Source organism: Aegilops tauschii, chromosome 7 (assembly GCF_002575655.3).
Source record: "Aegilops tauschii subsp. strangulata cultivar AL8/78 chromosome 7, Aet v6.0, whole genome shotgun sequence".
Taxonomy (NCBI): domain Eukaryota; kingdom Viridiplantae; phylum Streptophyta; class Magnoliopsida; order Poales; family Poaceae; genus Aegilops; species Aegilops tauschii.
The window spans coordinates 242,748,954-242,821,042 of NC_053041.3; the positions used below are offsets into that span (position 1 = coordinate 242,748,954).

General features: G+C 44.9%; 1 pseudogene; it reads left to right on the forward strand.

The window, feature by feature from the left end:
* The first annotated feature begins 26,736 nt into the window (after positions 1-26,736).
* LOC109744750 (uncharacterized) lies at positions 26,737-39,544 on the forward strand (annotated as a pseudogene).
* Positions 39,545-72,089: the final 32,545 nt, after the last annotated feature.

The window sequence follows — 72,089 nt, forward strand, 5'->3', positions numbered from 1 at the left end:
TGTAAAGGAGACAAGATGAGATGAGCAACTCCCTGATTCTTTCGTATGATGAGGAGTTGTCCTCCTGTAGATGGTGTGATGGCCGGGACTCCAATGTCAATTTGTAGTGATGATTGTTTGATCTCGGGAGATCATCCCAAGAAAGCTTGGATTTCTTGCCGAAATTAGTCTATTACCGGCGATTGAAGAAAAAACCATCTGCATCATGGCTCGACACATGCCATGCCCCACGGTGGGCGCCAACTGTCGTGGTAACGATTCCGACAATAAGAGAGGGGTAGGATAAAGGAGCATGATCTATCGAGATGCATATGGGTGACACGGTGGTTTTAGCGAGTTCGGGCCTCTCACGATGGAGATAACAACCCTACGTCTCGTGCTCCGGAGAGACTTTGTTTTATCTTAGTATGTATCCAGAGATTACAATGAGGGGAGAACGGATCCCCGTAGTCCTGAGACTAATGGTCAAAAAGAGAGAGATGGAATAAAAGAATCCGCCCTCTAGTCTAGTGGTGGGGGGTGGCTTATATAGAGTGCACCACCTCACCCCTTATGTTACACGGTGGAGCATCAATGCCATAATGCCTGCCCACTACAAAACCGTCATGCTGACTATTGGTCTTCGCATATCTGAGTGAGTTACACGGCCGAGTGGAATGAGCTCATCGAGTGGAGTGTCATGCTCCGAGTGGTTGTTGCCGTCCGAGTGACTTTCAAGTTGCGGTACATCTCGACGGCAATCTGGCCCAGGGGCCCAGTACAAAGTGTACGGTGTCCATGGGTAGGGTCTTTAGGTCAGGCCTGTTACCCTACCCCTAATACATGTCCTCGTCAAGGGGGCACCGCTAGAAGACACAACATTGATTCCTAGCCATGTGCGGCGGCCCCCTCTATAGTTTACGCCTCCGGTCATATTGTCGTAGTGCTTAGGCGAAGCCCTGCGCGGATCACTTCACCCTCATTGTCACCATGCCATCGTGCTGACGAAACTCTCCCTCAACACTTTGCTGGATCAAGAGTTCGAGGGACGTCATCGAGCTGAACGTGTGCAGAACTCGGAGGTGCCGTACGTTCGTTGCTTGATCGGTCGGAACAAGAAGAAGTTTGACTACATCAACCAAGTTGTCAAACGCTTCCGCTTTCGATCTACGAGGGTACGTTGACACACTCTCCCCTCTCGTTGCTATGAATCTCCTAGATAGATCTTGCATGAGCGTAGGAATTTTTTTGAAATTGCATGCTACGTTTCCCAATAAAAAAGATGGCGTGTCCTGAAGATATCAAAGGTATAAGAAGTTTCCTTGGTCATGCTGGTTTCTATAGGAGGTTTATTAAAGACTTCTCTAAAATTTCTAGGCCGCTCACTAATCTCTTGCAAAAAGATGTTCCTTTTGTTTTTTATGATGATTGTGTGGAAGCATTTGATATACTTAAGAAAGCCTTAATCTCTGCACCTATAGTTCAGCCACCTGATTGGAATTTACCCTTTGAAATTATGTGTGATGCTAGTGATTTTGCTGTTGGTGCTGTTCTAGGACAAAGAGTTGATAAGAAATTGAATGTTATTCAGTATGCTAGTAAAACTCTAGACAGTGCCCAAAGAAATTATGCTACTGCTGAAAAAGAATTTTTAGCAGTTGTTTTTGCTTGTGATAAGTTTAGACCTTATATTGTTGATTCCAAAGTCGAAGGAAATATGCCCTAGAGGCAATAATAAAGTATTATTTATTTCCTTATATCATGATAAATGTTTATTATTCATGCTAGAATTGTATTAACCGGAAACATGATACATGTGTGAATACATAGACAAACAGCGTGTCACTAGTATGCCTCTACTTGACTAGCTCGTTAATCAAAGATGGTTATGTTTCCTAGCCATGGACATGAGTTGTCATTTGATTAACGGGATCACCTCATTAGGAGAATGACGTGATTGACTTGACCCATTCCGTTAGCTTAGCACCCGATCGTTTAGTATGTTGCTATTGCTTTCTTCATGACTTATACATGTTCCTATGACTATGAGATTATGCAACTCCCGTTTACCGGAGGAACACTTTGTGTGCTACCAAACGTCACAACGTAAATGGGTGATTATAAAGGTGCTCTACAGGTGTCTCCAAAGGTACTTGTTGGGTTGGCGTATTTCGAGATTAGGATTTGTCACTCCGATTGTCGGAGAGGTATCTTTGGGCCCACTCGGTAATGCACATCACTATAAGCCTTGCAAGCATTGTGACTAATGAGTTAGTTGCGGAATGATGTATTACGGAACAAGTAAAGAGACTTTCCGGTAACGAGATTGAACTAGGTATCGAGATACCGACGATCGAATCTCAGGCAAGTAACATACCGATGACAAAGGGAACAACGTATGTTGTTATGCGGTCTGACCGATAAAGATCTTCGTAGAATATGTAGGAACCAATATGAGCATCCAGGTTCCGCTATTGGTTATTGACCGAAGAGGTGTCTCAGTCATGTCTACATAGTTCTCGAACCCGTAGGGTCCGCACGCTTAAAGTTACAATGACAGTTATATTATGAGTTTATATGTTTTGATGTACCGAAGGTTGTTCGGAGTCCCGGATGTGATCACGGACAAGACGAGGAGTCTCGAAATGGTCGAGACATAAAGATTGATATATTTGACGACTATATTCTGACACCGGAAGTGTTCCAGAGAAGTTTCGGATAAAACCGGAGTGCCGGAGGGGTTACCGGAACCCCCCGAGGAAGTATTGGGCCTTAGTGGGCCTTGAGGGGAGAGAGAGGGCAGCAGCCAGGATGTGGCGCGCCCCCTCCCATGAGGAGTCCGAATTAGACTAGGGGAGGGGGGCGCGGCCCCTCTTTCCCTCTCCCTCTCCCTCTCTTTCCTTCCCCCCTCTCTTCCTAGTTGGACTAGGAAAGGGGAGTCCTACTCCTACTAGGAGGAGGACTCCCCCCTCTCCTTGGCGCGCCCAAGGGCAGCCGGCCTCCCCCTTGCTCCTTTATATACGAGGGCAGGGGGCACCTCTACACACAATTGATATACGATATTTTAGCCGTGTGCGGTGCCCCCCTCCACCATATTACACCTCGATAATATCGTTGCGGAGCTTAGGCGAAGCCCTGCGTCGGTAGAACATCATCATCGTCACCACGCCGTCGTGCTGACGAAACTCTCCCTCAACACTCGGCTGGATCGGAGTTCGAGGGACGTCATCGAGCTGAACGTGTGCTGAACTCGGAGGTGTCGTGCGTTCGGTACTTGATCGGTCGGATCGTGAAGACGTACGACTACATCAACCGCGTTGTGATAACGCTTCCGCTTTTGGTCTACGAGGGTACGTGGACAACACTCTCCCCTCTCGTTGCTATGCATCGCCATGATCTTGCGTGTGCGTAGGAATTTTTTTGAAATTACTACGTTCCCCAACAGTGGCATCCGAGCCTGGTTTTATGCGTTGATGCTATGCACGAGTAGAACACAAGTGAGTTGTGGGCGATATAAGTCATACTGCTTACCAGCATGTCATACTTTGGTTCAGCGGTATTGTGAGATGAAGCGGCCCGGACCGACATTTCGCGTACGCTTACGCGAGACTGGTTTCACCGTTGGGAGCACTCGTTGCTTAAAGGTGACTGGCGGGTGTCTGTCTCTCTCACTTTAGTTGAACCGAGTGTGGCTACGCCCGGTCCTTGCGAAGGTTAAAATAGCACCAACTTGACAAACTATCGTTGTGGTTTTGATGCGTAGGTAAGAACGGTTCTTGCTAAGCCCGTAGCAGCCACGTAAAACTTGCAACAACAAAGTAGAGGACGTCTAACTTGTTTTTGCAGGGCATGTTGTGATGTGATATGGTCAAGACATGATGCTATATTTTATTGTATGAGATGATCATGTTTTGTAACCAAGTTATCGGCAACTGGCAGGAGCCATATGGTTGTCGCTTTATTGTATGCAATGCAATCGCCATGTAATTGTTTTACTTTATCACTAAGCGGTAGCGATAGTCGTAAAAGCAATAAGTTGGCGAGACGACAACGATACTACGATGGAGATCAAGGTGTCGCGCCGGTGACGATGGTGATCATGACGGTGCTTCGGAGATGGAGATCACAAGCACAAGATGATGATGGCCATATCATATCACTTATATTGATTGCATGTGATGTTAATCTTTTATGCATCTTATCTTGCTTTGATTGACGGTAGCATTATAAGATGATCTCTCACTAAAATTTCAAGATAAAAGTGTTCTCCCTGAGTATGCACCGTTGCAAAAGTTCTTCGTGCTGAGACACCACGTGATGATCGGGTGTGATAGGCTCTACGTTCAAATACAACGGGTGCAAAACAGTTGCACACGCGGAATACTCAGGTTAAACTTGACGAGCCTAGCATATGCACATATGGCCTCGGGACACGGAGACCGAAAGGTCGAGCGTGAATCATATAGTAGATATGATCAACATAGTGATGTTCACCATTGAAACTACTCCATCTCACGTGATGATCGGACATGGTTTAGTTGATTTGGATCACGTAATCACTTAGATGATGAGAGGGATGTCTATCTAAGTGGGAGTTCTTAAGTAATATGATTAATTGAACTTGAATTTATCATGAACTTTGTACCTGATAGTATCTTGCTTGTCTATGTTAATTGTAGATTAATGGCCTGTGTTGTTGTTCCGTTGAATTTTAATGCGTTCCTTGAGAAAGCAAAGTTGAAAGATGATGGCAGCAATTACACGGACTGGGTCCGTAACTTGAGGATTATCCTCATTGCTGCACAAAAGAATTACGTCCTGGAAGCACCGCTAGGTGCCAGGCCTCCTGCAAGAGCAACACCAGAAGTTATGAACGTCTGGCAGAGCAAAGCTGATGACTACTCAATAGTTCAGTGTGCCATGCTTTACGGCTTAGAACCGGGTCTTCAACGACGTTTTGAACGTCATGGAGCATATGAGATGTTCCAGGAGTTGAAGTTAATATTTCAAGCAAATGCCCGGATTGAGAGATATGAAGTCTCCAATAAGTTCTATAGCTGCAAGATGGAAGAGAATAGTTCTGTCAGTGGGCATATACTCAAAATGTCTGGGTATAATAATCACTTGATTCAACTGGGAGTTAATCTTCCGGATGATAGCGTCATTGACAGAATTCTTCAATCACTGCCACCAAGCTACAAGAGCTTCGTGATGAACTATAACATGCAAGGGATGAATAAGACAATTCCTGAGCTCTTCGCAATGCTAAAGGCAGCGGAGGTAGAAATCAAAAAGGAGCATCAAGTGTTGATGGTCAGTAAAACCACTAGTTTCAAGAAAAAGGGCAAAGGGAAGAAGAAGGGGAACTTCAAGAAGAACAACAAGCAAGTTGCTGTTCAGGAGAAGAAATCCAAGTCTGGACCTAAGCCTGAAACTGAGAGTGCTTCTACTGTAAGCAGACTGGTCACTGGAAGCGGAACTGCCCCAAGTATTTGGCGGATAAGAAGGATGGCAAGGTTAACAAAGGTATATGTGATATACATGTTATTGATGTGTACCTTACTAATGCTCGCAGTAGCACCTGGGTATTTGATACTGGTTCTGTTGCTAATATTTGCAACTCAAAACAGGGGCTACGGATTGAGCGAAGATTGGCTAAGGACGAGGTGACGATGCGCGTGGGAAATGGTTCCAAAGTCGATGTGATCGCCGTCGGCACGCTACCTCTACATCTACCTTCGAGATTAGTATTAGACCTAAATAATTGTTATTTGGTGACAGCGTTGAGCATGAACATTATATCTGGATCTTGTTTGATGCGAGACGGTTATTCATTTAAATCAGAGAATAATGGTTGTTCTATTTATATGAATAATATCTTTTATGGTCATGCACCCTTGAAGAGTGGTCTATTTTTAATGAATCTCGATAGTAGTGACACACATATTCATAATGTTGAAGCCAAAAGATGCAGAGTTGATAATGACAGTGCAACTTATTTGTGGCACTGCCGTTTAGGTCATATCGGTGTAAAGCGCATGAAGAAACTCCATACTGATGGACTTTTGGAATCACTTGATTATGAATCACTTGGTACTTGCGAACCGTGCCTCATGGGCAAGATGACTAAAACACCGTTCTCCGGAACTATGGAGAGAGCAATAGATTTATTGGAAATCATACATACAGATGTATGTGGTCCGATGAATATTGAGGCTCGTAGCGGATATCGTTATTTTCTCACCTTCACAGATGATATGAGCAGATATGGGTATATCTACTTGATGAAACATAAGTCTGAAACATTTGAAAAGTTCAAAGAATTTCAGAGTGAAGTTGAAAATCATCGTAACAAGAAAATAAAGTTTCTACGATCAGATCGTGGAGGAGAATTATTGAGTTATGAGTTTGGCCTACATTTGAAACAATGTGGAATAGTTTCGCAACTCACGCCACTCGGAACACCACAGCGTAATGGTGTGTCCGAACGTCGTAATCGTACTTTATTAGATATGGTGCGATCTATGATGTCTCTTACTGATTTACCGCTATCGTTTTGGGGTTATGCTTTAGAGACGGCTGCATTCACTCTAAATAGGACACCATCGAAATCCGTTGAGACGACGCCTTATGAACTATGGTTTGGCAAGAAACCAAAGTTGTCGTATCTTAAAGTTTGGGGTTGCGATGCTTATGTGAAGAAGCTTCAACCTGATAAGCTCGAACCAAAATCGGAGAAATGTGTCTTCATAGGATACCCAAAGGAGACTGTTGGGTACACCTTCTATCACATATCCGAAGGCAAGAAATTCGTTGCTAAGAATGGATCCTTTCTAGAGAAGGAGTTTCTCTCAAAAGAAGTGAGTGGGAGGAAAGTAGAACTTGACGAGGTAACTGTACCTGCTCCCTTATTGGAAAGTAGATCATCACAGAAATCAGTTTCTGCGACACCTACACCAATTAGTGAGGAAGTTAATGATAATGATCATGAAACTTCAGATCAAGTTATTACTGAACCTCGTAGGTCAACTAGATCAAGATCTGCACCAGAGTGGTACGGTAATCCTGTTCTGGAGGTTATGTTACTAGACCATGACGAACCTACGAACTATGAAGAAGCGATGGTGAACCCAGATTCCGCAAAATGGCTTGAAGCCATGAAATCCGAGATGGGATCCATGTATGAGAACAAAGTATGGACTTTGGTTGACTTGCCCGATGGTCGGCAAGCCATTGAAAATAAATGGATCTTCAAGAAGAAGACTGACACTGATGGTAATGTTACTGTCTATAAAGCTCGACTTGTTGCGAAAGGTTTTCGACAAGTTCAAGGGATTGACTACGATGAGACCTTCTCACCCGTAGCGATGCTTAAGTCTGTCCGAATCATGTTAGCAATTACCGCATTTTATGATTATGAAATTTGGCAAATGGATGTCAAAACTGCATTCCTGAATGGATTTCTGGAAGAAGAGTTGTATATGATGTAACCGGAAGGTTTTGTCGATCCAAAGGGAGCTAACAAAGTGTGCAAGCTCCAGTGATCCATTTATGGACTGGTGCAAGCCTCTCGGAGTTGGAATAAACGCTTTGATAGTGTGATCAAAGCATTTGGTTTTATACAGACTTTTGGAGAAGCCTGTATTTACAAGAAAGTGAGTGGGAGCTCAGTAGCATTTCTGATATTATATGTGGATGACATATTGCTGATTGGAAATGATATAGAATTTCTGGATAGCATAAAGGGATACTTGAATAAGAGTTTTTCAATGAAAGACCTCGGTGAAGCTGCATATATATTAGGCATTAAGATCTATAGAGATAGATCAAGATGCTTAATTGGAATTTCACAAAGCACATACCTTGACAAAGTTTTGAAGAAGTTCAAAATGGATCAAGCAAAGAAAGGGTTCTTGCCTGTACTACAAGGTGTGAGATTGAGTAAGACTCAATGCCTGACCACTGCAGAAGATAGAGAGAAGATGAAAGATGGTCCCTATGCTTCAGCCATAGGCTCTATCATGTATGCAATGCTGTGTACCAGACCTGATGTGTGCCTTGCTATAAGTTTAGCAGGGAGGTACCAAAGTAATCTAGGAGTGGATCACTGGACAGCGGTCAAGAACATCCTAAAATACCTGAAAAGGACTAAGGATATGTTTCTCGTTTATGGAGGTGACAAAGAGCTCATCATAAGTGGTTACGTTGATGCAAGCTTTGACACTGATCCGGACGATTCTAAATCGCAAACCGGATACGTATTTACATTGAACGGTGGAGATGTCAGTTGGTGCAGTTCTAAGCAAAGTGTCGTGGCGGGATCTACGTGTGAAGCGGAGTACACAGCTGCTTCGGAAGCAGCAAATAAAGGAGTCTAGATGAAGGAGTTCATATCCGATCTAGGTGTCATACCTAGTGCATCGGGACCAATGAAAATATTTTGTGACAATACTGGTGCAATTGCCTTAGCAAAGGAATCTAGATTTCACAAGAGAACCAAGCACATCAAAAGACGCTTCAATTCCATCTGGGATTTAGTCCAGGTGGGAGACATAGAAATTTGCAAGATACATACGGATCTGAATGTTGCAGACCCGTTGACTAAGCCTCTTCCACGAGCAAAACATGATCAGCACCAAGACTCCATGGGTGTAAGAATCATTACTGTGTAATCTAGATTATTGACTCTAGTGCAAGTCGGAGACTGAAGGAAATATGCCCTAGAGGCAATAATAAAGTATTATTTATTTCCTTATATCATGATAAATGTTTATTATTCATGCTAGAATTGTATTAACCGGAAACATAATACATGTGTGAATACATAGACAAACAGTGTGTCACTAGTATGCCTCTACTTTACTAGCTCGTTAATCAAAGATGGTTATGTTTCCTAGCCATGGACATGAGTTGTCATTTGATTAACGGGATCACCTCATTAGGAGAATGACGTGATTGACTTGACCCATTCTGTTAGCTTAGCACCCGATCGTTTAGTATGTTGCTATTGCTTTCTTCATGACTTATACATGTTCCTATGACTATGAGATTATGCAACTCCCGTTTACCGGAGGAACACTTTGTGTGCTACCAAACGTCACAACGTAAATGGGTGATTATAAAGGTGCTCTACAGGTGTCTCCAAAGGTACTTGTTGGGTTGGCGTATTTCGAGATTAGGATTTGTCACTCCGATTGTCGGAGAGGTATCCCTGGGCCCACTCGGTAATGCACATCACTATAAGCCTTGCAAGCATTGTGACTAATGAGTTAGTTGCGGAATGATGTATTATGGAACGAGTAAAGAGACTTGCCGGTAACGAGATTGAACTAGGTATCGAGATACCGACGATCGAATCTCGGGCAAGTAACATACCGATGACAAAGGGAACAACGTATGTTGTTATGCGGTCTGACTGATAAAGATCTTCGTAGAATATGTAGGAACCAATATGAGCATCCAGGTTCCGCTATTGGTTATTGACCGAAGAGGTGTCTCGGTCATGTCTACATGGTTCTCGAACCCGTAGGGTCCGCACGCTTAAAGTTACGATGACAGTTATATTATGAGTTTATATGTTTTGATGTACCGAAGGTTGTTCGAAGTCCCGGATGTGATCACAGACAAGACGAGGAGTCTCGAAATAGTCGAGACATAAAGATTGATATATTGGACGACTATATTCGGACACCGAAAGTGTTCCAGAGAAGTTTCGGATAAAACCGGAGTGCCGGAGGGGTTACCGGAACCCCCCGGGGAAGTATTGGGCCTTAGTGGGCCTTGAGGGGAGAGAGAGGGCAGCAGCCACGAGGTGGCGCCCCCCCTCCCATGAGGAGTCCGAATTGGACTAGGGGAGGGGGGCGCGGCCCCTCTTTCCCTCTCCCTCTGTTTCCTTCCCCCCTCTCTTCCTAGTTGGACTAGGAAAGGGGAGTCCTACTCCTACTAGGAGGAGGACTCCCCCCCTCTCCTTGGCGCGCCCAAGGGCAGCCGGCCTCCCCCTTGCTCCTTTATATACGGGGGCAGGGGGCACCTCTACACACAATTGATATACGATATTTTAGCTGTGTGCGGTGCCCCCCTCCACCATATTACACCTCGATAATATCGTTGCGGAGCTTAGGCGAAGCCCTGCGTCGGTAGAACATCATCATCGTCACCACGCCGTCGTGCTAACGAAACTCTCCCTCAACACTCGGCTGGATCGGAGTTCGAGGGACATCATCGAGCTGAACGTGTGCTGAACTCGGAGGTGCCGTGCGTTCGGTACTTGATCGGTCGGATCGTGAAGACGTACGACTACATCAACCGCGTTGTGATAACGCTTCCGCTTTCGGTCTACGAGGGTACGTGGACAACACTCTCCCCTCTCGTTGCTATGCATCGCCATGATCTTGCGTGTGCGTAGGAAATTTTTTGAAATTACTACGTTCCCCAACAAAAGTAACCATTCACACTGATCATGCTGCTATTACATATCTTATGGAAAAGAAAGATGCTAAGCCTAGACTTATTAGATGGGTTCTCCTGCTGCAAGAATTTGATTTGCATATTATTGATAGAAAGGGAGCTGAGAACCCCGTTGCAGACAACTTGTCTAGGTTAGAAAATGTTCTTGATGACCCACTACCTATAGATGATAGCTTTCCTGATGAGCAATTGAATGTCATAAATGCTTCTCGTAATACTCCATGGTATGCTGATTATGCTAATTATATTGTTGCTAAATTTATACCACCTAGTTTCACATACCAGGAAAAGAAAAAGTTTTTCTATGATTTAAGACATTACTTTTGGGATGATCCACACCTTTATAAAGAAGGAGTAGATGGTGTTATTAGACGTTGTGTACCTGAGCATGAACAGGAACAGATCCTACGCAAGTGCCACTCCGAGTCATACGGAGGGCACCACGCTGGAGATAGAACTGCACATAAGGTATAGCATTCCGAGTTCTATTGGCCCACTCTCTTTAAGGATGCCCGTAAATTTGTCTTATCTTGTGATGAGTGCCAGAGAATTGGCAATATTAGTAGACGCCAGGAAATGCCTATGAACTATTCACTTGTTATTGAACCATTTGATGTTTGGGGCTTTGGTTATATGGGACCTTTTTCCTTCCTCTAATGGGTATACACATATATTAGTTGCTGTTGATTACGTTACTAAGTGGGTAGAAGCTATTCCAACTAGTAGTGATGACCATAACACTTCTATTAAGATGCTTAAAGAAGTTATTTTTCTGATGTTTGGAGTCCCTAGATATTTAATGACTGATGGTGGTTCACATTTTATTCATGGTGCTTTCCGTAAAATGCTTGCTAAGTATGATGTTAACCATAGAATTGCATCTCCATATCATCCTCAGTCCAGTGGTCAGGTAGAATTGAGTAATAGGGAGATTAAATTAATTTTGCAAAAGACTGTTAATAGATCTAGGAAGAATTGGTCTAAGAAACTTGATGATGCATTGTGGGCTTATAGAACTGCTTATAAGAATCCTATGGGTATGTCTCCATATAAAATGGTTTATGGAAAAACATGTTTACCTCTTGAACTAGAACATAAGGCATATTGGGCTATTAAAGAGCTCAACTATGATTTCAAACTTGCTGGTGAGAAGAGGTTATTTGGCATTAGCTCACTTGATGAATGGGCAACCCAAGCCTATGAAAATGCCAAGTTGTTTAAAGAAAAAATTAAAAGATGGCAGGATAAAAGGATACAAAAGCGTGAGTTTAATGTAGGTGATCATGTTTTGCTATACAACTCCCGTTTAAGATTTTTTGCAGGAAAGCTTCTCTCTAAATGGGAAGGCCCCTACGTCATCGAGGAGGTCTATCATTCCAGTGCCATAAAGATCAACAATGCCGAAGGCACAAACCTGAAGGTGGTAAAATGTCAAAGAATCAAACATTATATCTCAGGTACTCCCATAAATGTTGAGACCAGTATAATTGATACTGTAACACTGGAGGAGTACATAAGGGACACTTTCCAGAATGTTTCAGACTCCAAAAAGGAATAGGTATGTGGTACGGTAAGTAAACCGACTCCAAAATGTTTCCAATGATAATTTTTCTCCGTTTTGGAATATTTAAAAAAATTAGGAAAATTAAAAGTAGTCTGAAAGAGACACGAGGCGTCCACAAGGGTGGAGGGCGCGCCCCCCGACCTTGTGGCCACCTCGTGTGCCCTCCGGACTCCGTTTTCTTGCACGATACTTTTTATGGTTGGTAAAAATTCATTATATAATCTCCTGAAAGTTTTGACCACCGTACCACGACAATATCTCCTATTTTTGTTTCGAGCTGTTTTTTCTGACAGATCTAGATCACCATGACGTCTCCAAGCGCCCCCAAGGACAAGTTTTTCGAGAAGGTCATCAACCCCTACCTTACGAAGGTGCTGTGACACCCTCAAGCCATTGAGATGCGTGAGGGGGTGCTGCACATCCGCGATGTTGAGGGGCCGAAGAAGACCAGAAGCATGGAGACAAGACTCGAAGCAATGGAGCAACAAGTTTTCAAGTGTCAAGGGATGGTGGAACGTGGAATCAACACCAACCATATGATGATCACGAAGTTCACCAACAAGCACAAGCTGGACCCCAAGAGCATTGAGGAGGCCATCTTCAGGCTTCATGAGAAAATCGAGCATTTCCAAGCCCAGATCTATGACCTGCAAAACCAAAACCATGAGTATGAATATAGATTCAAGAGGGTGAGTTTGGCTGCATATTCGAGGATCCCGGAGACCCGCTCATCTTTATATGATGGTGAGCCTATGCCTTGGAAGATGGACGACAAACCTACTTCATCAACAACTCCATCATCCCTACCTCTGAAGAAAGAGACATAAATACATGGGTATGGGCACTCCCCTTGGCAACTGCCAAGCTTGGGGGAGGTGTCCCGGTATCGTATCACCATCACACCTTTATCTTTATCGTTTTCCTAGTTCAATCCTTTTGGTTATATCTTGATCTAGTAGAATAAAGTTTTTAGTATGATCTAGCTTTGAGTTTTGTTCCGATCTCTATCTATCTAATCGATTCCGTGAGATATATAATAAAGAGTAGTTTTGAGTTGAGGGCTTTGCTTTCTTGCTATGATCTTGAGGGAATCAAATAATAGAAAGAACAGAATCTCCGGTAGTATCCTGCAAGTCCAAGAAAACTCCGGATTTCTCCAACTGTCGTGGGTGATTCCCAACTTGTCACTGTGTCAACCTTGGCAGGGTCTACTGCTATTCCTTCTCCAGAAATAACATGTCCAAGGAATCCAACTTCCTTCAACCAAAACTCACATTTGCTGAACTTGGCATATAACTGATGTTCTCTGAGCTTCTCAAGTACCAATCGCAAATGCTCCTCATGCTCCTCTTCATCCTTGGAAAAGATTAAAATATCATCAATGAACACCACGACGAACTTATCCAAAAACTCCATAAACACTTTGTTCATCAGGTTCATGAAATAGGCAGGTGCGTTAGTCAGACCAAATGACATAACGGTATACTCATACAATCCATATCTGGTGGTAAATGCCGTCTTGGGTATATCCTGCTCTCGAATCTTTAACTGATGGTATCTTGATCGTAGATCGATCTTGGAAAATACTTTAGCTCCTTGCAGGCGGTCAAACAAATCGTTGATCATCGGCAGTGGGTACTTGTTTTTGATGGTCACTTCATTCAATCCTCGGTAATCAACAACCATCCTTAGTGATCCATCTTTCTTCTCCACTAGAAGTACTGGTGATCCCCAAGGTGACGAACTTGGGCGAATATAGCCTTTATCCAGTAACTCCTTGATCTGCTTCTTAATTTCCTCCAAATCCTTTGCGGGCATCCTGTACGGTCTCTTAGATATTGGCCCTGTGCCTGGCAAAAGTTCAATCAAAAACTCAATGTCTCTATCCGGTGGCATGCCTGGCAACTCTTCTGGAAATACATCCGGATAGTCCTTCACCACCGGTACTTCCTCCTGTACAACTCCTGATAATGAATTCACTTGAGTCCTCTTCGGCATATGCCGGGATACATACTTGATCCTTTTTCCTTCCGGGGTGGTAAGCAAAATCGTCTTGCTGGCACAATCGATGTTTCCTCCATACAACGATAGCCAATCCATTCCCAAAATCACATCCAAACCTTGCGATTCCAAAACAATGAGGTCTGAGGGGAAAACATGCCTACCAATGGCCAATGGTATCTGAAAACATCCTTGGGTGGCCATATACTCTGCTCCTGGCGAGGTTACTAACATAGGGTTTCTGAGAACTTTGGTGGACATCTTAAACTTATTCACGAATCCCCTTGATATGTATGAATGCGATGCACCAGTATTGAAAAGGACGGTTGCCGTAAATGACTTAACCAAAAACTTACCTATTACTGCATCAGGCTGAGCTTCAACCTCCTCCACGCTCACGTGGTTCACGTGTCCTTTGTTGAACGGGTTCGGCTTCTTCCCAGAGCTTCCATTGCCATTTCCATTTTGGGCTTCAGGACATTCATTAGCATAATGTCCATTCTTCCGGCACTTAAAACAAGTGACTTGGCTCAGGTCCCTCTTGGCTGGGGTAGATGGGTTGGTGCGGTTCTGTCCGTTGCTTCCTCCATTCCCATTACCATTCTTGGAACCATTATGGTTGTGCGAACTAACTCCTCCATGAGTATGCTGAAACTGTCCTCCCTGCTTTGGGGTAAATCGAGGCTTCTGCTGAGCTCCTGAGTTATACTTCCCCTGTCCATACTTCCTCTTACGGTTTTGAATCTGCTGTTGCTTCCCTTCAATCATGAGAGCTCTATCTACCAGCTCCTGGTAGTTGTTGAAAGTTGCTACCATCAACTGCATGCTCAGTTCATCATTCAGTCCTTCCAAAAACTTCTCCTGCTTGGCAGCATCTGTAGCAACGTCATCTGGTGCATAACGTGCTAACTTACTGAATTCCTCCACATACTGGCCTACGGTGCGTCCTCCTTGGCGTAGGTTACGAAACTCATGCTTCTTCATAGCCATAGCTCCTGCTGAAACATGAGTTGTACGGAAAGCTTGCTGAAACTGGCCCCATGTGACAGTGTCAATAGGGTGCGTGGCTGTATAATTCTCCCACCATGATGCTGCGGGTCCATCGAGCTGATGTGCGGCAAAACGCACTCTTTCCGCATCTGCGCATCCTGCAGTGGTCAACTCCCTTCCAACTTTGCGGAGCCAATCATCTGCTACAATCGGCTCGGTGCTACTGGAAAACACCGGCGGGTTTAGCCTTAAGAAACGGGCTAAGTGATCAACAGGTGGTGGTGGCGGTGGGTTGTTGTTGTTGTTGTTGCCTTGGTTCTGAACTAACACTTGCATCAGGGCATTCTGTTGCTGAATCAACTGGGTGATCTCTGGCGGAAAAACAAATCCGGTGTCGCGTCTCGGAGGCATCTGATAGGTTTAGAAAAGATGAGAGTTAAGAATAGAATGAGGTCTAGAGAGAAAACACTACCCATATGCTCATGAGACAAATTCAATCAATATCACTCAATCAATCCAAACAAGGCAAAACAATCGATCTAACTAGCGTTACAAAGTGCTTGAACTAAACTATTGAATGGGGGAAAACTACTACTGATATGGTGGTCTACTAAAAATTCTGATCCGTTGAAGACTCCATGATGTCTGCTCCAGCTTCATCAATCCATTCGTCTTCACTTGGTTCCGAGTCGGTGTCGTCGATGATGATGTAGTTATCCGGACAAGTGCATTCGTCGACTTCTGCTTTTGGCCCTGGATTTCCCACGAATGTTCCAATCTTATTCTCCAGGTCGTCAATCTTCCCTACTAGTGCGTTGATTTCCTCCAAGTAATCTTCGCGTGTAGCCTTGAGTTCTTCTTGGAGTTCCTTGATCTTCGTGAATGCCTTCTTCAGTTCTTCCTTGTCCGTGCACATCTGATTCTCCTGGCATCGAATATGTTGGTTCTGCTCCTGGATGAAAGCTGCAATTGATCCATCCTTCTTGGTCTTGATCATCTCCCATTGCGCGTCTCGACGTCCACAAATTTGGTAAATTGTATCCTTAAGCTCCTGGTGGTAGACTTCTCCGATGCGTCCCATGGCGATGTGTGCGGCCATGCTCTTCCCTAAACTCCAAGTTGGTGCTTCGAAAACCAATCTTATGGGTTCAGTAACTGGCACAAACGTCCTTCCTGGAATGATAACTTGAATCTTCCAGCTCTCCTCTTTAGGTAATGTGGCGTTGTAGGTTCCGGTGATGCTTGGTATTCCTATGTTCAAGTACTTGGTGACTTCCTTCAAGTGTCGACCAAACGGCGTGTCTTCATCTGGTTGCATGAACTTGCTCCTTGCATTCGCCATTCCTAAAAGAGTAGAAAGTGGAGAGGGGTCAGAAATGAGAAGAGAGAAGCTTTCTAGGGCTTAAGCTTAGTGGTCGTGTCCTACAGTCAGCGTGTGCTCTGATACCAACTTTGTAGCGACCAGACCTCAAATGGTCTGTGCTGCTGTGCACCAGTGTCATCCCTGGATCAGTAATGCTGACACGCACAGTACAAATGGAGGATTTATAACAGAGTAGCAATCACACACTTATTACATCGAATATCTCCAAAGAGATTAAGTATGATAAACATGGCTTAAGGCCATCTAATAACGATAACAGCGGAAGACTTGGAAGATAAGTGAGTCCATCAACTCCAGCGGCATCACTGAGTATAAGACCACGACCTAAGGCACCTTACTCGTCGTCTGAAAAGTCTGCAACATGAAACGTTGCAGCCCGAAAACAGGTCAGCACATAGAATATGCTGGCAATGTAACACATAGAGAATAATGAACAATAACAATGCTGTACTACATGCATATATGGCTGGTGGAAAGCTCTATGGTTACAGTTTTGCGAAAAAGCCAATTTTATCCTACTTCAAAGGAATAAATTTTATTTAACTATCATGGTGGTTGTGAAACATTGAGATGGTTGACAGCATCTCAATCCCAATTAAAATGTCATCAATAACCCAACAAAATTAATTAGTAGTAACATAGTGATGAGATTCACATGATAATCCAAGTACTAGATACTCAAGTTGTCCATAACCGGGGACACGGCTAACCATGATTAGTTTGTACACTCTGCAGAGGTTTGTGCACTTTTCCCCACAAGACTTGATCTCCTCCGTTGGATTACTCGCACTACATGGTGTTTGAGTAACGGATGACCAAGACACAGTCTTTCAGAAGTGTTTGCACCTTACATATGGGTAGACAGTTACACCTACTTTCCCCTACATCTGCTAGTCTACCACTGTAAGAGTTCACACAACTTAGTCAACTATGCTAGAGCCCATAATAGCTTGCGGCTGCACACGGAAGTTTCTAGCATGAATAATCTCATGATCCCTTTGAACCTGGGTGGCGGTCCAAAAGAAAAACAGGCAATCCTGGAATACCCAGGTACCTCAATCCACCCAGATGTGAGTTTAAGTTGCCACCTTAAGTAAACCATTAATTTAACAATCTCACATCTGTCATGAATTTCACTCAAACCCAATCCACGTCTACGAGCATAGCATGGCAATAATAAAAGCAACGTAGAAGTAACTCCCAAGGGTTCGAATAGAAAACAGGTAATAGGTACTACCTCAACTACTTCCCAATACCCACAATTTAATTAGATCCTAATCATGCAAGTGTTTGAGGAAAACAGATCTAATGCAATAAAAACTGGGTATGAACGGGATATGATCAAAGTGTTACTTGCCTTGCTGATGATCCGCAAAACCTAGCGATTCGAAGTAACAAGCGGCACACTCCGGGTACTCTATCGCAAACAAACAAGCATACAATCAGTACTCATCTAATGCACAGGTAAAACTCGAATGAAAGATCCAACCAGAAAGTTCAACTTAAGAACTCCGGTTTGCAAAAAAAATCAACTCGAAAGAAGCAACGAAAGTCAAACGGCGAAAGAAAGAAACTTGGTTTGCTAATCTGGATCTAGGTCAAATTTTACTGTAGTAAAAACTTGTTTGAGTAGATTAAACGGAAAGAGAATTTCGAGACGAAACTCTAGGCGCTTGAATCACCTGATTCCGATAAACGAGCGAGAAGTTAAACAGAATCGAAGATTCGATCAGAAATCAAATCTGAGATAATCGCAGAAAAATCCGACGAAAAAGAAAAACGGACGAACGGTTAAAGAACGGACGTTCGTTAACAGAGAAAAACCGACGAACGCGTTCGTTAAAACGAACGGTTCAGTGAACGCTCGTAAAATAATAAAACCGAAAAAAAACGATCTAGGGTTTTTTTTAAACGAAGGTTTTTTTTTAAACGAAAACCGGCAAGTCAACGGGCAGCGGGCATACCTCGTCGGGGCTACTCCGGCGAGGCTCCGACGGGGCTCCGGCTCGGGCGGCGAGGGGGCGCGGGGTGCGGGCTCGGGGGGGGCGCGAGGGGGCGGCGAGGGGCGGCGGCTCCGGCGACGAACGGCGGCGGCGGGCGCGACTCCGGCGGCGGCGGCGGTGAGTGCGGGCGGCGGCGGCGATGTGAGGAAAGAGAGGGGGGAGGGGTATATAAAGAGGGGGGTCCGGCGGCTTGGGGGAGGGGGCAACCCGAGGCGCCGGCGGTCCCGTGTCCATGGCGGACTCCGGCGGCGGCGATCCCGTGCGGGAAGAGGAGAGGCGCGAGGCGGGCCGTCGGCTGGGCCTTTGGCCCAGTCGGCGCGCGGGCGGTTTTTTTTTTAAATAAGTTCCGCGGAAAATAATACGTAGAAAAATAAATAAAAATCAGAAAAATATGAAATAAATTTTCCCCGTCTAGTTAGAAAATCTAGAATAGGGTGAACATTTTTATAATCCAAAATAAATATTTTGAAAATATGCAATATTTTTAATGCAATAAAAACTGCAAATAAAATCCAAATAAATTCCAAATAATGATTTTAACATTTTTCCTCCAGTATTTTAATTGTTTTGGAGAAGTCATATTTTCTCCTCTCGTTTATTTAAAATGAAATATTTTCCGGAGAGAAAAATAATTAAAACCAAATCCTCGTCTTATTATTTGATAAAATCAAATATGAAAATTTAAGAAAATCCCCAACTCTCTCCGAGGGTCCTTGAGTTGCTTAGGATTTATCGAGGATTTGTCAAAATGCAATAAAACATGATATGCAATGATGATCTATGTATAACATTCCAAATTGAAAATTTGGGATGTTACACTGCAAAATAAAGGTCTTTATCACAAGTGCCAATATAAAGTGACATTCTTTTGCATTAAGATTTTGTGCATCCAACCATAGAAGCGCATGACAACCTCTGCTTCCCTCTGCGAAGGGCCTATCTTTTACTTTTATCTCCTACCCTTATGCAAAAGTCATGGTGATCATCACCTTTCCTTTTTACACTTTTTCCTTTGGCAAGCTCTATGTGTTGGAGAGATCCGGATATATATATCCACTTGGATGTAGGTTTTCATAAAGTATTATTGTTGGCATTAGCCTTGAGGTAAAAGGTTGGGAGACAAAACTATAAGCCCCTATCTTTATCTATGTCCGATTGAAATTTTGTACCCATAAGTATCACGTGAGTGTTGGCAATTGTGAAACATTAAATGATAGTTTAGTATGAGGACTTGCTGAAAAGCTCTTATAATGACTCTTTCCGATGTTATGATAAATTGCAATTGCTTCAATGACTGAGATCATAGTTTGTTAGTTTTCAATGAAGTTTCTGATTCATACTTTACTTTGTGAACGAATTGTTACTTTAGCATAAGAAATTATATGGCATTATATGTTGCTATTCTAAAGATGACCATGATGCCCTCATGTCCGTACTTTATTTTATCGATACCTCTATCTCTAAACATGTGGACATATTTATCGATATTGGCTATCACTTGAGGACAAGCGAGGTCTAAGCCTGGGGGAGTTGATATGTCCATTTGCATCATGCTTTTATATCAATATTTATTGCATTATGGGCTGTCATTACACATTATATCACAATACTAATGCCTTTCTCTCTTATTTTATAAGGTTTACATGAAGAAGGAGAATGCCGGCAGCTGGAATTTTGGGCTGGAAAAGGAGCAAATATTAGAGAACTATTCTGCACAACTCCAAAAGTCCTGAAACTTCACGGAGCATGTTTTTGGAATATATAAAAAATATTGGGCGAAGAAAGTACCAGAGGGGGGGCACCAGCCAGCCACAAGGGTGGGAGGCGCGCCCTACCCCCTGGGCGCGCCCCCCGACCTTGTGGCCCCCCTGGCAGGCCTCCGATGCCCATCTTTGGCTATATGGTGTGTTTTGACCTGGAAAAAATCAAAAGGAAGCTTTTGGGACGAAGCGGCGCCGTCTCGAGGCGGAACCTGGGCAGAACCAATCTAGGTCTCCGGCGGAGCTGTTCTGCCAGGGAAACATCCCTCCGGGAGGGGGAAATCATCGCCATCGTCATCACCATCGATCCTCTCATCGAGAGGGGGTCGATCTCCATCAACATCTTCACTAGCACCATCTCCTCTCAAACCCTAGTTCATCTCTTGTATTCGATCTTGGTCCCAAAACCTCAGATTGGTACCTGTGGGTTGCTAGTAGTGTTGATTACTCCTTGTAGTTGGTGCTAGTTGGTTTACTTGGTGGAAGATCATTTGTTCGGATCCTTAATGATAATTAATACTCCTCTGATTATGAACATGAATATGCTTTGTGAGTAGTTACGTTTGTTCCTGAGGACATGGGAGAGGTCTTGTTATAAGTAATCATGTGAATTTGGTATTCGTTCGATATTTTGATGAGATGTATGTTGTCTTTCCTCTAGTGGTGTTACGTGAACGCCAACTACATGACACTTCACCATTATTTGGGCCTAGGGGAAGGCATTGGGAAGTAATAAGTAGATGATGGGTTGCTAGAGTGACAGAAGCTTAAACCCTAGTTTATGCGTTGCTTCGTAAGGGGCTGATTTGGATCCATATGTTTCATGCTATAGTTAGGTTTACCTTAATTCTTCTTTCGTAGTTGCGGATGCTTGCGAGAGGGGTTAATCATAAGTGGGAGGCTTGTCCAAGTAAGGGCAGCACCCAAGCATCGCTCCACCCACATATCAAATTATCAAAGCAACGAATGTGAATCATATGAGCACGATGAAAACTAGCTTGACAACAATTCCCATGTGTCCTCGGGAGTGCTTTGCTTTATATAAGAGTTCGTCCAGGCTTTTCCTTTGCTACAAAAAGGATTGGGCCACCTTGCCGCACCTTATTTACTTTCATTACTTGTTACCCGTTACGAATTAGCTTATCACAAAACTATCTGTTACCGACAATTTCAGTGCTTGGAGAGAATACCTTGCTGAAAACAACTTGTCATTTCCTTCTGCTCCTCGTTGGGTTCGACACTCTTACTTATCGAAAGGACTACGATAGGTCCCCTATACTTGTGGGTCATCAACATTGCAGCCCCATACCAGCCGAGGTGTCGAAGCAGATCAGCGTGGTGAACATCAGCTTGAAGAAGCAATGGTGCGGCGATGTCGACACAAGTCGGATCGTGTGACGCGGTCGATGCCGGTGTGCCCGCTCCGTGTAATCCGTGGGGCGATGATATTGGTGATGATTTAGCCTTCACGATGCCGAACTCTTGGCCGGCTCGCCGAGATGATGATCCGATGAGATTGACCTCGGCTCAACAAGGCGACGACATGTCTAGCGCAGGTCGGCAGCCATGGAGCCACATGGTCGGGCTGGTTTGATACCCGCGTGATGGTGAAGATTGCCTTGGAAAAGGCTCAAAATTCGTGGGCACATGTTTGAGAGCAACACACAATACCATAGAAAGAAATCCCTCCTAAAAGGTTGTCCAATATCCCGTTCATGAAGAAAGATGAACTCAGGTCAGATTCGTATTTGCACAGAAAACAGATCCGAAAATTGATACACTTGTCGGAGGTTTCTCGGAATTTGAATGGTCGGATCGAGCTGAAATTTTGAGGGGTTGGTGATATAGTAATTCTGTAGCTAATGAATGGTGGGATTTTCCAACAAAAGTCCAAGCTAGGTGCTGGACCCCTCGCCCTAAACTCATCCAGAATCCCATCTAGATTCAACAGGTCTCCAGTACATCGGAGATCACCGGAGATTCCTCCGTCGGAACGTGATGAAATTTTGCAGGGTTGTTGTAGACACAATTCCACCAAAGCAGTCGTCAAAGTGACGCTCGAGCAGGTGGTGGTGGCAAATACAGGTTCGTTGTCAAGAAAAATAGCACGGTTGCTCGAGGGCAATGTTGACGTTGAGCCCTCGAGCTCCATGGATGATTCCTCCATGATCTCGATAGAGATCAGAGTTGATGTTGATGAAGGTCCTCGTCCGAACATGATGATCTGAGGTGGAGCACAGTCCTCGGTCGAGCCAAGGTGACTAGTCGAGCCGGCGACGAAGATGCCGACGTCGCAGTTGATCTACAGGCGAGCCATTGATCCTTCGTCGATCTCAAAGCAGAACTCTCAATGAAAGCACCATTGTCGGAGGGAAATCCGGCAGACCTCGGGGTAGGGGGTCCCGAGTTGTGGATCTTGGATCGATGGGTAACAGGAGATGAAGGAGACGATGTTTACCCAGGTTCGGGCCCTCTTGATGGAGGTAAAACCCTACGTCCTGCTCTTGTTTATATTGATGATGATGTATCAAGTACAGAGTTGATCTACCTCGAGATCGTAGGTTGTGGTCTAAACCCTAGGGGTATGATGATGAATGTCATAATGATCTATCGACTAGCCCAGCCTCGGCTTACATAATGTACCGGAGGCCTAGGATAACAAGAGTCCTAGTCGGCTATGGCGGTGGAGAGGAGTCCTTGTCTTGATCACCAAGTCTTGTAGAATCTTCGTTCCAGAGCACGGGTTCGCTTGTAGTCCAGCCTTCCTTTGATAAATCAAGAGCGGCCCACCAGTCCGGCCAATGAGAGATAGGCCGGCAGCCTGAGGACCCCCTAGTCCAGGACACCCTCAGTCACCTCGGAGCCACATTCCATTGTGGTGAAGCTTCGTGGTGGAGCCGAGAGCCTCCAATTAAGTTATGGAGAGAGCCCCAACCTTGTTTGTAAAGGTTCGGTTGTCGCCTTCAAGGGCACTGCTAGTGGATTCACGACATCTTGCATTATGCGAGGGCATGAGGAGAATACTTTGGCCCTAGTGGCTTCTCAGGGAGCATTGTGCCTCCATAGTGCTCCAACGAAGACGTACCTGCCCCAAAAGGAGGGAACTTCGATAACACATCCTCGGCTTCATCGTCTCCACTTACGATTACTTCTTACCCTTACTTTGTGTAAGCTTATAGTGTGTTTGTAGCATGTGCTTGCCTTGTTGTTGTGCTTGTCATATAGGTTGTCCACCTAGTTGCATATCTAGACAACCTTTTTTGTTGCTAAGCCTAAATTGTTAAAAGAAGCTAAAAATTGTAGTCGCCTATTCAGCCCTCCTCCCTCTAGTCGACCATATCGATCCTTTCAGGAGGACTCATCTCCATCAACATCTTCATCAGCACCATCTCATCTCCAAACCCTAGTTCTTCCCATGTTTTCAATCTTTGTATCAAACCTCAGATTGGTACCTGGGGGTGCTAGTAGTGTTGATTACATCTTGTAGTTGATGCTAGTTAGTTTACTTGGTGGGAGATTATATGTTCAGATTGTTCATCATATATTTATCTCCTCTGATCACGAGCATGAATATGATTTGTGAGTAGTTTTGTTTGTTCTTGAGGACATGGGAGAAGTCTTGTTATAAGTAATCATGTGAAGTTGGTTTTCCTTCAATGTTTTGATGATGTGTTGTGTTGTTCTTCCTCTAGTGGTGTCGTGTGAACGTCGACTACATGACACTTCACCATGCTTGGGCCTAGGGAAGGCATTGTGGAATTAGTTCGTAGATGATGGGTTGTAGGAGTGACAGAAACCTAAACCCCAGTTTATGAGCTGTTCTGTAAGGGGTTGTTTTGGATCCACATGTTTCATGCTATGGTTAGATTTATCTTAATTCTTCTCTTATAGTTGCGGATGCTTGCGAGATGGAGTAATCACAAGTAGGTTGTTTGTTCAAGTAAGAATAGAACCTTAGCTCCGGTCCACCCACATGAAAACTTATCAAAGCAATGAACGCGATTCAATGAATCGTGGTGAAAGTGACTAGACGAAATTCCCGTCTGTCCTCGAGAACGTTTTAATCTCTATAAGAGGTACTCTTGGCTTGTCCTTATCAATAATAAGGACTGGGCCACCTTCCCGTACCTTGTTACTTTTGTTACTTGTCACTTGTTACCAATTATCTTGCTATCAAATTATCTATCAAAACTATCTTACATCACTTGCAGAGAATACCTTATTGAAAATCGCTTATCGTTTCCTTTTGCTCCTCGTTGGGTTAGACACTCTTACTTATCGAAAGGACTATGATTGATCCCCTATACTTATGGGTCATTACACCCCTCCAACGGGGACGTACCTCCTCCAAAGGAGGGAACTTAAAAAAACATCCTCGTCTCCACTTGCGGTTACTTCTATCCTTTATTTTGTGCAACCTTTGTTATATTGTGCTTACTCTTAGCTTGCACTTGTTTTTTATTGAGATTCTCCTATAGGTTGTCCACCTAGTTGCCTATCTAGACAACCTACCTTTTTACTGAGCCTAAAATTTGTAAAAGAAGTTAAAAATTGTTTGTCGCCTATAGACCCCCCTCTAGTCGACCATACCAAACCTTTCACAGGGTAAATACAAACGCAATACAAACGTATTCACTTGCAGATAATTCACAAAAAACATCCTTCAAATTTGTTCATAGGTTGCTTCGCTTCTTGGCTCCAGCTGGCCTTTGCACCAATGGCACAACGGGTCACCTAGTTCATATAAATTGATGAAGAGCTACAAAGGACGTATCACACCTCGAAGTGGCCTGAACTTGGGCAAAGAACCCGTTTCTCTGATGTGAAGTTTGTTGATGTGTTTTAGCCCTTGGCCGAACAAAAAAGAGGGGTGGATATAATTCTTGGTATCGGCAATCACACGTTGACAAAATCATCGGTGTTTAAGGCATTGTGTGAGTATTCCCGTGGGCGAGCTAGGTCAGTGAGGACATTGCACGTGTTTAATCCAATAATTGTCTGTTGGCTAAAGCATCATGTGGATAATCCAGAACACTCATAACAAGCGAGTGTTGTGTGAAAGTTCTTCAAAAATTAATGGTTGGTTGCTTCTTGAGGTGGTTTCATTCTTTTGTGATTCATCTTTCAGGAGATATTTTACGTTTTCATTTGAAATCGTTGTGTTGTTTATTGGCCGATCCTCTTATGGTTCTATATTGTTTTTGTTGAGTATTTTTGTACTCATCCTTGCGTTTATTTGGTTATCAGGTACTAAAAAGGGACGAAGCACATCTTGTACATGGTGTCCATGCTCACCACGTTTGGTTCTGATGCCTCTTTTGTGCAAGCCTTCTAGATGCCGGATGCCCAATTGTTTGGGACTTGCTGGAAGATTGGTGGGGTTTGGCTCGTAAAAGATTTCTGAAGTTTAAGTGCAAGGGCTTTGACTCTTTGGTCATTCTCATCTCTCGGAACATTTGGAAGCAACAGAATGCTAGGGTGTTCAACAACACTAGCCCACAACCCAAGAGAAGTGATCTAGCTGAGACAATCTTCAAGGATTTGGAGCTTTGGACTTTGGCTAGAGGGAGCAGGATAGTAGAGTTGCCTGAGTAGTCCCCTTTCCCCCCTTTTTCCATGGAGTTGGTGTGGTGTAATCTTCGACGTTTAGGATATTATCTCTTATAAATTGGCCACTCTTCTTTCTTCTATAAAACTATGGTACGCATTTTGCATGCTCTTGAAAAAAGCAACATGCATGAGAGAGGGAGTAGTAGCACTACATCACTTGAGCGGATAACAGACTGTCATATTATATTTAGAAGATATTCATAATTTTATCTACTAGTTGTAGTCAAAATTCGTTTGCCTAACATGCATCGTTGGTCGCTTTTGTCGATGTAGTTTATTTCTCGAAGAATTACTGGAATTTATTTGATACTATTAAATATACACTATTGTTTCTTGTGCAATATCTTTACTAGTGTGTTATGGAAGTCAGTATATAGGTATATAGAAAAGAAACTCTGTCAAAAATTCTAATTATACCAAGATTTGGTTATTTTTAGAGTAGTGTGGTAGCACCGTAAGTTAGAGTTGAAATTCTGAAATCTGGAGTGTTACAGTTGATATCATAACACAAGCTTTAGACCTCGGGTGTAGAACATTAATAACTTGAAATTCAGTAAGCATATTTTAACAAATTAAGCTTCTCCTTTGTTTTGTCTAAACGACGAAAAGAAATTGCCCAAGGTATAATAACTCAAATTTAGACACACTGGTGCATAGTTAGGTGGTTTTGAGTCATGCATTGCTTTCACATTTCGATATGTTTTATGACTAGTTTATTTCATTGATGTGTTGTAGTCTCTGCATTTCAAAATACTTATCGTGGTTTTAGTTTAGAGAGTAGTACCTTGCTTTAATGTTTGATTATCTTTTTTTTTGCTCGTTGAAAGTATGGGTCGTCTATATTTGTCTTAATTGTTGATGAAACTATAACATTAGGAACGAAATGAAGAGATGTGAATAAATTGTCGAGGTTGCATTTGTCTAGGCGAGTTGATCGAGATAGGTGCATTTTGACAGCCGTTCATTCCTAACCGTCGGATAATTTCGGAAAAGAAGCCCACCAGGCCCAAGCATCACGCACGAACCCTTCTCTCAGAGCCCGTTCACGGCCGCCGCCACCTAGGTCTGCGCCGCCGTCGCTGGGTGTCGCCGCCGATCAGTCTCCGCCAACGTAGCCAACGCGTGGGACTCTCCCTCCACTGGTTCTTGCTGCGTCGTGTCTGCCTGCATCCGGATCGCGCCACTGTTCCAGCAGGTACTCAATCTCATCTTAGACAATGCGCTGACTTCGATTCAGTTTAGATGGAAAGGCACATCGCTGTACCTATTAGTACTGGAGCTGATTGGAGCCGCTGTTGTTGGGCTGAAGCAAGTAGATGCGTTCATGCCTTTGCAAGAGAACACCTACCAGTTTACCCACTTGGATAAAATAGCATGTAATAGGCCGTCGGTGTGATATCTACTCCCTCCGTTCCTAAATACTTGTCTTTCTAGGCATTTCAACAAGTGACTACATACGGAGCAAACTGAGTGAATCTACACTCTAAAATATGTCTACATACATCCGTATGTGGTAGTCATTTGAAATGTCTAGAAAGACAAATATTTAGGAACGGAGGGAGTAATTGCTACAATCGATTAACCCATTGATGGCTCGCAACTTTGGACCAAGCGATGGTAGCTTTTGGCTACAGAAAAAAAAAAGGATATTGTTTTAGATATTATCATCTGGGACTGTACAAGTAAAATAAATAACTAGAGATCTGTACTGCGCCAGTAACACGTATTAGCAAGCTGATGATCTGTTTTAGTGCATACCTGTCGGAGCAAATCATCAATTTACATGTGACCAGCCAAAGTACCACCAGTGTTTGACTAAGCATGAAATGCACAGTGTTCTATTTTCCACCCTGGTATCCGCAAGAAGAAATCTAACATGTGCAATGGAAAAAAGATGACGATAATGGGGAGGCGCAGGTGCTTCCATGGTACAGTAGTCTAGGCTGCAACTTGCAGGGGGGCGATGGAGTTCCATTGGTGAAGTTGTGACCCAAGTGTTTGGGGTTGCAGAGGTTCTATGTTGGGTGTGTTTGTTGGTCTACCTTTGTGGTCCTGTGGCTCCATAGTTTGGGAGTAGTTCACATGACTGTGCAAGTCTGTGCGGTTTTCGCCTGGTTTTCCGTAAATTAATCAGGCAACTCTCTTCTTCTTAATTAATGTATAAGGCAAAACTTTTGCCTCCTTTTCAAAATAATAATAATTCCACGAGCTGATTATATTCTATTGTAGTATTCCCCCAGTTAACCGCCAAAGCGCTGACGAGTCACAAACTTCGAGATGGTGGCGGCGGCGGCTGCGGGGAAGCGGAAGCGAGATCTCTCCGAGGACGAGGTGTACCTCATCCTCCACAAGTCGGTCCTTCTCCTCAACCTTCGCGCTACTCGCCGCTTCTCCTGGGCCAGCCTTAGGGTTTTAGTGCGCCGCTCAATCTTGCTGCAGGTACTCGCCCGCGACAATCCTGACGGCGCTTCAGGAGGTGGCGCAGCACGCGGAGAGAAGGAGCATCGACTGGAGGGCGCTGGTGGCCAAGACAGCCACGGGGATCACCTCCGCCCGCGAGTACCAGATGCTTTGGCGCTACATCGCCTACCGACATGACTTCATCGAGAACGCCGAGGACATCGGCGCCCAGCCTCTGGTTTGTGCTCTTTCTTTATCCTGCCAAATTTAATTTCGACTAGCTTTAAAATTGTGTATTCTAGCCAGTATCGTCGTTGTTGGAACTGTTTGATCTTGAGAGGTTGGTATATAGAAATTCTGTTTGTTCTACTGTCACCTTATCTTTTCCTAATTGTATTGTGGTACTTCTGTTGCCCTGATTGATGATGACAGGGTGATGAGAGCGACTTGGAATGTGAGATTGAACCCTTTCCTAAGCCGAGCAACGAAGCTGCAGCTGAGGCCTCCCGGTTCGCGAAGGTACCGCATTTTGTTTTTGTCAGAAGCATTTCTGTCTGTATTGTAGGTGATACGGTCATTTACTTATCAGATGCTCCTTTTGGATTTAGGATGCCAAAGGCCTAATTTTCTGTTTCACCCACCTTGCCTTATTTATCTGCGTTAATTAGGAACCCAGAACCCGGATATATGAACTTAAACGCCATCAATGTATTTAGTAATTGCATTTTTTGTATACGATTCTTTGATCAAGCATATCTGGGATTGAGTGCGAGATGTGCACAGAATTTTGTTTGGCATCTGCTTAAGGCCATTGTGTCCTATTGTACCACAAACCAGTATCTAATGTCGTGCTATCTATGCCATATGGTTATTGGCTTGTCCATATAGATCCTTTATTACGATCTTATAGTACCTTAAGTGAGTCACTGCGGGCCCTGAGCAACCCAGCTCAGTGCTGACTGCACTCGTGATGCTTTGACCGCAGCCGCACAGCCAGAATGCTGCCATGGCTGGAGTTTGCCACAAACGGAGCTCCCGTGCTGAGCTGAGCTGCTCAGGACCCGCGGTGACTCACTTTTAGGCTGTGTTTGGTTGCAGGAATCTTGTAAAGATTAGTGGAAATCACGAGGCAATCTGGTTGATTACCGCATTCGGCATAGCCACTTGGAATGTTAGTTAGACTCTAGATTACCATGATACGATTCAAGTTGTTTTGGGGCATTATGATTCCTTTTGAAACAGGTGGCTATCTTGGATTACCCCCTGATCCGGAATCCATCGATACCTCATTTTTCTTCCTAAAAAACTCTAGACTTTCAATATTAGTTCGACTCAAACATAGTGATCGAATTGTAATTATCTTGTGAAGGGTTTTGTGTCCATCCCATTTAGGACCTCACTCATACTGTATATCCATGTCAAGTGTACTAATTAAAACTCATCCGATTAACGGTGTTGAGACAATTCAGTTCATCATGTCTTGCTATTTTACAATGCAACCTTGGCATGAAGTGCAACCAATTCCTTCTCACGTTTGCATTGTTAAATTAAACATAACTGTTTTCTGGAATTGTTCTTGTTAGGAATAAGCAACTTGTATTACCATGAGGCCATAGGCCAATATATATATATACATGTACAGGTGTGGAACATATGCAGGAAACCCCTTATAGAACGGGATAAATACAAAGGGGTACATGACCTATATTATAACTCTAACACCCCCCCTCAAACTCATGGTGGAGGAACAACACTGAGTTTGGAGAGATAAAAGCCATGTTGTGCTCTAGTCTAACTCGGAAGGCACATACTGAAGAGCAATAACCTGATCCTGCACAGCAGCGCGCACATAGAAAGCATCAACACCAATATGCTTGGTGAGCTCATGCTTCACGGGATCGCGCGCAATGCTAATAGCACCTGTACTGTCAGATAAGAGCAGAGTCGGTGTAGTGACAGAAACACCAAAATCCTGAAGTAACCACCGTAACCAAGTCACCTCTGCCGTCAAAAGAGCCATAGCTCGCAACTCAGCCTCAGCACTCGAACGGGAAACTGCAATCTGTTTCTTCGTCTTCCAGGCAATGAGAGAACCACCAAGAAAAACACAGTAAGCAGAAAGTGAACGGCGATCAGAAGGATCACTAGCCCACGTAGCATCCGCATAGGCCTGAAGCTGTAAAGAACTGGAGCTAGGAAAGAATAGACGGTGAGAGATCGTGCCCCGAAGATATCGGAGAACACGAAGGAGATGACTATAATCAACCGATGTGGGAGCAGAGACAAACTGACTCAGAATATGAACCGGATAAGAGATGTCCGGACGAGTGACAGCCAGATAGACAAGACTGCCAACGAGATGACGATAACGCGTCGGGTCAGGGAGAGGATCGCCATCAGTAGCACGGAGGTGAACATTGAGCTCCATAGGAGTCTCAACAGTGCGCTCGTCAGAAAGAGCAGCACGAGCAAGAAGATCCTGGATATACTTTTCCTGGGATATAAAAAAGCCATCAGAGGTAGAAGAGACTTCAATCCCAAGAAAGTAGCGAAGAGGTCCAAGATCAGACATAAGAAACTGCTCACTAAGACGGGCCTTTACAAAGGCAATATACTCAGGGTCATCCCCAGTAATGACCATATCATCAACATAGAGAAGAAGAAGAGTCCGGCCACGAGGAGAAAGGTGAATAAACAATGCGGGATCATGAGCACTAGCTGAAAAACCAGCAGTAGTGACCACAGAAGCAAAACGCTCAAACCAGGCGCGAGGGGCTTGCTTAAGACCATAGAGAGAGCGACGAAGACGACACACCATGCCATCAGGAACAGAATACCCAGGTGGTGGCTGCATGTACACCTCCTCACGCAGCTCACCATTAAGAAAAGCATTCTTAACATCAAGCTGAGATATAGACCAGTGGCGTGCAGAGGCCACAACAAGAAGTGTACGAATAGTGGTCATATGGGCCACAGGAGCAAAAGTCTCGTCATAATCACGACCATGCTCCTGCTGAAAACCACGAGCCACGAGACGAGCTTTGTGACGCTCAAGAGAACCATCGGAGCGAGTCTTAACCTTGTAGACCCACTTACAAGTGATGGGACGGACTCCGGGAGGAAGAGAAACAAGATCCCAGGTACCAGTGCGTTCAAGAGCAGCAATCTCCTCTGCCATCGCAAACTGCCATTCAGGATGAACAACAGCCTGACGGTAAGAAGTCGGCTCAAGAACAGCAGCACCAGCAGTGGGAAATCCAAAGCGATCAATAGGCGGACGAGGATGAGAACGCAAGCCATAAGTAGGCTGAGAGGAAGAGGACGACTCATCCAGGGAAGCATCCACAGGTCGTGAACGGCGAGTGTAATGCTGAGGAAAAGATGGAACAAGAGAAGGAGGAATCGCCAAGGTAGAATCGGGGGGTGGCGACGAAGAAGTCACCGGAGATGAAGGTGTAGAATCCGGGGACATGCTAGATGAGGAGACCGGGTAAGTTGGTGGCGGCGAATCGACGAGGGGTGGAGAAGCAGAGGAAGTGGAACGAATAGGCACAGGGGCGACGGGGGTGATAGGGGAGTCAGGAAAAGTGAGGAAAGAGATATCCTCCACTAAAAAAGACGAGGAAGATGGGCGTGGGTAGAAAGGACGAGACTCATCAAAAGTCACGTCTCGAGAGATACGCATCCGACGACCGATAGGATCCCAACAATGATAGCCCTTATGCTCATCACTGTAGCCTAAGAAGACGCACTCAACAGACTGAGCGGTCAGTTTGGTGCGTTCGCGAGGGGCAAGAAGAACATAGCAAACACAACCAAACAAACGAAGCATCGAATAATCGGGAGAACGATCAAAAAGACGCTCAAAAGGAAGACCACCCTGCAAAGCAGCAGATGGCTGAAGGTTGATGAGATAGACGGAGGTGGAGATAGCCTCAGCCCAAAAATGAGGCGGAAGAGAGGCTGCGATCATCATAGCACGAGCCGTCTCAAGAAGGTGACGATGCTTGCGCTCAGACACGCCATTCTGAGCATGAGCACCAGGACAAGAGAACTGGGCAAGAGTACCCTGCTCAGCAAGGACACCACGCAACATCTTAGAGATATACTCACCAGCGGAGTCAGCACGAAAAACACGAATGGGTGAAGAAAACTGAGTATGAACCATGGCAGCAAAACGCTTATAAATAGACAACACCTCACTACGTGAAGTCATGAAATAAAGCCATGTGTAACGAGAAAAATCATCGATGAAAATAATATAGTATTTATGACCACCTTTCGAAGCGAAAGGAGCCGGACCCCAGACATCAGAATGGACTAAATCAAAAGGACGCGTAGACACTGACTCACTATGGGAATATGGTAACTGAATCTGCTTGCCAAGACGACAACCCTGACACTCTAAAGAGACATCTCCTAAGACAGACCCCAGAAGACCTCGACGAACTAAAGACGATAACCGAGAACCACACAGATGACCAAGTCGATGATGCCACTGCTTGAAGGAACCAGTAACAGAGGCGACAGCAGCGGAGGGACCGGCGATGGTGGTGGCAGCGGAAGGAACATGAAGCCAGTCCAACTCCCAAAGACCCTAAGAATCACGGCGGCGAGGGCCAGCCCCAACCAGAGTGTGCGTGCGACGATCCTGGACAGAACAAGAGTCAACATCAAGGATGACACGACAACCAGAATCAGTAAGTTGACCGGCAGAAAACAGATTCATGGTAAGTCGAGGAACATGAGCAACATCAGGAACAGAATAAGAAGAAGTGGAAAGATGGCCTCTACTAGCAACAGAAAGTGGAGTACCATCAGCAGTGAAGACATGAACAGGAAAATCCAGCGAGGCGAAGAGAGGACAAAACAGAAGAATGAGAAGACATATGAAAAGAAGCTCCAGAGTCCAGAACCCATGGGGATGTACCTGACTGTGTAGAGGGCGGGTGCTCAGTGCGGGAAGCATCAGTCACAGAACCAGCAGTACCCGTCGAGGAAGAACCTGAAGCCGCGAGCAGACGCTTAAGTCTCAGAATATCCTGCTCAGTCAAAGCAATGGCTGAAGCTGGCGAGGGAGATGACGAAGTCCCTGAGGAGGATGATCGCGCCTTGCGCAGGTGTTTCCGCTTTGTGTAGCACTGGGACTCAATATGACCATCATTGTTGCAGTAGTCACAATGTGAACGGGGGCGACCTGAGCCTCCAGAAGGAGTGGGCAAGAGCGGCCGAGCACTCGAGCGAGAATGAGGCGGTGCAGCAGGTGGAGTGGAAGAAGCCCGAGTAGCGAGCACAGAGGGAACCTCCAGCAAACCAGCACCACGTAGGCGAGTCTCCTCAGCACGAATCTCTGAAAGTGCCTCCATGAGAGAAATACGGTCACGAGCAAACAACTGAGCACGCCGGGGCTCAAACTCCTTACGGAGCCGAGACAGGAACTCGTAGACGCGATGTAACTCCAAATCGGCCTGGACAGCCTGGCAGCAGGGGCAAGTACGACAACCAGCACTGCGGAGAGAATCAAGCTGGCGCCAGATAGCAGAACTCTGTGCATAAAAGTCATCAACAGTAGAGTCACCCTGCTGAAGAGCATGCTCCTGACGAACCACAGAAATATATAAGGCATCACCAGAGGGCTCATAGCGCTGACGAAGACAGGTCCACATCTGGAAGACAGTAGGAAGACCCAGAAACTTAGAAGCAAACTGAGGCAGAACTCTAGCAGTGAGAACAGTTGCAGCACGAGCATCATCATCAAGCCACTGGGTGTAAACAGACAAAGCACCATGATACGTCTGAAGAGCCTCCTCATAAGCCAAAAACCTCTCATCATAGGCACGATCAGCAGCCTCATCAGCAATCTTGGCCGCATCCTTGGCGGCCTGATTAGCATCCGTAGGAAGAACCAGTGGAGTCGGCGGAGTAGGGGCCACCGGAGGAACCGGACGTGGCGGACAGCAGACCTCGCCAGAAAGAACTCCCCAGAGACGGATGCCACGCATGTGAATGCGCATGAAGCCAGCGAACTCGGTGTAGTTAGTACCATCGAAGATCACCGGATAGCGAGGGACAGCAACATAGCCCGATGCAGCAGACATTTTTTTTTTTTTTTGGAGAGACCCGAAATCAGCAGAATCCGAGACGACAGGCGGAAGACCACGAGCAGACGGGAGCGAACGGCGCCGCGGGGAGTGAAGCTGGGGCGCACGGGTAGCAGCACCAGCGCCTGAGAGCAGGAGGCGCGGCTGCGAACCTGGCGGGACTGGCGAACGCGAGCCGGGCGACCGCGAGCCTGCGGGAGGAGCGGACGACGGGAACGGCGCCTGAGCGGGAACGGCGCCTGGGCGGGAGCGGCGTCCTGGCGGGAGCGGCGCGGGGCGGGAAGGAACGGCACCTGGCGACCACGAGCCTGCGGGAGGAGCGGACGAAGGGAACGGCGCCGGGCAGGAGCGGCGCCTGGGCGGGAGAAGAAGTGGTGCTGGGCGGGAAGGAACGGCGCCTGGCGAAGAGAAGACGCGGCGGCGGCGAGATGGGATCGGAGCACGAGTTACGCGTGCGAAAAAGAGACCTAAAGCTCTAATACCATGTTAGGAATAAGCAACTTGTATTACCATGAGGCCATAGGCCAATATATATATACATGTACAGGTGTGGAACATATGCAGGAAACCCCTTATAGAACGGGATAAATACAAAGGGGTACATGACCTATATTATAACTCTAACAGTTCTTTCTTGTTGAACACTAGCTCCAGTTTTCGTTGAAGATTGATAATAGTCCTATTACACTAATTTGGGTTTTATTCTGTATAAGTTAGTAAGATACAGATTCTTTCACAGCGTGTCTTTATTTACGCTAAAAGCAGTCACATCAGTAGTGAAAGAACAGCCTCCTAGCCGAATAAAAAGTTTCTAAAGTCAAACCTAGCGGCCTTACATTGATAAGTAGTCCAGTCTAAGAAGTGTTTTGTTAATAAAAATACTAGCCCCAAAAGCAGTCAATCTGAAAGTCTTTGTCATAAAGGGGCATGAAGAAATAAAACAACAACAGGTCTTTGCAATACATCAGTATTAATCTACAAAATATAATCTCATGAACAGGTTATTGCAATCAATGACCCAAACAACTCAATCTTGAATTCATTGAAAACTTTAACGGTAATGCCATATTCCTAATTATCTCATTACCACGCTAATATTCCTAGTAATTTTCACATTCCTTTCAATCTGGTTTCCTTAGAACCAAATGCTCCCTTAAGGTGCTATAGGGACCGGAATGTGCACTTCAATAGAATTAGGACTAACTTGACACCCCCTCAATACTTTTAGGGCTGCAGACGCAGTTTGCTCTTCAGTGAGCGCCTAACGAAGGCTGATTGATTGTTGGCTCTGCTCAAAAGCTTGATTGATGCCTCGTTATCAAATGGGAGATGAAGCATGGTGTTTCACTAGAAATCATAGGATAGTGAACAGTTTTGGCTGTAAGATAAGTATATGTATTTGCCAATGAAGATAGTGTTCGTATGTTTCATCTAAGTTTCTTGTTCTATTAGAGAGTGTAAGGGTCCATTTTATTTGATTTATAAGATGGACTTCCTATAATGCCTCACAGGGTCAGAGCTCACCCTCTCAAGTTTCACAAACTTAAAGTAGTGTGTACAGAAAACTGATTGATCTACTAATTCTGCAACTGCAACTATGAGTCTATGAGTCAGTAATCTCTACCTTTATACGCAGAAAGACAAAAGAATAAAGGGCCATTATGTTCGCCCCCTCCAGTTACAAAAGGGTGGCTATCATGTTTGCCCCCTCTAGTGACGAAAGAGTAGCAGTACATGATATGTGCAGTCAAACCTTCTAATCTTTGGCAGTGAAGATCTTTTTGAATATTAAATTAGACAGATGAAAATAACAATGAAAGATTCTTTCTCAGAAAATGCTTTTAGTTATGAGTGTATTTGATTCTTATTGCAATTGAAAACAAGTATACTCACAGTTCTACTCAGGGACCATGTCTACACCCAAATGTCTTCTATTGCTGGGCAGATTAGTTATAAAAAATTGCAAGGATTTGTCAGTATAACAGTTCTTATGACAGCTTCCATTTCAGTTAGTAACAACGTAAACGAGTCATCATTTATGAAAATGCAAATCTTTGTTTCGTTAGCAATTTTGTATTGGTTACCAACTATGTTGAATGCCATGCAATATTTGCTCTGTTGCATATTTTCACTACAATTTCTTCATATCTTAGGTATGCACAATGGTACTTATAATCCTATCATTTAAATTGCAGATCTTAATCTATGGACCTTCACGTGAGCAAGGTTCTAGTCATCGTGTTAACTCAGAAGTTCCTCTGCTAAACACTCCAAATGAGAAGATACCGCGTGTTCCATCTGACAAACAGCTTGCTCAGAGCCATCGTCTAACAAATGGTACAGGTCCAGTTTCCAACTCAAAACAGGCATCCCATACAGGGTTATCTCCTGATCCTTTTGATGGGAATGGACCTCATAAAAAGACAAAGAAGCCTAAAGCATGGTCCAACAAGGAGGATGCAGACTTAATGGATGGTGTACATAAGTGTGGTGAAGGAAATTGGCTGAACATTCTGCGTAAATATAACTTCGATAGCACAAGAACTTATGTTCAATTGTCTCAGGTAACTAACTCTATGGTCATCTTGTAAATTGCATACTATCATCTATTATTGTGCGGCAGTTCATCTTTGTTTACATCCATTTGGTTTTCCTTAGTCTTCCCGAATTATAATAAATTTGTAGCATGCCTTTGTAAATATGCCAAGGTAAGTAGGCAAATGCATGTGCTTCTTGTTGCAATAGTTATGTTGCTTTGCTTGTGATCTATGCCTAGAAAAAGTTCCATCTCAATCCTACTTGGCCTGTTTGTTTAGTTCTCATTCGCATATAACTGTTGTGTGCTATAATGATTAGCATGATGGGACATCCATGTGTCTCCATGTACATATTTGTCTGTAGAGTAATTAGGTAATGTGTATTGTTGTTTTCAGAGATGGGCAGTCATTTGCAGGCGTCAAGGAACAACCAAGCTTGCTAAAGTTAAATCAGTCACCACGGAGTTCGATATAAAAGCTACTCAAAAGGCATTCTCTATGGCTCTTGATATGCCTATGGGGAAGCCTGGTGGATTCTCTACATTAAGATTAGGTACTAATAAAATTCTTATACATTGTCAGTACAGCTCTCATTTAGAATAATGCTTATTTACTGAAGTATCAACAAGCCAAACATTGTTCTATAGCTTCGTTGTATACCTGAGATGTAAATCCGTTCTGGCATCTTTGTTGTGCCTTGTGCTAGCCTTTTGGTGCTCATTCTAGCCTTTTCATGTAGGAGCTTCACAACAAAGCGCTCAACATCCTGCTCCAGTATTCGTTGCTGCGGCACCCGAGTTAAAATGTGCAACATCCTCTTCATCACTCCCGTTGCCAGTACCAGTGTCAGCACAAGGGCAGATTCCACTTCCTCGGGTGCAACCAGCTCCTGCTCAAGCTGCAGCCTCAAAAGTGTCAAATACTTCAAACAAGTCACAAAATAGCTCTAAGAAGCAAAATGCACAAGCAAATCCTACAAATGCTCCTTCCTCGATACAAGCTGCAGCTATTGCTGCTGGTGGACGAATCGCCCCAGCAAGCATCGCCACCAATTTATTGAAAGCTGCACAATCCTCGCAAGCTGTGCACATAACCCCGAAGCTAAGCACATAAGACCTCGAGGAAAAGGATCTTCAAAAACTTCTACAAGCTCTAAAGCATCCACTATGGCTGGTGAGCCTGGAACACAGCCTGGTAGTGCTGAACACCCAGAACTTCCAAACTGTAGTGCCCCTACACCATCTCCTCCGGTTTTGATAACACAGTCAATTGAGCAAGTTAATGTTGTGTCAGAAGTTGCAGGAGTTAACCCCCCTGAACAATCTGCTAGTGCACATTTGTTGGAACCTGATAGAGCATTGAGCACCACACCAGTGTCTGGCCCATGCGACAATATGGAGATGGACGACGACTCTACATTTTGTGCAGTCACGATGGAGGACTTGTTTCCTGAAGACGTGAAGCAGCCGGAGATGGTGAAGCAGCCAGAGATAGTGAAGCAGCATGAGATGATAGACCCCAAAGGTGAGGAGAGCATAGATCCCAAGGATGCCGACATGCTGGAGTTCGATCGCTTTGTTGCCCAAGGATGCTTGACTACAGATTGTTTGGATAAGAGCAAAGGTGTCAAAATTGCTCCTGGAGCTCAAGGTGCTATTCCCAGCCAGAAGAAACAACCGAAACAGCAACCCACAGTTGTGAAAAGCATCCCTGCGTCTGCTAGAGCACCAGCAACCGTGAAGAAGACCAAAACTCTAGCTTCACATGGGGCGACCTTTCCATCAACAGTCACCTCTAGTGGCCTTGTTGGCACAGGCAATGCTGGTGTGCTGAGTAAAGCAATATATCGGAAGTCACCTGGCCCAGGCACCACAGGCAAACAAAATAGGTGCCAAGAAATTATGGCCCAGAAGCAGCATGCTATGAGCTCAAATAGTAGTGCAATGGCCAGGAATGCAGCTCCTGGCGTCGGAACACCAGCCAGGAATGCGGCTCCGGGGGTTGGAACACCAGCCAGGAATGCGGCTCCGGGCGTTGGAATACCAGCCAAGAATATGTTTCCCGGTGCCGGAACACCAGTTAGGAATGCGGTTCCAGCCACCGGAACACTAGCTAAAAATATGGCTCCTGCCACCGGAGCACCAGCCAGGAATGCGGCTCCTGGCACTGGAATAACACCAGCCAGGAACTTGCTTACTGGCACTGGAACACCACCAGCCAGGAACTCGCTTACCGGCACTGCAACACCACCAGTCAGGACTGCGGCTCCTGGCACTGCAACACCACCAGTCAGGAACCCGGCTCCCAGTGCTGGAACTCCACCAGGCAGGAACTCGCTTACCGGCACCGGAACACCAGCCAGTCGCCAATATACCCCAGTGGTGAATGGGGCTAGCAAGGGGAATCCACCTGCCAGCCAATAGCCAGGCGAACATGGTAAATGCTGTAATAATGCTCCTAGGGACAATGTGAATAGTGTCTCGCACTCGTAAACATCATTATCGCTTCTCTCCCCCTGTGATTACTCCATTCTTTTCTGAACCAAGTTCCTGAGGAATACATTAGATTTGATTGATGTTATCTTTAGAGTACCACTAGTAGTTAGCAGAACTAAATTGTTAGGGGTATTAAGAGCCTCAGTTTGCAATCACAGTTGCCCCTTTTTTAGGATCTGATCTGACTTGTCGTTGTATCAGTGTGGACAGTGGGGATTGACAATGGCACCTCAAGATGTTCGTTCCCTCTGCATATGCTGCCTCTGAAACTGGAGTTGTTTTGACGTGAGGAGATTTCCTCCAGTGCATGAACTGATTGTTGGATTAGCTGTTATTGGTAACAGAAGATGTGTGTATCAGGCTGCAAGCGGGGTGGGTGGCGGTTGCCCGCCACAGGCCAAAGCGGGCGCCAGCACAAGGTGCGGGCATTCGCGGGTTGCCGCCACACTCCACCAGGATTAGTGCGGGAGCCCGCCACACACCCACAAATTGGTGTCCATAGCTCAGACGTCAGAGTACAGAGGAGCCCCCAGCGTGTACTAGAGCACTAGCGCTTATAATTAACGAAAATGAGATGTCTATGTGATTACCCACGTGACTGGTCTTGCATCGAGGTATAGCAGGTCATTGCTAATATAAATTCAGATCATGTTACTATGTCATCGGCACGTGCTTGCTAATATAAATTCAGATCATGGTACTATTTCATCGACACACATTATATGGGGTGAGGAGGTTTTGGTTGCAATTGTGATGCACATCTATGTTTGTTCATAAGAACTGATAGGCACAAGATGGAACTTTGCTTTTATTTTTCTTATGTCAGCAGTTCTGAACATATGTGGAGTTCTTTTGGGTCTTCTTTTAATCATAATTTAGAGACGAGAAATCTTTAGTAGTCAAGTGAAGTATTAGTTTTCGTACGTGTGAGGCCATATTGAATCTATGTATATTTTGTTGCCTAACAGTGTGTGATGCTCTTCTTGAAACCTTAGTTTGCTGAATCTTTCTAGAATGTCTCCATACCTGTTCATGTTTATTATGTGCGGTATATATGTTCTAAGGTAATATTATTGGAACTCTTCTTAGTTTCCAGAATAGATATGCAGTTATGCACTTGTAGGTATTGTACATTTTGTCACAAAAATGGGGCATTATTATTTTTGGTTAAGATGTGTTGCAGGTGGTTCATCATCCTTCAACGATTTTGGAGTACCCTGGAAGTTGCTAAATTAGTCATGTCTTGCATTTTAGGAAGTGATATTCCAAAAGGTCGAAGCAAAACCAACTTATTTTGAATTATTATTAGTTCTCAAACTTAAGTGTTTCTCTTGCTTATGATGATTGTATGTTTGTAACTAAACTATAGGCATGCACAAAAGATCAATGCTATGCTACCTTAGGACGATTGTATTGTTCAGTCTGGAGCAAAGAAAATTCTTTGTATTATCATTTATCAACTATGCTACCTAGCACATGTACCACTGGTTTAGGGAAAAGAACAGTAATTTAGATAACTAATTTCGAAGACACAGCTATTTTTATGAGACTAGAGCCTGGTCCCTGGAGAGGCATGTGCTATCTTCACCGATTACACTGTAATCTGTAACTGTAGCGACCTGGGCAATTGTGTTTTATCGCACGATCTCTTTCTACTGCAATGGATCTCCTGGATGTATAATTTTTTTTCCTCGAATGTCGTTCGTACTATATACTCCCTCTATTTCAGAATATAAGGTGTATTGGTTTTCGTGCAAGCCAACCTAAAAGAATAATATATGAAACTATTTTTCATGATGGATCAAATGATATAAATTTCATATTATGGATATTGATATATTTTACTAAAAACTTGGTCAAATATGCTCTTGTTTGATTTTTGGAAAAACAAACACACCTTACATAAAGAAACGGACGGAGTATTAGAGAAGAGGATGGGAAAAAAACCTCACGTTGGCTAGTACATTTTAGGTCATGTACATCACCGTGGTGTTGTCCCAGCGCCTCCAATTAGACTCACAAGGTGAGGCCACCACTAGTGTAGAAAAGTCTAGCGTGGCAAAAACGGCTTTGCTGGTGTGGACACTCAACGCTATTAATATGACGCCATTGTTAAAAAATAGTGGTAGCGTTGGACCCCATGTCAACAGTATTGTACGTGTTGATGACGTGCCACGTAGACAACGCCACCACTATAATCACTCACCTAGCGACGTGTACTATACTTTGCACGCCACAAACGTTTCGTGCAGCCAATTTTTTTTCCTCACCAATCATTATATCTTTTGGTCTGACCAACGCTATCACCTTGTTCACATAATTGTGGATTTCCATCCTCGTGGAAACCTCGATGAGTTGTTGTTGAACCTATCGGTAACATCCTGATCTTCTCCATGATACGTATTGGACATTAAGCTAGTGTTGGGAAACTTGTGTTAGCACTATCTTCGTGCCAGCTCATGAAGTAGATGTTTTGATGTAAGAAGTGACTTCCTCCAACTTCATGTGCATTCGATGCAAGTTGTCGCCGTGAATTCGAGAAAGTTGTTTTGTTTCATTTGGAATCATCCCAAGTCGTCATGCACGTGCGAAGTATGCTATGGTCTAATAAATTTGCAACCTCCATTCCATATGTATTCTCTATCACACCAAGCCACTGATTGATTTGCTCAAGGATAATAAGTTCTAAGTTCTAATCCTGAAGGTACCATATGGATTTGTCCAAGATTCCGTTATCCTCAATGGTGGTTCCCAACCGGAACTCACTAGTGTTTGTTGCAAGACTTCTATGTGGGCATGATTGTCCTGGACATTCTATTCACATGTATCTTGCAAGCTAGCTCATGTTTTGGAGCTTATTACCGTAGTTCATTACCCGAGGATCTCGCAAAATCGTCTCGTCGATTTGTGTTGCAGACTTTTTTTCAGACATGCTGAGCCTGAAATATCCTGTTACCAACCAGATCTGAATCTTTGGCAGATATGATGGTTAGAACTTTTCCAAGATCTGTAATCTAGGTTCTGGCAAGGTTGATGTTTTGGCCGACGCACCTAGTTGGTAGATCTATTATTGTGGTATCTTGATTAAGCAATATTGCTGCCCTTTCGATGATGTGTGAGTAGTTACCACAGATCTATGGGTCCATAGCTAGTAGCTAGATGGCTTATTCTCTCTCTTTGATATTCAATACAATGTTCTCCTCGATGTTCTTGGAGATCTATTCGATATAATCTTCTTTTGCAGTGTGTTTGTTGGGATCCGATGAATTGTGGGTTTATGATCAGATTATTCATGAATATTATTAGAGTTTTCTCTGAACTCTTTTATGCATGATTGTTATAGCTTTTTATTTCTCTCTGATCTATCCGTTTGGTTTGGCCAACTAGATTGATTTATCTTGCAATGGAAGAGGTGCTTTGTAATGGCTTCAATCTTGCGGTGATATATATATATCCCAGTGACAAAGTAGGAGACAAGACACGTTATTTGTATTGTTGCCATTAAGGGGAAAACGATGGGTTTTATTCATATTGGTTGGATTTACTTTGTCTACATCATGTCATCCAGCTTAAAGCGTTACTCCGTTCTTTATGAACTTAATACTCTAGATGCATGCTAGATAGCGGTCGATGTGTGGAGTAATAGTAGTAGATGCAGGCAGGAGTCAGTCTACTTGTCTCGGACGTGATGCCTATATACATGATCATTGCCTTGAATATCGTCATAACTATGTGCTTTCTATTAATTGCCCAACAGTAATTTATTTACCCACCATATGCTTTTTGTTCGAGAGAGAAGACTAGTGAAAACTATGGCCCCCAGGTCTACCTTTACCATATATTAAAATCCAAAAATATATTGCTGCAATTTATTTGCCCTTCTTTTATTTTGTGTTTTTGTTTATCTATATACCATTATCATATTTGATCTTTGCAAATAACCGCCGAGGGGTTTGACAACCCCTTGATCGCGTTGGGTGCAAGTATTTATTCTTTTGTGTGTAGGTGTTGTTCATGAGGTTTCACGTGGTTCTCCTACAGGATTGATAATCTTGGTTCTTAACTTAGGGAAATACTTATCTCTACTGTACTGTATCATCCTCTACTCTTCGAGGAAATCCCAGCGCAGCTCAAAAGTAGCACTGCAGCACAAGAGCAAAATAAGGGCCAGAGAAGAAAATAATTTTTCAGAGACGAAAAAATTCTAGAAAAAATATATTAATTATTTTCAGCTCGGAAGAGAGCCCGGGGTGAAGGAAATATGCCCTAGAGGCAATAATAAAGTTGTTATTTTATATTTCCTTATATCATGCTAAATGTTTATTATTCATGCTAGAATTGTATTAACCGGAAACTTGAAACATGTGTGGATACATAGACAAAACACCTTGTCCCTAGTAAGCTCTACTAGACTAGCTCGTTAATCAAAGATGGTTAAGTTTCCTAACCATGGACATGTGATGTCATTTGATGAACGAGATCACATCATTATGAGAATGATGTGATGGACAAGACCCATCCGTTAGCTTAGCATATTGATCGTTCAGTTTTATTGCTATTGCTTTCTTCATCTCAAATACATATTCCTTCGACTATGAGATTATGCAACTCCCAGGTACCGGAGGAATACCTTGTGTGATATCAAACGTCACAACGTAACTGGGTGATTATAAAGATGCTCTACAGGTATCTCCGAAGGTGTTTGTTGGGTTGGCATAGATTGAGATTAGGATTTGTCACTCCGAGTATCGAAGAGGTATCTTTGGGCCCTCTCGGTAATGCACATCATAAGAAGCCTTGCAAGCAATGTAAAAAATGAGTTAGTTGCGGGAAGATATATTACGGAACGAGTAAAGAGACTTGCCGGTAATGAGATTGAACTAGGTATGAAGATACCGACGATCGAATCTCGGGCAAGTAACATACCGATGACAAAGGGAATAACGTATGTTGTCATTACGGTACGACCGATAAAGATGTTCGTAGAATATGTGAGAACCAATATGAGCATCTAGGTTCCGCTGTTGGTTATTGACCGGAGAGGTGTCTCGGTCATGTCTACATAGTTCTCGAACCTGTAGGGTCTGCACGCTTAACGTTCGATGACGATTTTGTATTATATGAGTTATGTGATTTGGTAACCGAATGTTGTTCGGAGTCCTGGATGAGATCACGGACACGACGAGGAGTCTCTAAACGGTCGAGAGGTAAAGATTCATATATAGGACGATGATATTCGGACACCGGAAGTGTTCTGGGGGTACCGGGTACATATCGGGTCACCAGAAGGGGTTCCGGGCACCCCCCCAGCAACTATACGGGCCTAATGGGACAAGAGGGGGACAGACCAGCCCCTAAGGGGCTGGTGCGCCCCCATATAGGCCGAAATAGGAGGAGAAGGAAAGAGGGGAAGGGGGAAGGAAAGGGGAGGATTCGGCCTCCCCCTTCCTTCCCTCCCCCCGCTCTTTCCTTTCCCCTCCGATGAATAAGGAAGGGGGGGGGGGGGGCGAATTGGGGAGGAACCCCAAGTAGGATTCGGCCTACTTGGGGCGCCCCCCTTGGCTGCTCCCTCTCCCTCCCACCTATATATATGAGGGGGGAGGCGCCTAGAACACAGAACAACATATGTTAGCCGCGTGCGGCGCCTCCCTCCACAGATTACACCCTCGGTCATATCTCCGTAGTGCTTAGGCGAAGCTATGTGCGGATCACTTCACCATCACCGTCACCACGCCGTCGTGCTGACGGAACTCATCTCCCTTGACACTTTGTTGGATCAAGAGTTCGAGGGACGTCATCGAGTTGAACGTGTGTAGAACTCGGAGGTGCCGTACGTTCGGTGCTTGATCGGTCGGAATGAGAAGAAGTTCGACTACATCAACTGCGTTGTAAAACGCTTCCGCTTTCGGTCTACGAGGGTACGTAGACACACTCTCCCCCTCTCATTGCTATGCATCTCCTAGATAGATCTTGCGTGGGCGTAGATTTTTTTTGAAATTGCATTCTACGTTTCCCTACAGTGGCATTAGAGCCAGGTCTATGCGTAGATGATATGCACGAGTAGAACACAAAGAATTGTGGGCGGTGATCGTCATTGCTTACCACCAATGTCTTATTTTGATTCGTCGATATTGTTGGATGAAGCGGCCCAGACCAACCTTACATGACCATGTTCATGAGACCGGTTCCACCGACAGACATGCAACTAGTCTTGCATAAAGGTGGTTGGCGGGTGTCTGTTTCTCCAACTTTCGTTGAATCGAATTTGACTGCGCCGGTCCTTGTTGAAGGTTAAAATAGCAAACTTGGTAAATCACCATTGTGTTCTTGATGCGTAGGTAAGAACGGTTCTTGCTAGAAGCCCGTAGTAGCCAAGTAAAACTTGCAACAACAAAGTAGATGACGTCTAACTTGTTTTTGAAGGGCATGTTGTGATGTGATATGGTCAAGACATGATGTGATATACGTTATTGTATGAGATGATCATGTTTTGTAAAAGTTATCGGCAACTGGCAGGAGCCTTATGGTTGTTGCTTTATTGTATGAAATGAAAACGCCATGTAATTGCTTTACTTTATCACTATGCGTTCGCGATAGTTGTAGAAGCAATAGTTGGGGAGACGACCACGACGCTACGATGGAGATCAAGGTGTCAAGCCGGTGACGATGGAGATCATGACGGTACTTTGGAGATGGAGATCAAAGGCACAAGATGATGATGGCCATATCATGTCACATATTTTGATTGCATGTGATGTTTATCTTTTATGCATCTTATTTTGCTTAGTACGATGGTAGCATTATAAGATGATCCCTTAACAAAATTTCAAGGTATAAGTGTTCTCCCTGAGTATGCACCATTGCGACAGTTCGTCGTGCTGAGACACCATGTGATGATCGGGTGTGATAGGCTCTACGTTCACATACAACGGGTGCAAGACAGTCTTGCACACGCGGAATACTCGGGTTAAACTTGACAAGCCTAGCATGTACAGACATGGCCTCGGAACACTGGATACCGAAAGGTCGAACGTGAATCATATAGTAGATATGATCAACATAGAGATGTTCACCATTGATGACTACTCCATCTCACGTGATGATCGGACATGGTTTAGTTGATTTGGATCACGTATCATTTAGATGACTTGAGGGATGTCTATCTAAGTGGGAGTTTTTAAGTAATATGATTAATTGAACTTAATTTATCATGAACTTAGTCCTGATAGTTTTTGCATATCTATGTTGTAGATCAATGGCCCGTGCTACTGTTCCCTTGAATTTTAATGCGTTCCTAGAGATAGCTAAGTTGAAAAATGATGGTAGCAACTACACGGACTGGGTCCGTAACTTGAGGATTATCCTCATTGCTGCACAAAAGAGTTATGTCCTTGATGCACCGCTAGGTGAAAGGCCTGCTGCAGGTTCAGATGCTGATGTTATGAATGTCTGGCAAGCTCGATCTGATGACTACTCGATAGTTCAGTGTGCCATGCTTTACGGCTTAGAATCGAGACTTCAAAGACGTTTTGAACATCATGGACCATATGAGATGTTCCAGGAGTTGAAGTTAATATTTCAAGCAAATGCCTGAGTTGAGTGATATGAAGTTTCCAACAAGTTCTACAGTTGCAAGATGGAGGAGAACAGTTCTGTCAGTGAACGCGTACTCAAAATGTCTGGGTATCGTAACCACTTGACTCAGCTGGGAGTTAATCTTCCAGATGATAGTCACTATAAAAAAATACACTTCCGTGATGATACGTGTTTGTCACAGTAGGTCACATTTTTTGTCATGCATGTACATCCATGACAAATTTATGACAGAATCAAGATAGTCATACCTGTGCTGTCGTAGAAGTGTTCCATGACATTACCAAAATTATCATCACGGAAGTGTCCACTTCCATGACGATAAATCGCGTGTCACAGAAGTGCTTTCGTCAAGGGTGACCGACACGTAGCATCCACCGTAACGGAACGCCGTTAAGCTATCGGGTCGGGTTTTGGATCCGATAACCCGTTAACAGCCCCGACCAATGGGGATTTTCCACGTGTAAAATCATCATTGGCTAGAGGAAACACGTGTCGGCTCATCGTTGGGACAGATGTCATCCACTCACTGGACAGAAGGCGCCTATGATACGTCGACACGTGGCACGGCCCAACAGTGGCCCATTCCTGTGAAAAGGCCGGCCCGTTTGACTTGGTCAAAAGCTGGCGGGCCGGCCCATGGAAAGCCTGTTAACGGCCTGTTCGCATATAGCCCATTTACAGCCTGCTAACCCAAGGCCCGTTACGCTCTATCCGAATTAGGCCCAGTAGCGTCATCTGGGCCATCCAATATGATTCCAGCCCGTTTTCACTTCTGGCCCATGTATAGCCCATGACGTCTTTCGGCCCATATGAGGCCCTTTGTAACTCTTGGCCCATTAGCGACCCGTGCTGAAACTGGCCCGTAATGAACAGTGTATTACTTTACACCCATTAACGGCCCGTGGTGAAACTGGCCCGTAATGAACAGTGTATCACTTTATACCCATTAACGACCCGTTATTCCGTTGGGCCGTTTCCAGCCCAAGTTAACTTTCGGCCTTCTGAGGGCCCATTTATTCTTGGGCTCATTTGCAGCATTCGGTTACTTACGGCCCGTTACTGTCATTTTTTGCTTGTGGGCCAAATTCAGCCCGTCGTTACAGTTGGGCCGTTTGTGGACCGTTAGTCTGTTGGGCCATTTTCATAGCATCACCAAATACGGCCTATTAACGGCCCGTTATGGTCAACCCATAAAACGTACGATTTCCATTAAAGGCCCGTCTACGGCCCATTAAAGGCCCGTACAAGACCCATAAATGAGTCGGCGACCCATGGATCCTACGAGACGTAGAAGGCCCATGGATCCTACGAGGCGTAGAAGGCCCATGGATCCTACGAGACGTAGAAGGCCCATGGATCCTACGAGACGTAGAAGGCCCATGGATCCGACGGCCCGTGAAGGGCCATGGTCGGGCGAATTGGCCCCCGTTTGAACGATATAGCATATTCAAAGAATTATCCTACTCAATACTATCACCTCTAAAAAGCATACACTATACAACAAAGAGATCAAGGCATAGAAAGGTAGAATAATCCTACACTATACAATAAAGAAATTACAGCCGATTATACCCACTGGGCATTATGGTTCGGCACAGGTGATAATAAAGCATACACAAACAGCAAATTACATACACTGGGCAAATACAGCTCATACATCATGGACGCGCATCAACTTAACTCCATTTGAACTATAATCTCTTCAGAAAATAGGATTGGCCGGATTCAGATAGCACAAATTTCAGTCTGCAAAATCTCCAATTCCTTCATGGTTACCTCAGTGTCTTGTTTCATTTTGTTGACTCCTGCATCTAATACCTGCATGTCCAGTCTCAACTTGTTGATTATACGTTGACAATCATGTACATGTTGTCTTGCCACCTCTAGTTGATGCTCGAGAACATCAGCACATTCCAATTCCAATCCATAATCATTCGGTAACGGCCATGCCGCACTGCTCGCAGATCTTTGTGTTGATGTCACTTCATCCTGAAATGTTTCTGTAAGTACACATGACTAGGGCAAAAATATAGTTACAAGAGTGAAGCGAACAAGACACTATTTTGTACTACATGGCAAAACAGGACTAACAATAATGTTACACGTCACTTTAAAAAAATTGTTACACGTCATGAAGCATAAGCAGGTGATATTTTAAAAATTATAAAAAAGATAGTCTGTGCAGCCTGCATACAGAAATCCCTCTTAGCTCACCAGAGGAGCATGATGTTGGGGCCCAATCGAAAACACAGACAAGTTACAAATTTAGACAGCACGTTGTGTATAAGTAAGCAAGCAGTTGGCCATTCTGTGCCTCAATTAAAGTCTTAGGGAGCATAATGAATAGCAGAGGATTTCATACAAACATACTACAACAGGCAAAACTATGCAATCATTAGCGTAGTATAAACTAGATTGTGAGCCTCATGCAATAATAGTTGGTTAATATACTTCAAAGCTTCAGGCACACTTCGGCAGAGTAATTAAATGGTAAGGCCTTTAATTATGTCAACTAATAGTGATACAAGTACCGAACATCAGACATGATTATTTGGGCATCTCATTAACTGAGGACAAATAAAGCAATTGAAAAGAGAAAATTAACTATGCTTGAAAAAACAAGGAATTGAACTGTTGAGTTGCATACAGTGACTTACCTTAGCAGGTTGAAGAGGCTCAGCGCAGCTCCTACTTCTCTTGCAAGGCTCCTTCCTAACATCTTGTACTTGGAAATCCTCAATCTTATCTTCATTGCACCCCCTCTGCAAGGTGACACAAACTAGTTACTCGTCTCCTTGGAAGATAAATATGCATACTTTCCAGTCCGTGAACACAAAAGGATGAGATTTATAACAAAACAACACCACATAATGAAACATGCCGCATCTCTTGCACTTGCACACAATGAAATGAGCATTTACTATGTCTGCACTATGTAAAAACTAGGCATACCTTCGAACTGAATCTCCAGGTACTCTTGGAGAGCCTACTGTAGTGTACAGCCAAACCTTTATGTCACCTGTGAGTTAGACAAGGCCCCACTACAGCAGCCCTTAGTGTTAAAATCGTTGACAAGCTCTGTTAGGGTGTTAGGTCAAGAACATCAAGTAATCAAAGCAAACAGTCCTAGTATGGTTGGCTGATGCAAACAAGCAATTGAACAGATGTGTGAGCAAATCTTACATATCAAGAAAAGAAGCAAAGAAGGAGGCTTAAAGACCATCACTTGACTCACCAGATTTAAGGGGCATTTAAACATCATGTGCAACATATGAACTAACATAAACATTGCATATTCCAGATTCTACAATGGAATGCACATGTATTAGGTTATGCCATGTATGATGATGCCTAAATGTACAGATAGCAGGCAGGAGTGATTCATCATTGCACGCACAATTGAATTGCAGGTTAAGGGCCAGTTCGATTCCGCCTTTTCAGGGCATATTGTCAAAATAAGCCATAAAAGATGTAAAGAAGTCATTTTTGAGTTATGGGCTTGGGCTTAACTAATTTCGCTTTGGAGGGGGGTGTTTCGGGTAGAACCTCACTAAAAATTGAAGGGAAGGGGAATAGTGAAATGACTCTGTTGTCTGCCTATATGACACTCAAAATGCAACTGCTGACGCCCGTGTCACACCTGACCCTCAAGTAAAAACAAACACGCAAGCATTCATTGCCCTGCCCGCTTGCATCTCCTCTCCCCTTTCCCTCTACCTCGATCCCCTGCCTGCAGCACTAGGGTTCCTCCAGCGAGCCGTCGCCACTGGTCTCGTCTGGCCTGGTCCTCGACGATGCTATGTCCAGCTAGGCTACATGGCCGGTGGGTAGGGGAAAATCTCCCTGGCTGCTCCTCCATCTGGCGCCGCCCCTCATTCTCATGGTCTCCAGCAGCTGCTCCACTGTGGTTCGTCCAACGCACTACTCCGGCGGGCGCTGCACAACTACGACTAATGCCACACTGCGGCAGAAGGCACCTTATTCCCCCTCCCCTCCTCCCAGGCCATGGCCTTGAGGTGCTGTTGAAGGATGAGCTCATCCAACAAGGTGAGGATCTCCTCTGATTTTTTTGCCAAATTTTCATTCTGATCCACTATACGATGAATTGCTATGAGCTGCTTCTGCTGCTACTATATGATGCATTGCTATGAGCCGCTCCTGCTGCTGCTATATGATGAATTGCTATGAGCTGCTGCTACTGTATGATGAGTTGCTATGAGCTGCTGCTGCTGCTATATGATGAATTGCTATGAGCTGCTGCTGCTGCTATATGATGAGTTGCTACAAGCTGCTCCTGCTGCTGATATATGATGAATTGCTATGAGCTGCTCCTGCTGCTGCTATATGATGAATTGCTATGAGCTGCTCCTGCTGCTGCTATATGATGAATTGCTATGAGCTGCTGCTGGTATATGATGAATTGCAGACTGCTGCTGCTGTATGATGAGTTGCTATGAGTTGCTGCTGCTATATGATGCTTTCAGGTGGTGCTGCTATACGATAATAACCAGCCACTTGCACCATCGAATTTCAATAAATAATTGTTCTTCATTTAAATGTGGGTCATGCGTTCTTCGTTTAAATTAGGCAATGGGATCTCTATGGAAAACATTGACCAAAGTAAATTGTGCCAAGTAGATGGTATCTTTGTATTTGCATTTTGAGCAAATAGTGATGGTCTGATTTCCTATCATATTAATTACTGCACTGGGTTCAATTTGTGATGTTTGCAAGTCAAATTAATTTCCATATGGGCAGCAAAATGAAAAAATATAATGCAACCTAGACTTTCCACTGATCATACCAAAGATAAGCTGAAAACGCAATGGAAAGAACTGGTTGGCTTATTACATGGAGCTTATATTCACAGGTGCTTATTTTCTTAGGATAACTCGTAATAACTGTCCCTAAGAAACTTGGCTAATAGAACTGGCATACAAATAACATGCCACGATGATTGCAATGGAGGAGTGACGTACCATAGCACACTGTATAGGCTCACCGCTGCCTCTCCTTTTTTTGCGATGTTCCATGAAATTGCCACATACATCTTGTACTTTTTCATTGTGTAACCCTATCTGCAAGTTGACACGGCTAATTTCAGACATCTCTACATGATACTACATTGCATATCCCTTGGGCATATTTAAACCACCAATTAACGATTGTGTGCGTACCATAAACTAGCCATGACTCTGTATGCTGGACTAGCAGACACTCTAAGGGAGCCTAATGTAGTGCACTGGAATTCCTACTTGCCACCTACGATTTTGTGTAATGTACTGCCCCTGTTCCTAAATATATGTCTTTGTAGAGATTCCGGTATGGACCACATATAGATGTATATAGATGCATTTTTGAGTGTAGATTCACTCATTTTGCTCCGTATGTAGCCTATAGTGGAATCTCTAGAAAGACTTATATTTAGGAACGGAGGTACGAGGTAGTATCAAGTGTGACATCTACATATCTAATTTAGCAGCCAGTAGTAGAAATCATTGTCTGCACAAAGGGATTACTGGTCGAAAATCCTAGCAAAGCACGCTGGCAGGCACAGAACAATACAAGAGAGAGAGACGCGCTTACAAGATCATAGCAATGCCTCACTCCAGGATCTTGGTTGGCCAAGCAGTTAGATCCAGAAGAAACATCGTCCTTGTAGTTTTTGCCAGCTGCATAACAGGTAACAGCGACCGGTTAGTATATTTGAAGTACATCGGGCAGGTGATGCTGGACGGGTTTAAGGGTGACAAGTACCTAGGCCGTGGCGGGTGCTTGGCATCTCTCCAGATGGTGGAAATCAGGTTAGAAACATCGAGGATGATGACGCTACGCTGGCTGTCGGGGTCCGGTAAGGAGATCTAGAACCGTCGAGTAGGGTGTTTGTGGAGCGGCTCCGGTAGGGTGGACTACGGTGTGGGCGAAGCGGATCTGTGGCCGTGGACGAGGGCGTAGGTGAAGCTGCTCCGGTGGTTGGGTTAAGGATGGTGTCGACGACGCGGATCTGCGGCCGTGGACGGGGCGTCAGAAGCTGCTCCGGTGGTTGGGTTAAGGATGGTGTCGATGATGCGGATCTGCGGCCGTGGACGGGGCGTCAGAAGCTGCTCCGGTGGTTGGGTTAAGGATGGTGTCGACGATGCGGATCTGCGGCCGTGGACGGGGCGTCAGAAGCTGCTCCGGTGGTTGGGTTAAGGGTGGTGTCGACGATGCGGATCTGCGGCCGTGGACGGGGCGTCAGAAGCTGCTCCGGTAGGTTGGATGAGGGTGCGAGGAAGCGGATCTGAGGACGTGGACTTGTGAGTTGGCAAAGCGGCCCCGATAGGGTTGAGAATGGTATAGGCGAAGCTACTCCGGTAGGGTTGACGATGGTGTCGGCGAAGCGGCTCCGGTAGGGTTGAGGAAGGGCGAAGCGGCTCCGGTAGGGTTGAGGAAGGTGTCGGCGAAGAGGATCAGAGGCCGTCGACGGGGGCGTCGGTGGGGCGGCTCCGGGGGGTGTGGACGAAGCGTCTCCGGTGGGGAGTACGAATGAGCCGCTGCAGATGCGCGGCGGTTGACGAGAGTACCGGCGAAGCAGATCCGGCGCCGTGGACAAGGCCGGCACTGAATGGGCTGTGGTACAGTGGTGGATGAGTAGTCTACTTGTTTCTAGGGGAGGTGGGAGGGTAGATGTGGCCGCAGAAGCAGATCCGGCGAGGTGGACGCCGCTGGCAGTGAATGGGCTATGGTACGCCGGTGGATGAGCAGTCTAGGGTTTCGAGAGGGGAGGGGAGAAAGGGCGATGAAGTATGGACGGCGTGATGTAAGATGCTCTGGTGCTGTGGAGTTAGTCGTTTTTGCGGAAGGGGAGAGGAAATGGGGGTGCCGTGTAGTGGGGGAACCGGAAGTTACCAAAGCATCCCCGACCTATCATGTAGATGAGGGCGGTATTGTAACTGTTGGTCTCCGTGCACCAAGGACAAAAGGGGGATTTCACATGCTAAAGACTAAGGTGGCGGAAATTTTAGAAGGAGGCGGGAGACTTTGCCGCCCGCGGGATCGTTCGTATCCAGTTTCAACTAATTTTGGACCGTGCTGGCGGGAAGGTCATGCTAGACTGTGTACACAGGGCACGCGTCAGCAGTTAATAACTGGTGTGAAGTCCACCCCAGAAAAAAAGACAATAACTCGGGATGATGCGCTGATAACTTGGACGTTCACACGGGCGCGGCCAATCGTACGGGTGTAGTGGCGCGTTCACAAAAAAGGGATCAAACGCTCAACCTATGTATTTCTCGTGTAAATAGATAATTTAGTGCCATTGGTTATTTACTTTAAACATAATGCATTGACGTGTTAGTGTAGAGGCGCACAAAAAGAAATGGATATTGTAGTCAGCTACTTAAAAGTGTTACCTCATATGATTACATAGCCTCCATTTCATAAATTGCGTACCCGTTGAATTCATATATGAATATTACATATATTACTTCAAAATAGAAACTTAAATCATCCAAGACTAATGAATTTGAATGCAAGAGTAACAATGATGCATATACATGATAGCTACATTGGTTGTTTGAAGAAACATCACTGTAACTTTGGCATGCACAACTGAAAAGGTTTATTTAAATAGAAAAAATGTGATATGTGAGTGTCCAATCTTTATAGCGTTGAATCGATATTGTACCTTTGGCCACGATACGAAGTAGATATTGACTTATGTTCAAGCGATGCACGTCCACGATCGCTAGATAGTGATACATGAATGAATTGTGCAATCTCTCTCACACGCATACATATCTCATTTCCCTATGGGCATCGGAATCACACATGCGCACTTCGTGTGTTTCTCTCCCTCCGTCAGGGTTAAATTCATCTTTCTACCCCGTCCTACAAGTCTCTCACACAGAAACACACACGCTCTCTATGTCTAACACGCCCACCCCTTTAATTCCGCCCACCCATAGCCACTAATGTCTCAAAGTATAATAATGTCTCTCACACATATGCTATCTACCTATCCCTTAATATAGCTAGATATGTGTCACACAAACTCCTTCTCCCTACTAGCAAGATGCCCATACGTTGCACGGAACATCAATATGCATTTGCATGAGAAGTTTATCTTGTGGGAGAAAAGGATGAACGAGGGAATGCCTTATTTGCAAATGCGGAGAGGGGTGTGGGTATCTTTTTGCAAAATTGCCATAGTTTCCTTCCTGTCCGTCGGATATAAATCGGATGGCCTATATTGCGGGATGGCAGGAACACCATCATCACCAACTCTGTTTTTTATAAGAGTAGAGATATGTGAGTGTCACTGCCCCCCCACACCCACACTTCCCAACACCGAAGGAGTAGGGTGACACCTCGATCTTGATACTAATCTATCGACTGGCTTCTCTCTCAAACATACACACACACTACCCGGCACCGAAGGAGTAGGGTGGCACATCGATCTTGATAATAATCTATCTACTCCTCTTTCAAACACACACACACACACACTCGCTAGTTGTGCCTCTGTGCCTACCGCGCACACTCTCGATACGTCTTTCTCTCCCTCCCCCCAACAATGACAGCAGAAGGGTGACAACTCGATCTGATCATAATCTGTCAATTGGTTTCTCTCTCAAACATTGTGTCTCGGTGCCTCGCTCGGTAGCCCCTCGATATGTAGACTTCTCGCGCGCGCACAGCTGTAGTGACGATGACGCTGAACCCAGTGTGCCTTGTTTTTACCGGCCTCATGTGATAGTTTTCACCCTATTTTCTGTTAATTAACAAGGCAACCTTTTCTTTGTTACTACTAGTGAATCTGAAATCATTCAGGGCAGACATAAAATATATCACTTCAACCCAATTATCGCAGCAACTATTTTAAAAGAAATTAGCTAGCTGCCCGTGCGTTGCACGGAACATCAAGATGCATTTGTATGAGTAGTTTATCTTGTGAGAGAAAAGGTTGAACGAGGGAAGGCCTTATTTGCGAACGTGGAGAGACGTGTGGGTATATTTTTGCAAAATTGCCATAGTTTCTTTCCTATCCGTTAGATATAAATCCGACGGCCTATATTGCAGGATGGCACGCACACCATCATCACCAACTCTGTTTTCTACTCCCTCCGTCCGAAAATACTTGTCATCAAAATGGATAAAAAGAGATGTATCTAAAACTAAAATACGTCTAGATACATTTCCTTTTATCCATTTTGATGACAAGTATTTCCGGACGGAGGGAGTATTTGTCTTTTTAGAGATTTCAACAAGTGACTATGACCGGACCTTACCAACATACTCAAAAAAGTAGTCCATAATTTTGATGTTACCCTCTTTTCTTGGCGGTGCAGTGCCATCTGGATACCTCATAAATAAATCAAGGACAAATCTGACCCCTTCCTGAAAAGACATACGGAGCAAAATGAGTGAATCTACACTCTAAAATATGTCTAGATACACATCCGTATGTGGTAGTCCATTTGAAATCTGAAAAAGACAAATATTTAGGAACGAATGGAGTATATATAAGAGTAGACATGGAGATAATCTCCAGCATGGTCTACAACAAAAATGTGCTGGGCTGGTTAGCGCCGGATGCTCGCAACGCGATGACATGAGTTCGAATACTGTCTTTTAACATTATATTTTTATATTATATATTACTCTACTTATTTAATATATACTTCTTTCGCTATTGTACTGACAGTGGAACCCACAGAGTACTTAGAATACAAGATTAAGGATGGACTTGTTTCTTTTTAACTTTCTGTACAAAGCTGTAGCCACCCTGCAAGTCACATGTACACTGTACATGCAATTAACTTTTTATAGAGGGACAATCATACAGGCAATTAACTCAAATGGATTGGATGTCACTCTATTATTTCCAGCATAAAGAGCATCACCAACGGCAGCCTGCAAATTTCCTCCCGCTTCCTTAAGCGGAGGACGACATCAAACGCCAGCGGCATACATTTTTACAACTCTAACCAACCAGATGAAATTCGTGCAAACACGGACTGATTTCATATAAGCATGAAGGATTTCGTATAAAAAAGCCGGATCTTCATATAAACATGATGGATTTCATTACATTTACATGAACTAAGAGGTGCCAATCCGGCTCTCTTGTATAATTAATACTCCCTCCGTCCGGAAATACTTGTCCTAGAAATGGATGTATCTAGACTTATTTTAGTTCTAAATGGCCGCCCGCGGATCCCTTTGTCTTCCTCATGTCCGTCAGACACTTGCGGGGTCGATGAAGGTCCTCGGAAGAGATGAAGCAGCAAAGAAACCACCTGAATCCGCGGTCGTCGCCTCGGCGGTGGCCTTCATGGGTCCCAAGTGGCGGCGGCCTCCCGTGTTCTAATTCTCCTCGATGATGGCGGCGGACACGGAGAAGCTGGCCACCGACTCGTCGCTCTCCACGCACTCGGCTTCTGTCTCTGCTTGCATGGCGCTGTCGTAGGCACGGGAGGCGCGCCCACAGACACGGGAGGCGCGGCCACTGGTGGCACAGTACGACGCGGCAGCGACGACGCCCGTACCGGCGTGGAGCAACTCGCCACTCCTCATCGAGCTGAACTGGAGCGGCGAGTTGCTGAACCACGCGCCTGCTTGGGGCGGCAACTGGCTCCGTTGGGCCAAGCGAGGTTGGTGAAGCACCGAGCGGCCTCGCCCGTATCCGGAGGGCTCGGCGGGCCACCCAGCCGGGTAATATGCTAGAGAACGGCTCACCGGAAGCCATCGGAAGAGTGGAGAAAATGGTGAAGGAGGAGACGGGGGAGCGGCGGAGGGGTGCGATTCTTGCCCGTTGTCTGTCTGGCCTCATGTAAATAGAGGGCGGACGGTAGGAGCTTGGCCGGCGTCTGGCCTCGTTTAAACTGTGGGTGGACGGGAGGAGCTCGGCCGGTGTTGCGTTTAATTCCGGCCCGCTCATGAACGGACGTGTGGCAGGAGTAGGATTCTCGGTTTGCATGCGGGTTTAACGGAGGGGTTTAATGGAGGCGCCGGGCGTGCAGCGGGCGGCGCAGTACTATTCGATTTGACAGCAGTAATGAGCCGTCAAATCACAAAGGCCCTCGCCTCTCGTGAAACCGACTGAGCTAGACTGCCCCGCCCTCTAGCCTTTTAAAAAATGTATATACTCCACTTTTGTACAGTAGTAGTATCGATGGATTGCGCCATGGAGCAAAACTGAAATTAAAAAAAAAGGTGGTACATATAGAGAGCGCTCGTCGCCAAATTATGCATATAGTACTATTAAAAAGGCTTGTCATAATAATGGTGTCCAGCACAAGTGCACAACCCACCCCTCAAATAAAACTAAGCACCCTGAAATTTTTTGACAACTAAACTGCTGGCTATATGATGTTGGCCATATATACTGTACGTATATAATGTGAAGAAACGAGTGGTAGTACTATACCAACTAAAAGATGAAATGTAAGAAATACTAGTATGTATGTACTGGAGAGTTAAAGTAACAAGAAGAAACATAACATAGTTCTGCTGGGGTCTCAGCACAACACACCCCTCAAATTAAATTAAGCACACCTGAAATTAAACTTTGAAACTATTCCGGTAGACACTGCATTAGAACTACCATGAGCAATGACACTGCCACCTTACTCGGAGTCCTCGTCCACGTCCTCGACTTCGTCCTTGTCCCTCTTCCTCTTGGCCGATACTTCTTTGCTTGAACCGCACACTTGGCTGTTGCTCTTCATCCAACCCTGGTAGATATTGAAGCAAAGGTAGCCATCCTTGCAGCGTAGTGGATGTGGTCTATATCTAGCACATTCCGCTGCCATGCATGATGATGAAACGTGTATGGAGGTTTCTCCAGTTTACCGTACGAAGGATGAACCATGGCTCCTGCCAGGGTCAGCATTGAAGGCTGACGAGAGGACACCAGCCGATTCTTCTGGAGGTCGAAGGTGTTGCCTACAACGAGGCCTATCCGACGCAGGACTTCTTTGTCGTTACCAAAGTCTACAATAACGAATTTGACTAGGTTGCTCTCGAGGAAGTCCTTAAAATCCTGGCACTCAACGTTGGCATGGCATATGTGGTAGACCAAGCATAAGTCATGCACGCAAACCTGGATCACGGCGGGCTTCTTCCTCTCTTCATCCTTTAGATCCTTCTCTCGTCCCAGGACTGTGGTGTACTCAACATCTAGCCCAGCGACCCACTCATCATCTGAGTCTTCGAACATGCGTCTGAAGCGAGAAAGGCATCCTTTCACCGTCGCGGAAGAACGGGTGTAGATGACGTCGAACTCATCGCCGGTGATGGTTCTAACCTTGTACTCACCGCCGATCGGGGAGATTTGGGATGCCATGGATTTGGGAGGAGGGTTAGTATTAGTGGAACTGCCGTAATGTGAATGCACGGGACGACTAGGAGAGAACCGCCGTAGTATTGAAGGACGTGCGGGGACGAGTAGGGGCGAACTGCCAGCGTGCGAACGGCAGGGTAGTGGCTTTCCATTCTCCCATGATACAGGCTTCCGAGAGCCCTTGGATCTGAGATCGAACGGTTGCATGGCGTGATTCTAGACCTATGGGTGAATATCCTATCCTGGAGGGTTATTCTGCAAATTTTCAGCAACTTAGCATGCGACCGTTTGATCTCAGATCCAAGGGCTGCCGGCAGCCCATATCGTGGCCGCGCCTACCATGACCGTCGCGTCGCTTGTGCGGTCGCGCCCTTGGAGATTTAACACGGTGCGTTACGCTATCTGATGTTGGCATGTCATACATAGTCATCACTTAGTCACTCATACTACAACAAGGTTTTGGCTATAAGGTTGGCTATAAGTGTATTTTTTTACTTCTCTCTATCTCTTTCTTCGTACTCCCTCCATCCCATAATATAAGAGCATTTTTGACACTAGTGTCACTAGTGTAGTGCCAAAAACGTTCTTATATTATGGGACACAGGGAGTACTAGTATTTATTGCATTTGCCAAGGAGTGACCTCTTCCAATGAAATGGTGTTGCTAAGTTTGCTTCATTTAATTAGCTATAGACTCAAAATTGTCTTTTCACCTAGGTACACACGCTTAGCACCGTTTCCTCCTTGGGTCACCAAACTAGTCTCTCTCTTCTTGATTAACTTGCCACATCACACTTTATGCCTATGTGGCAAGCTTAAGCACCTGTAGGAGCAAGTAAGTACAATAGTGCGCTTTACATGGCATTTTTGCATATGTGGAGGAAAGAGAGGCAAGGAAAAAGTGGAGAAGTGGGCTCTCATGCAAGAGCCAGCCTCTACTACATGGTGGAGCATTGGGAGAGGCACCTGTATGGAGGTGGTCAGGAATCGGGAGACTCACGCCGGTCGTAGCGCCACAGTTAAAATGGTAATGGCAAGTCAAATCACGGGGCCCCACCTGTCCAGCAGTAACTCGCTGTGAAATCACACGGCCCTACGTTTGCAGCAGCCTACTCCCTCGTCTTCTCGCGTCTCTGTCGAACCGACTAGGCGGAACTGCCCCGCCTACTGCGCAGGAAAAGCCCGCGCAGTATACTCCCTCCGTCTAGGTGACCAAGGTGGAGAGGAAAACGAGAGAACTTAATGTTTAGTATTTGCTAAGGCTGGTTGTAATGGTACTAGCCTTAGCAATTTTGATGAGGTGTCATATAATTAAATGAAGAAAGAGAGAGAGTTGAGTACTATGTGTCATACATGGCAATAAATAAAGTACTACATGATACTAATATATGATACATGGCGCAGGAGTACTAAGTATTATTAATACAGTTTTGCTAGAACTCATCTAGATGAGATATAATTTGGTCTCATTCATCTTTTATAGCCATTGGATGTGATGCTATATAAGATGCGTGTGTGCTGACGTGGGTTGTATTTGTTCTTGTGCAACGAACTGACCACTGCATGTCATGTTTGATAGTCTCAAGTCATTAAAAGCATACAAGCCCCATATCTCTTCTTGGTTGATTCCTCTATTTATGTCAAAAAATAAGAAACAACGTGAGAGTTAATGCACCACGCCTATGTGTTTACTATTTGGTTTTCGTAAGATGACTTAATACTCACCTAGACGAAGGGAGTATTCGATTTGACAGCGGGCGACGCAGTTCCCGATACGGCTTTAATGCAGACGAGGGAGGGAGTAGCGGTTCCCGATATGTTGAACGGCCAATGCATCCTCCTTCAATTAATGCATGAGGGAAGTAATGGGAGGAGGTCCGGGACAAGAGGCTGCACGATGTGAATGCAACACAGTTTGCCCTCATTGCCCTCATATAAAGGCGCCCCTCCATTCCAATGCATCTACCACATCGTACGCACCTAAGCATTTGCCTAAGCACCTACACTAAGTGAAGGAAATATGCCCTAGAGGCAATAATAAAGTTATTATTTATTTCCTTATATCATGATAAATGTTTATTATTCATGCTAGAATTGTATTAACCGGAAACATAATACATGTGTGAATACATAGACAAACAGAGTGTCACCAGTATGCCTCTACTTGACTAGCTCGTTAATCAAAGATGGTTATGTTTCCTAGCCATAGACATGAGTTGTCATTTGATTAACGGGATCACCTCATTAGGAGAATGATGTGATTGACTTGACCCATTCCGTTAGCTTAGCACTCGATCGTTTAGTATGTTGCTATTGCTTTCTTCATGACTTATACATGTTCCTATGACTATGAGATTATGCAACTCCCGTTTACCGGAGGAACACTTTGTGTGCTACCAAACGTCACAACGTAACTGGGTGATTATAAAGGTGCTCTACAGGTGTCTCCAAAGGTACTTGTTGGGTTGGCGTATTTCGAGATTAGGATTTTTCACTCCGATTGTCGGAGAGGTATCTCTGGGCCCACTCAGTAATACACATCACTATAAGCCTTGCAAGCATTGTGACTAATGAGTTAGTTGCGGGATGATGTATTACGGAACGAGTAAAGAGACTTGCCGGTAACGAGACTGAACTAGGTATCGAGATACCGACGATCGAATCTCGGGCAAGTAACATACCGATGACAAAGGGAACAACGTATGTTGTTATGCGGTCTGACCGATAAAGATCTTCGTAGAATATGTGGGAACCAATATGAGCATCCAGGTTCCGCTATTGGTTATTGACCGGAGAGGTGTCTCGGTCATGTCTACATAGTTCTCGAACCCGTAGGGTCCGCACGCTTAAAGTTACGATGACAGTTTTATTATGAGTTTATGTATGTTGATGTACCGAAGGAGTTTGGAGTCCCAGATGAGATCGGGGACATGACGAGGAGTCTCGAAATGGCTGAGACGTAAAGATCGATATATTGGACGACTATATTCGGACTTCGGAAAGGTTCCGAGTGATTCGGGTATTTTTCGGAGTACCGGAGAGTTACGGGAATTCGTATCGGGCCTTAATGGGCCATACGAGAAAGGAGAGAAAGGCCCCAAAGGGAAGCCGCACCCCTCCCCATGGACTATGGAGGGGGGCGCCCCCTTCCTTCTTTCTCCTTCTCCCTTCCCTTTTCCTACTCCAACAAGGAAAGGAGGAGTCCTACTCCCGGTGTGAGTAGGACTCCTTCCTTGGCGCGCCTCTCCCCTTGGCCGGCCGCCTCCCCCTTGATCCTTTATATACGGGGGCAGGGGGCACCCCATAGACACAACAATTGATCTATTGATCTCTTAGTCGTGTGCGGTGCCCCCCTCCACCATATTACACCTCGATAATATCGTAGCGGTGCTTAGGCGAAGCCCTGCGTCGGTAGAACATCATCATCGTCACCACGCCGTCGTGCTGACGAAACTCTCCCTCAACACTCGGCTAGATCGGAGTTCGAGGGACGTCATCGAGCTGAAGAGGTGCCATGCGTTCGGTACTTGATCGGTCGGATCGTGAAGACGTACGACTACATCAACCGCGTTGTGTTAACGCTTCCGCTTTCGGTCTACGAGGGTACGTGGACAACACTCTTCCCTCTCGTTGCTATGCATCACCATGATCTTGCGTGTGCGTAGGAAATTTTTGAAATTACTACGTTCCCCAACACTAAGCGCAAAAGAGCTCACTCCAGACCCATGGCGGCGATGCGCGTGAGCGGCCAGCGGCTGCGCCAGATGGTCCACGACGCCGGCCTGCGGCATGGCGCCGAGGATCGTCTCCAGACGGTGTTGGAGACCGGCTGGTGGATGGCCGCCGTCGACGCCAACTACGACTCTCAGTTGGACCAGATGATCATTGCCACCAGCAACAAGTTCATCGTCCTCAAGAAGCTCGCGGACGACATCGCCGTACTCCTCCAGCCCGCGCGCCCGGGCTCCTCATTGCCTGCCACCCTAATCGGCCTCCATGGCCGGAGCCTCTTTCAAGCACTGGTGGCCCTGCGACTGCCTGCCGACGCCATGAAGAATGTCCACCTGGAGGTCGCGCTCGCCGCGAGGCGCCTCGCCCTGCAAGAATTCGTCGACCTATACATCCACATGTACAAGCAAATCGTGTACATAGGTATCTACAAGGCCAGTGAGGATGCTACGACGTTGGCCTTCCTCAACCGACTGGAAGCCTTGGATGCCTTTGCTGAGAAGCACCTCGACCTCGCCACAAAAGCCGCCGCTCCTTAGCCGCCGGTCGGTGGCCCGACGCACTAAGTTGAGGAGGAGGAGGTCGTACGTTTGTGGATCCATCTTTCTTCTTGCCTTCTGTAACCACCACTGCGATCGCATCATCGTGGCCTTAATTCTTATTGTGTTGTTGCATTCTCGTTCCAGTCAATACCGACATGTGCGATCCCTTTGCTTAATTATATGCATCACTGTAACTAGTAGTCCATCCGTCAATTTATAAGTTGTGCTTACCTTTTCCATCAACTTCGTGAAACGCGCGGGCATCTTGCTAGAAACACTAGAATATGTCTATATAATCCGTATGTGATAGTCCATTTGAAATCTCGAAAAAGACAAATATTTAGGTACGGAGGGAGTAATATATTAGGAGTATATCAAAACAATAGTGATTTCTTTCAAGTTTGTGAACAAATACTACTATTCTACTACTTTGGATCCGTCACAACGCACGAGCACATTGCTAGTAAAAGGAAAAGGCCTGCCGCGTTCGCGTCGCACCCCCACACGCTCGGGAATCGGGAGTACAACACGGCCCGTCCGACACGACACATAGCTTAGGGAAGGCGTGTTGCCTAGCATTTTCACTTTCATGTGGGACCGCAGTTGAGCAAACCGACACCCCACCCGCCGCCGGGTTGGAAAACAAAAACGAGGGGAAGATCTAGCTGTAGCACGGAAGCCAAGAAATTTGGTGTCAGACGGGGCTCGTTGATAGAGTAGGAGCATTCCATACTAGTACTACTCCTACTAGTACCAAGTTTGTACTCCTAATACTATATTACTAGTACTACCACTATACAACTAGTAGGTACGTGCACGGCACAACATCGTAGGAACAAAAAACGGGAAGATCTTGTTTTGGGTGATTTATCTTTTTTTCAATCAACGTAGTATGAATAATATGATGTGGGGGGCACCCATGAAGCTTATGTGGCTTGGTTGCATGGCTACGGAAGGTTAGAGAAAAATAAATAGATAATGTGTTTAGAGTGCACTCCACTAAATAGATATACTTTGGATCCATTGCAACGGACCGACACATCTATATCTATACCCCCTATATAGTGTGCGAAAACTTTGAAAGTTGGTCGTTGGATGAAGCCAATCCGACGGTACAAAGATGGCAAATCCGAGCACTACTGGCCGTTGGATATCATCCACCAGATTCTGCCACATGTATAATCTAGAAGACTCCATGGTTGAACTTAATTCATGACTAACTTTGCCACAACTAAGCTTAGGCAAAGTTATTAGTTCTTCAAAATGAGAGCCACAAGTTGGCAAGCCTAAGGGAATCTTGCCACATTTTTTGTGTGTATGTCATGTGGGGCCTTAGTGTGGCTTGCCTAAGGTGTGGCTTGAACCAAACACTCACCTAAGTTAATCAAACTTGCCTAACCTTACATTCCACCAGATTTTGCCACATGTTAGAATCTAGAAAGCTCCACATGTAGAAGCATCATGCACAAACCACCAGACTCTCATGCGTGCAATGCACGTGTACCTTACTAGTACTAGTTGGTAGTAGTAAGAAACAAATTCCAGTTTTGGCACGAGCTCGTACTGCGGGAGCACAACAAGGCCTGCCGCAGGAGTTACATTTCCCTCTCGGGGCCCACCAGACCGAACTTCAGTGGCTTAGTGCCCGGCCTATGAGTCAATGACATGCGGACCTTAAATGCGGCTGGCCCACATGTCATTCTCATGGTGGTGGCGTGGTTCGCGACTCACTCGTTCGAGATGAACCGGCCGGTGGTGGCGTGGCCGTGGCGAGGGTGCCACAGCTGGGCGTCGGGGCGTTACTGAAGGAAATATGCCCTAGAGGCAATATTAAAGTATTATATATTTCCTTATATCATGATAAATGTTTATTATTCATGCTAGAATTGTATTAACCGGAAACATAATACATGTGTGAATACATAGACAAACAGAGTGTCACTAGTATGCCTCTGCTTGACTAGCTCATTAATCAAAGATGGTTATGTTTCCTAGCCATAGACATGAGTTGTCATTTGATTAACGGGATCACCTCATTAGGAGAATGACGTGATTGACATGACCCATTACGTTAGCTTAGCACCCGATCGTTTAGTATGTTGCTATTGCTTTCTTCATGACTTATACATGTTCCTATGACTATGAGATTACGCAACTCCCGTTTACCGGAGGAACACTTTGTGTGCTACCAAACGTCACAACGTAACTGGGTGATTATAAAGGTGCTCTACAGGTGTCTCCAAAGGTACTTGTTGGGTTGGCATATTTCGAGATTAGGATTTGTCACTCCGATTGTCGGAGAGGTATCTCTGGGCCCACTCGGTAATGCACATCACTATAAGCCTTGCAAGCATTGTGACTAATGAGTTAGTTGCGGGATGATGTATTACGGAACGAGTAAAGAGACTTGCCGGTAACGAGATTGAACTAGGTATCGAGATACCGACGATCGAATCTCGGGCAAGTAACATACCGATGACAAAGGGAACAACGTATGTTGTTATGCGGTCTGACCGATAAAGATCTTCGTAGAATATGTGGGAGCCAATATGGGCATCCAGGTCCCGCTATTGGTTATTGACCAAAGAGGTGTCTCGGTCATGTCTACATAGTTCTCGAACCCAAAGGGTCCGCACGCTTAAAGTTACGATGACAGTTTTATTATGAGTTTATATGTTTTGATGTACCGAAGGTTGTTCGGAGTCCCGGATGTGATCACGGACATGACGAGGAGTCTCTAAATGGTCGAGACGTAAAGATTGATATATTGGACGACTATATTCGGACACCGGAAGTGTTCCGGAGAAGTTTCGGATTAAACCGGAGTGCCGGAGGGTTACCGGAACCCCCCGGGGAAGTATTGGGCCTTAGTGGGCCTTGAGGGGAGAGAGAGGGCAGCAGCCAGGAGGTGGTGCGCCCCCTCCCAGGAGGAGTCCTAGTTGGACTAGGAGGGGGGGGGGCGCAGCCCCCTTTCCCTCTCCCTCTCCCCCTCTTTCCTTCCCCCCTTCTTTTCCTAGTAGGACTAGGAAAGGGGAGTCCTACTCCTACTAGGAGGAGGACTCCCCCCCTCTCCTTGGCGCGCCCATAGGCAGCCGGCCTCCCCCTTGCTCCTTTATATACGGGGGCAGGGGGGCACCTCTAGACACACTTGATATACGATATTTTAGCCGTGTGCGGTGCCCCCTCCACCAGATTACACCTCGATAATACCGTCGCGGAGCTTAGGCGAAGCCCTGCGTCGGTGGAACATCATCATCGTGACCACGCCGTCGTTCTGACGAAACTCTCCCTCAACACTCGGCTGGATCGGAGTTCGAGGGACGTCATCGAGCTGAACGTGTGTAGAACTTGGAGGTGTCGTACGTTCGGTACTTGATCGGTCGGATCGTGAAGACGTACGTCTACATCAACCGCGTTGTGATAACGCTTCTGCTGTCGGTCTACGAGGGTACGTGGACAACACTCTCCCCTCTCGTTGCTATGCATCACCATGATCTTGCGTGTGCGTAGGAATTTTTTTGAAATTACTACGTTCCCCAACAGTGGCATCAGAGCCAGGTTTTATGCGTTGATGCTATGCACGAGTAGAACACAAGTGAGTTGTGGGCGATATAAGTCATACTGCTTACCAGCTTGTCATACTTTGGTTCAGCGGTATTGTGAGATGAAGCGGCCCGGACCGACATTACGCGTACGCTTACGCGAGACTGGTTTCACCGTTCGGAGCACTCGTTGCTTAAAGGTGACTGGCGGGTGTCTGTCTCTCTCACTTTAGTTGAACCGAGTGTGGCTATGCCTGGTCCTTGCGAAGGTTAAAACAACACCAACTTGACAAACTATCGTTGTGGTTTTGATGCGTAGGTAAGAACGGTTCTTGCTAAGCCCGTAGCAGCCACGTAAAACATGCAACAACAAAGTAGAGGACGTCTAACTTGTTTTTGCAGGGCATGTTGTGATGTGATATGGTCAAGACATGATGTGATATAATGTGTTGTATGAGATGATCATGTTTTGTAACCGAGTTATCGGCAACTGGCAGGAGCCATATGGTTGTCGCTTTATTGTATGAGATGCAATCGCCATGTAATAGTTTTACTTTATCACTAAGCGGTAGCGATAGTCGTAAAAGCAATAAGTTGGCGAGACGACAACGATACTACGATGGAGATCAAGGTGTCGAGCCGGTGACGATGGTGATCATGACGGTGCTTCGGAGATGGAGATCACGAGCACGGTGCTTCGGAGATGGAGATCACAAGCACAAGATGATGATGGCCATATCATATCACTTATATTGATTGCATGTGATGTTAATCCTTTATGCATCTTATCTTGCTTTGTTTGACGGTAGCATTATAAGATGATCTCTCACTAAAATCTCAAGACAAAAGTGTTCTCCCTGAGTATGCACCGTTGCGAAAGTTCTTCGTGCTGAGACACCACGTGTTAATCGGGTGTGATAGGCTCTACGTTCAAATACAACGGGTGCAAAACAGTTGCACACGCGGAATACTCAGGTTAAACTTGACGAGCCTAGCATATGTACAGATATGGCCTCGGAACACAGAGACCGAAAGGTCGAGCGTGAATCATATAGTAGATATGATCAACATAGTGATGTTCACCATTGAAACTACTCCATCTCACGTGTTAATCGGACATGGTTTAGTTGCTTTGGATCACGTAATCACTTAGATGATTAGAGAGATGTCTATCTAAGTGGGAGTTCTTAAGTAATATGATTAATTGAACTTAAATTTATCATGAACTTAGTACCTGATAGTATCTTGCTTGTCTATGTTAATTGTAGATATATGGCCCGTGCTGTTGTTCCGTTGAATTTTAATGCATTCCTTGAGAAAGCTAAGTTGAAAGATGATGGTAGCAATTACACGGACTGGGTCCGTAACTTGAGGATTATCCTCATTGCTGCACAGAAGAATTACGTCCTGGAAGCACCGCTAGGTGGCAGGCCTCCTGCAAGAGCTACGCCAGAAGTTATGAACGTCTGGCAAAGCAAAGCTGATGACTACTCAATAGTTCAGTGTGCCATGCTTTACGGCTTAGAACCGGGACTTCAACGACGTTTTGAACGTCATGGAGCATATGAGATGTTCCAGGAGTTGAAGTTAATATTTCAAGCAAATGCCCGGATTGAGAGATATGAAGTCTCCAATAAGTTATATAGCTGCAAGATGGAAGAGAATAGTTCTGTCAGTGAGCATATACTCAGAATGTCTGGGTATAATAATCACTTGATTCAACTGGGAGTTCAACTTCCGGATGATTGCGTCATTGACAGAATTCTTCAATCACTGCCACCAAGCTACAAGAGCTTCGTGATGAACTATAACATGCAAGGGATGGATAAGACGATTCCCGAGCTCTTCGCAATGCTAAAGGCAGCGGAGGTAGAAATCAGAAAGGAGCATCAAGTGTTGATGGTCAGTAAAACCACTAGTTTCAAGAAAAAGGGCAAAGGGAAGAAGAAAGGGAACTTCAAGAAGAACAACAAGCAAGTTGCTGTTCAGGAGAAGAAATCCAAGTCTGGACCTAAGCCTGAAACTGAGTGCTTCTACTGTAAGCAGACTGGCCACTGGAAGCGGAACTGCCCCAAGTATTTGGCGGATAAGAAGGATGGCAAGGTTAACAAAGGTATATGTGATATACATGTTATTGATGTGTACCTTACTAATACTCGCAGTAGCACCTGGGTATTTGATACTGGTTCTGTTGCTAATATTTGCAACTCGAAACAGGGGCTACGGATTAAGCGAAGTTTGGCTAAGGACGAGGTGACGATGCGCGTGGGAAATGGTTCCAAAGTCGATGTGATCGCCGTCGGCACGCTACCTCTACATCTACCTTCGGGATTAGTTTTAGACCTAAATAATTGTTATTTGGTGCCAGCGTTGAGCATGAACATTATATCTAGATCTTGTTTAATGCGAGACGGTTATTCATTTAAATCAGAGAATAATGGTTGTTCTATTTATATGAATAATATCTTTTATGGTCATGCACCCTTGAAGAGTGGTCTATTTTTAATGAATCTCGATAGTAGTGATACACATATTCATAATGTTGAAGCCAAAAGATGCAGAGTTAATAATGACAGTGCAACTTATTTGTGGCACTGCCGTTTGGGTCATATCGGTGTAAAGCGCATGAAGAAACTCCATACTGATGGAATTTTGGAATCACTTGATTTTGAATCACTTGGTACTTGCGAACCGTGCCTTATGGGCAAGATGACCAAAACACCGTTCTCCGGAACTATGGAGAGAGCAACAGATTTGTTGGAGATCATACATACAGATGTATGTGGCCCGATGAATATTGAAGCTCGTGGCGGATATCGTTATTTTCTCACCTTCACAGATGATTTGAGCAGATATGGGTATATCTACTTAATGAAACATAAGTCTGAAACATTTGAAAAGTTTAAAGAATTTCAGAGTGAAGTTGAAAATCATCGTAACAAGAAAATAAAATTCCTACGATCTGATCGTGGAGGGGAATATTTGAGTTACGAGTTTGGTCTACATTTGAAACAATGCAGAATAGTTTCGCAACTCACGCCACCCGGAACACCACAGCGTAATGGTGTGTCTGAACGTCGTAATCGTACTTTATTAGATATGGTGCGAACTATGATGTCTCTTACTGATTTACCGCTATCGTTTTGGGGTTATGCTTTAGAGACAGCTGCATTCACTCTAAATAGGACACCATCGAAATCCGTTGAGACGACGCCTTTTGAACTATGGTTTGGCAAGAAACCAAAGTTGTCGTATCTTAAAGTTTGGGGTTGCGATGCTTATGTGAAGAAACTTCAACCTGATAAGCTCGAGCCTAAATCGGAGAAATGTGTCTTCATAGGATACCCAAAGGAGACCGTTGGGTACACCTTCTATCACAGATCCGAAGGCAAGATATTTGTTGCTAGAAATGGATCCTTTCTAGAGAAGGAGTTTCTCTCGAAAGATGTGAGTGGGAGGAAAGTAGAACTTGATGAGGTAACTGTACCTGCTCCCTTATTGGAAAGTAGATCATCGCAGAAATCAGTTTCTGCGACACCTACACCAAGTAGTGAGGAAGTTAATGATAATGATCATGAAACTTGAGATCAAGTTATTACTGAACTTCGTAGGTCAACTAGATCAAGATCCGCACCAGAGTGGTACGGTAATCCTGTTCTGGAGGTCATGTTACTAGACCATGGCGAACCTACGAACTATGAAGAAGCGATGGTGAGCCCAGATTCCGCAAAATGGCTTGAAGCCATGAAATCCGAGATGGGATCCATGTATGAGAACAAAGTATGGACTTTGGTTGACTTGCCCGATGGTCGGCAAGCCATTGAAAATAAATGGATCTTCAAGAAGAAGACTGACGCTGATGGTAATGTTACTATCTATAAAGCTCGACTTGTTGCGAAAGGTTTTCGACAAGTTCAAGGAATTGACTACGATGAGACCTTCTCACCCGTAGCGATGCTTAAGTCTGTCCGAATCATGTTAGCAATTGCCGCATTTATGATTATGAAATTTGGCAAATGGATGTCAAAACTGCGTTCCTAAATGGATTTCTGGAAGAAGAGTTGTATATGATGCAACCGGAAGGTTTTGTCGATCCAAAGGGAGCTAACAAAGTGTGCAAGCTCCATCGATCCATTTATGGACTGGTGCAAGCCTCTCGGAGTTGGAATAAACGCTTTGATAGTGTGATCAAAGCATTTGGTTTTATACAGACTTTTGGAGAAGCCTGTATTTACAAGAAAGTGAGTGGGAGCTCGATAGCATTTCTGATATTATATGTGGATGACATATTACTGATTGGAAATGATATAGAATTTCTGGATAGCATAAAGGGATACTTGAATAAGAGTTTTTCAATGAAAGACCTCGGTGAAGCTGCATATATATTAGGCATTAAGATCTATAGAGATAGATCAAGACGCTTAATTGGACTTTCACAAAGCACATACCTTGACAAAGTTTTGAAGAAGTTCAAAATGGATCAAGCAAAGAAAGGGTTCTTGCCTGTACTACAAGGTGTGAGATTGAGTAAGACTCAATGCCCGACCACTGCAGAAGATAGAGAGAAGATGAAAGATGTTCCCTATGCTTCAGCCATAGGCTCTATCATGTATGCAATGCTGTGTACCAGACCTGATGTGTCCCTAGCTATAAGTTTAGCAGGGAGGTACCAAAGTAATCCAGGAGTGGATCACTAGACAGCGGTCAGGAACATCCTGAAATACCTGAAAAGGACTAAGGATATGTTTCTCGTATATGGAGGTGACAAAGAGCTCATCGTAAGGGGTTACGTTGATGCAAGCTTTGACACTGATCCGGACGATTCGAAATCGCAAACCGGTTACGTATTTACATTGAACGGTGGAGCTGTCAGTTGGTGCAGTTCCAAGCAAAGTGTCGTGGCGGGATCTACGTGTGAAGCGGAATACATAGCTGCTTCGGAAGCAGCGAATGAAGGAGTCTGGATGAAGGAGTTCATATCCGATCTAGGTGTCATACCTAGTACATCGGGACCAATGAAAATCTTTTGTGATAATACTGGTGCAATTGCCTTAGCAAAGGAATC